The 66,420-nt window shown below is 44.2% G+C and overlaps 1 protein-coding gene and 1 long non-coding RNA gene across 3 annotated transcripts; one reads left to right on the forward strand and one right to left on the reverse strand.

Moving 5' to 3' along the window:
- Window positions 1–17,041: 17,041 nt before the first annotated feature.
- On the forward strand, window positions 17,042–19,985 carry LOC307212708. Its single transcript, XR_013837127.1, has 2 exons — window positions 17,042–18,558; window positions 18,598–19,985. It is a non-coding gene; the product is annotated as an uncharacterized lncRNA (long non-coding RNA).
- BTBD3 (BTB domain containing 3) lies at window positions 19,522–43,790 on the reverse strand. 2 transcript variants are annotated; one of them, XM_079969911.1, is made up of 5 exons: window positions 43,647–43,790; window positions 30,224–30,491; window positions 29,603–29,693; window positions 28,725–28,843; window positions 19,522–24,305 (listed from the first exon to the last, which is right to left on the reverse strand). In XM_079969911.1, exons 2-5 carry the CDS (start codon window positions 30,364–30,366, stop codon window positions 23,273–23,275), a joined length of 1,386 nt encoding a protein of 461 aa, XP_079826037.1. In that variant the 5' UTR covers window positions 30,367–30,491; window positions 43,647–43,790; the 3' UTR covers window positions 19,522–23,272. The 2 variants fall into 2 exon arrangements, with proteins under 2 accessions (XP_079826037.1, XP_079826036.1); XM_079969910.1 differs by lacking the exon at window positions 43,647–43,790 and having other exon boundaries at window positions 30,224–30,897.
- Between the last annotated feature and the right edge of the window lie 22,630 nt (window positions 43,791–66,420).

A 66,420-nucleotide genomic window follows, 5' to 3' on the forward strand; every position in this document is an offset into this window, starting at 1 on the left:
TTTTGCCCCCCAAATCACCATGGCAACAGTGGCTCCATTTATAAGTTCGTTTTTCTTCAACGTGCACCCCAATAAGGAAGAAATGAATTTTATTGTCTCTACTTTACAAATGGAGTAGAAAGGCAGTGCAAGTAAATACCTGTCTCAAGGTAACAAAGGGAGCCTGTGACAGAGACAAGAATGGGTTAGCATTGGCATCCATTTCAAGGCAGGTGGATGGAGCTTATTAATTAATTAATTAATTTTAAAAAGTTAGTCTATGACAGGAGTTGGCAAGTTTTTGTGGCTTGGGCCGGTTCACAGTCCTGCAGACACTGCGGTGAGCCGGGGGGGGCGGGTGCGCACATACACGTATGTGCAAACACTATTTCCAGCACCCCTCCCGGTGCGGAAGAGGCGTGCGCAGCTTCCCATTGGCTGCAGGAGCTTCCTGCAGCCAATGAGAAGCTGGCCAGCGTCACAGAAGGTGGTCCCTGCTCTGCTTCGTGCTGGTTTAGCACGGCGCACAGGAGCCAACCGAGTGAGTGGCGAGGGTCTCCGATTGGGTGGCGGGGTCCATGGGCCGATTAAACGACCCACGTGGGCCGCTTGTGACCCATGGGCCTTAAGTTGCTGACCCCTGGTCTATGAAGACTATCATATTTATGGTGCTAAAACCCTTCATATACAAGAACTCACTTCACCGAGACCATGTAACACTGGTCCTGAAAGGCCTACATTGGCTCCCAGTATGTTTCCGAGCACAATCCAAAGTGTTGGTGCTGACCTTGAAAGCCCTAAACGGCCTCAGCCCAGTATACCTAAAGGAGCGTCTCCACCCCCATTGTTCAGCCAGACACTGAGGTCCAGCTCCGAGGGTCTTCTGGTGGTTCCCTCCCTGTGAGAAGTGAGGTTACATGGAATTAGGCAGACAGCCTTCTTGGTGGTGGCACCCGCCCTGTGGAACACTCTCCCATCAGATGTCAAGGAAATAAGCAATTATCTAACTTTTAGAAGACATCTGAAGGCAACCCTGTTTAGGAAAGTTTTTAATGTTTGATGTTTTATTGTGTTGTTTATATTCTGTTGGGAGCCACCCAGAGCAGCTGGGAAGGCCTGGCCAGATGGGCGGGGTATAAGTAATTCTTGTTTGTAATAAAACCTATAAGGCAGGGCGGTCCAACTTCTTAGACTGCAAGAATGGGCTGCAAGAATTCTTTCACTCAGAACCTGGGGGCTGCAGGCTGAATTAAATTTCCATATAGTTAATTAAAGTGTTTGCAATATGGTTAATATAATTTTCAGGTTTATACATTTCACTAATTTTACAATCATTTTAACGTTTCAAAACTTGACTTCCTTCCCCCTCTTTCTGCAGTTCCTTAAATTTATTTTTAAACATCTTCTGCATATCCAAATTAACTGAATTTGCTTATTTATTAATCTACTTTAAATATATACTCTTATCAAACTGCAGGTTATTACAATAATCCTGCCAATGTTCTTATCTGTTTACAATTTATCTGTATATATTCAATAAAACATTTCCATTCTTTTATAAAAAGTTTGTTGTCTTGATTTTTTTACTCTTTCGGTAGGTTTCACCATTTCTGCATATTCCCTAAGTTTTTGTATCCATTCTTCCTTTGCTGGGACTTATTTGTTGTTGCTGGGTTATTCTCAGAGAAAGACAAATCCTTAAGGTGACCAGACTTCCATAGCTGTCAACTTACAGATTTGAAAATAAGGGACCAGCAGCCTTGAAAATAAGGGACCAGCAGCCAAAATAAGGGACCTGCAGCCTCACCTGTTCCAGGCACTCCAGTCTTCCTGTCCTCCTGCAGTCTGGTCAAACTCATGCTGGTAGCTTCGAGAACACTGTCCAACCAACTTTGTAACCAGAGGTTCAACTGAACAGAATCTGAATCACATGCACCACAAAGCCTATGCAGCCTCAACTTAAGATGGCTCCCCGGCCTGGCTTTGCACTGCAAAGTTTGCAGCAGCACATGCAACAAAATAGCGTCCAGCATTCAAAAACCCCTCAGCTTGCATTAACTAGCCACACACAAGGCATGCAAGCTCCACCCCCCAGTTGTTCTTAGACTTCTTATTGGGTGAGCAACACAGCCAAGCAACACAGTTGGAGCCTCCCTCCTCCTTGGCCGGCAGTGAGGAAGGGAAAGGAGCTGCTTCCTTTGAAATTTAAGGGACATTTAAGGGACATCCATCAATAAGGGACAGCAGCGGGACATGGCGCTGGAATAACGGACTGTCCCTTCAAATAAGGGACACTTGACAGCTATGCAGACTTCTCCGCTGCTGTGGTATAATTTCTGCAAGCAGCCTTTTAAAATCTTCCCCTCCGTCCTCTCCCTCCCTTCTCCTCAGTTCTTTCTGTAAGCAAACCTTTCTAGTTAAGTAATTTGGCAAATGAGTGGCATTTTTACTCGCAATTACAGAATGGCTGTGAGGCATTATAGTCAGCAGGAATACCAGCCAGAAGATTCATGGCTGTAAAAATGCATAAACAGCAACCTTCCCTTAACCAAAGTAGTTTTTACCGGGGAGTGCAGGCCTGAAAGTTTTGATTTATTAGGGTGAGAACAAGCGTGAAAGCACCAGGCTCCTAAAAGTTCTGAGGGCGTTCGGCACACTCTGCTCACGTACATGAAGCTAGCTTTGAAAGACAGGAAACTGGTCAATTGTAAATTCGGAAATCCTTCGGGCGGGTAGGTGCTATGTCCTTTTGTGAGCAAAACGTTTCGCTGACTTTGAATAAATATCCCAGGCACAAAATATTGCACCGTTTTTGTTCCTTTCATAACAAATGTCATTTTCCCCACTCTCCCTTCCTTTTGCAAAGTAAGAATAGAAGTCAAAAGTTTAAATTCACCCTGCTGAGTTATGTTGACTGCTTTGATTGGTTGTGCGGCAGTTCTGAGAGGAAGAAAATAGAAGGTATCAGACGCCTTTCTTTGCTTATCCTTCCTGCTGCTTTACCTGCAAGTTGTTTTACAGATAGCCAATTGATTTTATAGATTTCAGGCAAGTTCCAACCTTCAAAACTTTCAGACAGAGAAGTTGCAACTTCTACAAATTGCTTTTTTGCCGTTGTATATATTGTGTTCTTTGCCACAGCTCTAAATGGACTTTTTATTATCAAACGAGAGACAACAAGCTGGAAGCATCAGGAAGTTTCCAAATAAAAGACATAATAGTTATTAGAAGTATCCAACTTTCCCCAAAATTAGAAAATAACGGATTAGATCTAGATTTTGCCTCTGGTACCAAACAAGGAAGCACTCCTTCCTCCGCAGAAATGTTCTGCTCAATGTTGCCATTTGAATAGGGGAGGATGTGATTTCCATCAATTCCTCCCTTCCTCTATGTTCCTGAAAATCTGCTCCAGGGGCTTGGGGAACCTTCTGGAACAATGTGGGAGGCAGCTCTGGAGACTGCAGATGGAAAGGGAAGTTGGCCAAAATTGCCTCTTCCCTGCTTTCATTTGGTGGGGAGATTCTGAATGGAACTCCCCTCAGGAGATGCTACTGCCAGTGGGAGGAAGCTTAAGATCCAGCCGAAATTATTTGGGGACAAACATTACATTAGCTCTTGTTTTGCTGCAGATGACACTCTGTGAGCCAGAGAGTTTTTGGTTCACATCTTGCAACTGCCATGAATTCAGCAGTTCTTCTCAACCCCTTCTTACAACAACAACAACAACAACAACAACAACAACAACAACAACAACAACGATGGTGCCAGATTCCACAATTTAGGGGCTCTGACAGATAATGTCCTCTCCCAGGTCACACCCCTGCAGGGGTGCCAACTTGAATTAACTATTGGGTAGGGTCAAGTAAGCCCCGCCCTGTATAATTGATCACAAGACACGGCACGCGCCCACCATTTGAATGGGAATGCCTATCAACTTTGGGGGGCTGTGGCCCCCTCAAATATTTCACTGGGGGGCTAAAGGAACCTCAGCCCCTAGAAGTTGGCTCCTATGCACCCCTGTACCTCTGAGGACGGCAGAACTAGCAAGTTCTGACCTTAACACCTGAGAGGGTCTGTAGAGAAGGTGGTAGATTCTCAGAGATTTGGGGCCTAAGTAGTTTAGGCCCGGAAACCCTAGAATGAGCACCTTAAATTGGGCATAGAAACGAACTGGCAACCAGCACAGCTGTTGCAAAACCAGAGAGAGATGTGTTCTAAAGGAAACATCAGCTGATACATTTTGGACCAGTGGAAGTTTCTCAGTTGTCTTCAGGTTATCTTCACATAGAGAGCATTGCAGTAATCCAATCTGGAAGCTACCAGAGGCATCTCTGCCCCAAAGGGAGGCCATCTCCCCACCTCCTGGTCTTGAGAACCAACCTCCCCTCTGCCTCTCCTGGTAAGCGCAGTGATGCCAGTGAGAGCAGATCAGGTAAGCACCAACAGGTAAGCACCCTGCTGCCCGATACTGGTGTGTAGCTCACCTATGTAAGAGCTGTACTGTATCTGTGAAATAAGCTTTGATTATGCCGGCACAACATGGAAACATGTACAGTATTTTAATTTTATGAGATAATTTACAAAGGACAACGGCATCAATGGCTTTGCACTCTGATGGGGAAAGCAAGAAAACCTATTTCAGGTCCACACCATGTATTTAAAGCACATCCGATGTACTTTGAAAGCATGTAGCTTCCCACAAAGAGTCTTGGGAACTGAAGTACGTTCAGGATGCTCAGAATTTTAGCTTTGCAAGAGGGAAACCACATTTCCCAGGATTGTTTGGTGAAAGTCATGCACACTGAATGTGCTTTGAATGTATGGTACAGATCAGGTACAGAACAGGGGTGGACTTTGGCAATCTGTTGCAATATGGTGCCCTGTGTGAGGCCAAAATTTGGTGCCCCAAATGGATCTTCTCAATTACAGATCTTCTCAATTTTGCACCCCCTTGGTTTGGCATCCATGGGGGGGGGGGGTGGAACTGCCTGCACCGCCCTAAATCCAGCACTGACACAGAAAGTGGGTCACTCAGGTTATTTCTAAAGATCTTTAAAGGTTCCTTCTCCTCACAGAATCCCATGTGCATTCTCATTAGCAACTCATTCAGTGCTGAAGACTAACTGATATCCAAGGAGTGTGCTTTGTAGATAGCCTGTCTGCTGACTAGGGAAATCGTTTTGCCAGAGCTGTAAATAATGTAAGAGGCTTGCAAGTAGTTAACAGCTCAGGAAAGCTTCGATTTGACATCAAACCCCCACCCCCTACACTGCCCCACCCTGAGAGATTAAATGGGGCACTTGGTGAGGCAGAAGACTCCATAACTTCAAAGGTTCCTGTCTTAGTTAAAAAGAAACAAATTGCTTCCCCAGTGACTTCTCTCAGGAGAAAAAGAGAGAATAAAAAACTGGGGAAATACAAGCCTAAAGAGATTCTGTGCACTCTTTCTCTCTCTGTTTGTGTGTGTGTTCATGTTATTTAAATGGACACTCTTTAAAAGTAGAATCTTACACGCTGGGGGGGATTCTTCATATATTTACTTTCTGGCAAGATACTCATTATATCGCAGCAGACGCAGAAGGAAGATTACAGAGTTGTTTTGATGGACTTCCCATCCCTAAGCATTTTCATCCTGATTTTCATTACCACTAATTTGCTCCATTGAGAGTGCAATTGAGGAGCTGTACGATTTGGTAGAATGCCTGTTCTAGGCTGAGGGGAGCTCAGATAAACCACTGGGATGACAGATACGCAGCAAAATGACTGAAACAGGGCAGAACTATGGGCCAAACATGAGCCAATTTGGACTACTGAAAGGGATTGCCATGAAGAAACTCCAACTGGTGCAAAATGCAGCAGTCAATGTAGTTCCAGAGTTCCCTTCTCAGAACAGAACACACCAGTTCTTTTTCATTTGCGCTAACTTCCAGTTCAAAGTCTTGGTTATTACATATGAACCCCTATATAGTTTGGGGCGTGGGGACTGCCTTCTCTCACATGAAGCTGGTTGCTTTGCGTTCAACATTTGAGATCCTGCTCCAATGTTATGTCATCTTTAGAGGTGGTTTTGGAGAGTAGTAGCAGCATCCGGATTGTGGAGCTCAAACCTGAAAAGGTTTAGCATCCTTCTGTTTTCATCTTTAAAACGGCATAGGAGGCAGTGATGGAAAACAACCTGGATAGCTTTAAAAGAGGGTTAGACAAATTCATGGAGGAGAGGACTATCAATGACTACCAGCCATCATCATCATCATTTATTATTTATTCCCCCTTCCATCTGGCTGGGTATCCCCAACCACTCTAGGAGGCTCCCAACAGAATATTAAAAACACAATAAAACATTAAACATTAGAAACTTCCCTGAACAGGGCTGCCTTCAGATGTCTTCTAAAAGTCAGATAGTTGTTTATTTCCTTGATATCTGATAGGAGGGTGTTGCACAGGGCGGGCACCACTACCAAGAACGCCCTCTGCCTGGTTCCCTGTAACCTCACTTCTCACAGGGAGGGAACTGCCAGAAGGCCCTCGGAGCTGGACCTCAATGTCCGGGCTGAATGATGGGGGTGGAGACGCTCTTTCAGGTATACTGGGCCGAGGCTGTTTAGGGCTTTCAAGGTCAGCACCAACACTTTGGATTGTGCTCGGAAACGTACCGGGAGCCAATGTAGGTCTTTCAGGACCAGTGTTATGTGGTCTCAGTGGCCACTCCCAGTCACCAGTCTGGCTGCCGCATTCTGGATTAGTTGTAGTTTCCGGGTCACCTTCAAAGGTAGCCCCACATAGAGCGCATTGCAGTAGTCCAAGCAGGAGATAACCAGAGCATGCACCACTCTGGCGAGACAGTCCGCAGGCAGATAGCGTCTCAGCCGGCGTACCAGATGGAGCTGGTAGACAATGGTGTTGCTCTGTCTCCACAGCTGGAGGCAGCAAAGCTCCTGAATACCAGAGGAAGAAACCACAGGGGGGAAGAGTGCTCTTCTGCTTTCTGGCTTCCCACAGGCATATGGCTTGCCACTGTGAGAACATGATTCTGGACTAGAAGGTCCATTGGCCTGAGGCAACAGGCTCTTCATATGTTCTTAGAGCAGTAAAAACTTTTCTTCTTTTTCTTTCCTCAATATCCTTAATCTGTTTTAAGCACCTGCTGAGGCAATGCATTTTTAAATGGGCCCAGCTGTTTTAATGATTTAATTGATGCATTTGGTTTTTTTTATCTCATTGCTTCTCAGTGTATTTTTGTGTTTTGAATCGGGAAGCCGCTTTGGGAGGGAGCTAAAAGGTGAATAGAAATGGTACGGAATAGGTAGTAAGAAAATATTAAACTGTGTTCACTCGGAGGGAATAGAAAAGGGGGAAAAATTTCTCAGAAAAGGAAACTCAGAGCTATTTCTCCACCCCCTGCCACCAACCCCCCCCCCCCCGCCCCCAGGCTGGTTTTCATGCTTCATGGCAACCCTCGCTTCACCTGAGGAGTGCATAAAATCTCTTTAGACTCATGGCTGGGCAGGGCATAAGCAACCAGGATGCTATGGTTTCCAATGAAAGAAGATCTGAAAGCTTTCATCATCTCCACTGTCATGGAAATAGCCATTGTGAGAGCAATGCCCACGTTTGGTTTCCAGGGAGATAAGAGCTTTGGTGGTGGAAGGAATCCTGGAGGAATTGGTGTTGGTCCTAGTGGCACCTGATGACTATTACAACCCTGATTTGAATCCAATAGTAATACAGTGCTACCTTGGTTTACAGATGCTTCAGGATACAGACGCTTCAGGTTACAGACTCTGCTAACCCAGAAATAGTGCTTCAGGTTAAGAACTTTGCTTCAGGATGAGAACAGAAATCGCACAGCAGCGGCACGGCAGCAGCGGGAGGCCCCATTAGCTAAAGTGGTACCTCAGGTTATGAACAGTTTCAGGTTAAGAACGGACCTCCAGAACAAATTAAGTTCTTAACCCGAGGTTCCACTGTAATAATAATAATAATAATAATAAAATAATAGATTATTTATACCAACAAAAGGGACATGGGTGGCGCTGTGAGTTAAACCACAGAGCCTAGGGCTTGCTGATCAGAAGGTTGGCAGTTTGAATCCCCACAACGGGGTGAGCTCCCGTTGCTCGGTCCCTGCTCCTGCCAACCTACAGTTTGAAAGCACGTCAAAGTGCAAGTAGATCAATAGGTCCCGCTCTGGCAGGAAGGTAAATGGTGTTTCCGTGCGCTGCTCTGGTTCGCCAGAAGTGGCTTGGTCATATTGGCCACATGACCCAGAAGCTGTACACAGGCTCCTTCAGCCAGTAAAGTGAGATGAGCGCCGTAACCCCAGAGTCGTCCGCGACTGGACCTAACGGTCAGGGGTCCCTTTACCTTTACCAACAAAAGGTTTAAAATACATTAAAACAGAGAAGCTAGAGAAGAGCTCCATTTGTTTGGCTATTGACAGTAGGCAGCAACAACACCAACATCTGGTTCAGCTTTTCAATTTCATTCTTCTGTATGGGACAGTGACAATAAAGATATCTATCTATCTATTTTCACTCATCCCCCCTCCTTCTCTCTCTGTCATCCCACTCGCACTAGGGCTGGGAGATAGCTGGCTTTCATCAAAATCGTGAGATATTACCACCTAACCATTGCAATATACCGATAATATCATGATGTCTGATATAAAGATGGAGCCATGTAGAAGCATTGTCTGGCTTCATGGTTTTTCCTGCATCGTGGTTTTTGCCAGAACTTGCTCTTCTGACTTGCAGGAGGCAGGGGAGAGCTGAGCCAGCAGAGTTAACAGGGGCTGCAGGGGAATTGAGAGAAGCCTTGAGCTGGTTTCACGGATTTTCCCACTTTGTGATTTTTGCCTAGCAGACACACACACACACACACACACAGAGAGAGAGAGAGAGAGAGAGAGAGAGAGAGACCATGATTTGTGATATATTGCCAGGTCAAAAATTATGAAACCACTATCATGATGTGGACTTCAAACCGGTTTTGGGTGATATATATTGATATATCACCCAGCCCTGCCCAACACCAGGAAATGTAGTTTTCTTAAGGGCAGTTAAAGATGTTGCATGAGACAACAGCAGAAACTGTCACATCTCTCCGTCCTTCATGCGGCAGCCACCACAGAGAAGAAGGAAGTGTGTGTCTTTGTGTGCGTCTGCCTGTAAGACCGGGGCGGGGGGGGGGGGAGACACACACATCTCCCTACTGCTTCTGCGATTTTACTTCTCCAAAGCAAGTTAACTCAATAAACAATAACAAGATGCGGGTAGAAAACTACCAGGGGTGTGAGGACTATTCAGTGCATTGGCCAGGGTGTCACGTAGACAATTATCTTCCTGCTGGATAGAAATCATGGTTTCGCTCTCAGTGTAATGAATTCATGTCTCTCAGGGGACAAGTTTATTCCCCTGAGGCCAAGGTAGCTTGATCTGTAGAAGCTGAGAAAGGCCGGGGGGTTAGTAGATGAAGCCTTTGGAGTCATGATAGCAGCTCCTCTGTGGTCATGGCAAATGAAGGTCTTGAGGAAGGGCAGTGTTACTCTCACAAAGAGGGAAAATATCTCTTAAAAGGTTCCTTGAAGAGTGAAAATATATCCCCTCGTACTGTGCCTAAAACAGTAGGCCACAGAACTGACCAGAGGGGCAGCAACCCTGTATTTAATCTTAAGTGGTGCCCAAGACCTGGTGTGAGACGTAGTGTGCCCTCCATGTATTTTTGAGACCCCCAGCTCCCATCAATTCCTGCAGTGGTCAAGGAGAATTGGAGTCATGGTCTAATAGCACCCAGACAGCCCCCCGATATAGATGCTAATGAGCTGGGTCAGTGTTTCTCAAACTTGGGTCTGCAGCTGGGTCCTACAACTCCCATCATTCCTAGCTAGCAGGACCAGTGGTTAGGGATGATGGGAGTTAGTCCAACAACAGCTGGGAACCCAAATGTGAGAAACACTGATAAATGGGCCAAAGGCAGGCCGCTGATGGAAGGCTTTCTTTCTTTCTCTCCTCCCTCCCTCCCTCTTTCTCTCAGATGGAAATATGCAGAAATAAGAATCTGCAGACCCTCCAAGTGTCTCTATTTTCCAGGGACAGTCCTAGATTTACAAAAGCCATCCCAATTCCTGATTTGATTCTGGAATGTCCCACTTTTCCTTAGGACGTCCCTATTTTCACTGGAGAAAAGCTGGAGGATATGGAGTTATGTGACCCCCAAGCCAAGGAGATAAGTAACTATACAACTTTTAGAAGACATCTGAAGGCAGCCCTGTATAGGGAAGGTTTTTAAAAATGTTTTAATGTTTCTATATATGTAGGAAGCCACCTGGAGTGGCTAGGGCAGCCCAGTGAGATGGACAGGGTATAAATAATATAATTATTATTGTTATTATTGAATAGGAGATCCCTATTTTCATCAGATTGGGACGCAGGTGGCGCTGTGGGTTAAAGCCTCAGCGCCTAGGGCTTGCTGATTGAAAGGTCGGTGGTTCGAATCCCTGCGGCGGGGTGCGCTCCCGCTGCTCGGTCCCAGCGCCTGCCAACCTAGCAGTTCGAAAGCACCTCCAGGTGCAAGTAGATAAATAGGGACCGCTTACCAGCGGGAAGGTAAACGGCGTTTCCGTGTGCGGCTCTGGCTCTGGCTCTGGCTCTGGCCAGAGCAGCGATGTCACGCTGGCCACGTGACCCGGAAGTGTCTCCGGACAGCGCTGGCCCCTGGCCTCTTAAGTGAGATGGGCGCACAACCCCAGAGTCTGTCAAGACTGGCCCGTACGGGCAGGGGTACCTTTACCTTTACCTTTATTTTCATCAGATTAATGTTGGAGCGTATGAATCTGTGGGCACAATCTCTCACTGAGGGGGGCAAATGAAAGGTAGGCACAGCCTGAAGTAACCACCAGAGTTATTTTTCACTGAACGTATGTTCAGGGAATGCCAGCAGGAGCCAGCAAAAGGGAAGAGGGTTGGCAGGCAGGCACCCCAGCTATCACAGGGCTTCTGCTTGCAGCCAGGCATCTCAAGGTGGCCTGGCACCAAATGAAGATGGTATCATGGAGGCAGGCTCAAGGACGTTGGCAGCGCCCCAGATGAAGCAGCAAGGCATTGGCTTGGAGAGCGTGCAAAAAGCTGGACACAGTTTGAGAGACAACCTGGCAGGCTGCAGGTGAGCAGAGGGATCGCCGAAGCTGGCACGGCAAATGCAGACGGGCTTCTGCTCCTCCCTCAAGGGTAGCAGTGGTGGAGGATTAGCAAATAGAGAGAAACCAGAACCTGGCAGGTAGAACAGCAGTGGGCAAGAGAAAGGATTTGTTCACTCTCCAGAGACTGTGGGGCTTGTGGTGTGTGCCGCTGAGGGGGGTGGGGGGCGGTATTAGGAGAAAGGGATGCCAGATGGCAGTTGTCAGGCCCAGAAGCAGTAGAATGGGAGAGAATGGGAGGAGAGAGAGAGAGAGAGAGAGAGAGAGAGAGAGAGAGAGAGAGAGAGAGAAGGTGGAAGTAGCTCAGCCAGCATCTGGCTCAGAGGAGCCAGAGAGAGGGAGGGAGGATGGGGGCAGGGGGGCAGAGACAGTGTCCCAAGTGGATGGGGCACCTTTTTGCCATCCCATTGTGCTGCATGCAGCCTGAAGACCAAAGGATACTCATCTGCGCGATACATGCTAGCACATCCAGATATCATGGGAATTGTTTGTGACTTGCTTGCAAAGCTCCACCTCTAGGAACTTTGCTCCAGCTTTCGGCATGCCCGCAAACTACCTACCGTATCTTAGAACCTCCCTCCTACAGAACCTCTGCTTCCCACTACCTTATTTCAAGAAACCCACTCTCCCCAACCCCACCAGTTTGGACTACAATTTGACTCAGCAAATTGGGACGAGGGTAGCAAAATGGGCCCAAGGTGTTCGTTCACTGAACGAGGTTGGGAAGCATTTCTGCATTCCTGCCTGGCACCGTTCCGATTTGGTTTCAAAGATGTTTCTACATGGCAGAATTGTTAGCTGTCACTCTGATTTGACTTCAAGGCATCATCACAGAGCAAAATACGAATGGCTCTGTGGTCATGTGGCACCATCATGTTGGCTATATGATCCCTGATTGGTTATCTTCTTGAGGCAATCCCAAACAATGAATGCTCATGAAAAGGATACTGCAATGGCAGGGAAAGGTAAGCAAATGGTGTTTTGTGAAACTTTTTGACCCATTGCCAGCTCTCTCCCTCCTCCTCAATTTTCATGGAGAGATTTGGGTGCAGTTCTAATCTGTACTGGTTGGTGGAAGAATCTCACCCCGCTACTTCACAAGGTAGTAATCAGTTGTGTATCCAGGTAGCTGTGACATCTTTACATCCTGCATCTTTTGTAGAGGTGACTACAAAACAGGAAGATACCCAGCAGGGGATGACTGGGGGGAAATGACCTCCTAATTTGAGGAAAAAACACTACTGTGTGAATCAAGTCTGAAGAAAGCTATGAAAGGGGATTTGATTTATTGGCTATTTGTTCCTTCTTGTTTCTTTTATTGTAGTCGGAACTGTGAAATTGCCCAGCAAGTCAACCTTAACTCACAGAATGCTCAGCACACAAAGAAGCCTCTAATGTCAAGTTCCCCAAGAATTTCCTTTCTGCAGAAATAGTAGCTGAAATGGTAAAAGCTACTCCAAAATCGCAGAAATCACTTGCTCTGCTCTGTTTGATCGCATAGCAAAACAGATTGCAGGGCGGGGAAGGTGGTTATGAATTTAGCTGAAGGAACGATGGTTACAAATTACTGCTAGTAGGTTGGTTGGTTTTTTAAGAACCCTACTCTGATCACAGGTGGTCATTGGGATCCCTACCCCCACCCAATCATTTAGAAGGAAATTTTTTCTTCCTACCATGTGGAAAGCTTCCCCCCCTTCTTAAAACACTAGCTTGCAAGAGAGTGATTTGTGGTCAGAGAATGAGGAACATGACACAAATTTAATTTGGCCACTTGGGGCGAGTACCAAATGACAGAACAGCAGGAAGCAGTTAAAAGCTTCCCCTCTACAATCAAAGCCCTGTAATTTTCTGTCTTTCTCCAATCAAGTGCTGCATTGAGGAGACCAGTCCCACTAATAACCTCTGAAAGAGCCTTTCATTCTGGCCTTCCTTAGGTAATTTGCTTCTCTAACTAACTAGGGAGTCTTAGCAGGAGCTCGACAAGAGCAGGTGTCACCTGCCCGCTTTTTCCAGCCGCATGACAAACAGCAGAGATGTGCTTTGTTACCTTATTTATAAGGGGCTTTATTTGGCTGTCCCAATTCTCTATTTATGTAAGTGTCCTTATCAGCTCCTGAGCATATGGCGCCATGCCCCCCTCCCTGTGTATCTCCCCTATTCTCTTGACTCTCTGTACTGGAACATAAAAATTAGTGATGTAGAAAACCTATTAATCCATCATTTCTATCCCTTTTCAGCATTGTTCCCTAAGGTATCTTTTCCTATTAGATATCAGTTTGAGTTCTCTAGGTGTAATTACTACAGGTTCCTTTCCCAGATCAAGTCATGCTCTCATCAGTATTTCATTCAGGTTTCATTTCTGTGAATCTGGCTTTGAAAGGTGTGCTGCAAACTGGACTCTGGCTGGTTAGAGATTACATCCATCCATTCATGTGCACCTTACTCAAATGCAGTGGCCACGTGGGAGGTAGAATCAGGGCCAATCAGAGTTGGGTCCAGGTGAGCCATTTAGCCCACGGCCACAAGCTCAAAGTGAGGCTACGATTTCAACACTACTTTTTCTTTCCTCACTTGATCAGTTTTGCTCCTTATATATCAGCTTAGATCTGCAAATTTAAGCAAACAAAAGGTGCAATTTAGTAAAAAGCCATATTTTAAAAAAACATTTTTGAACAAAAACATTATCTGTCCTGATGGCACAAGATTAGATCATGATGAACACGGTCCTTTCAGACCAGCTGATTGTATAAACAAAGCACTCTTTGACTGATTGTGCCTTATTTTGTTTCCATGTGTCATCATTTTTTATTTTAAGTATGGACGTGGGTGGCACTGTGGGTTAAACCACAGAGCCTAGGACTTGCCTATCAGAAGGTCGGCGGTTTCAATCCCTGCGACGGGGTGAGCTCCCATTGCTCGGTCCCTGCTCCTGCCAACCTAGCAGTTTGAAAGCATGTCAAAGTGCAAGTAGATAAATAGGTACAGGTCCAGCGGGAAGGTAAACGGCGTTTCCGTGAGCTGCTCTGGTTCGCCAGAAGTGGCTTAGTCATGCTGGCCACATGACCCAGCTGCTGTACGCTGGCTCCCTTGGCCAATAAAGCGAGATGAGCGTCGCAACCCCAGAGTCGGTCAGGACTGGATCTAATGGTCAGGGGTCCCTTTACCTTTATGGCTCGGGCCATCAAGTGGCCTGGGCCTCTCTGGATCTCTGGGCAGAATATACCATTCCAAGCATTAAAATCCACCTCGGTCTCATATGACTGCTTCACATCTGGGAGGGATGTGGTATGTGACCCATTTTACAATATCCTTCTTTGCTCATTGAGGCCCAGTTAGGGCCAGCCCAAGACATTTGCTCCCCAAAGGGCAAAACACAAGACAAGACAGTGCCCACTCCTCCATTCTGTGTTCAGAAACTGATTCGGATGGCAGATGAGCCTTACTTCCCACACTGATGACCTGGCAACATTCCAGATTAGGGGTCCCTGGGAGACAGCAGAAGGGAATGGGTGGATAGCTCAAAAGGAAGAGCCGGGGGGGGGGGGTTCCAGTAAAGAACATGCTATACATGCAAATAATAAATGGATAAATTTATCTGGTTATCAATCTAGTCCATATGCACCCTAGTGGTTGGCATGAATCAGATGAAAAAAAAACCCCAAGGCGCAGCAAAGTAAAACTGAACTTATTTAAAGCTATCTGCCCACATTCCCAGATTACACTATTAAAAGCATCGATTTAGTCAAGCTTGATCTTAAGATGCCTATATTGAGAGTGGCACTAATTAGGTCTATAAAGTTTGAAATGAGGTCCAGGGCTTATTTCCTGCTTTTTCACAAGGCCAAACATTTTGCAGCAAAATGAATATTAATATACTCCCACAAACTGGGTTACTTTAAAAGATATTGCTGGTGCTGTTTGAAGCAGCTGCTGCTGCAATCTATTTCTTTCAACACAAGCATACCCTACAAGCAGAATAACTCTTACCTTTCTAGATTTCACCTTCACTTTGAGCCGATTCTTTTGAAAATGTTGTTATAGAAGCCAAGCAGACAGTCTAATGTGCGGGTGGAATAGGCAAATTAAAAACAAAACTGCCATATTCTGCTTTGCCTGCTAGCAACCGCTAGCTTTGCAGGTAAAAGCAGATGAAAGACTCCTGTAGTAACTTTGCTGGCTTATGGTTTGATAGCACTTAATTCTTTAATTCAGTTTGTGTGAAAGTTAGAGCCAGTACTCACAAGTCAGCAGAATCAGGAGAGTTTTCCTCTGTGCCATTTACAATTGTGCCATTTCAGATTACAGGACTGTATATTCCTCACACCAAGTAGGACACTATTTGTGCAGTATGTAATACAACTCTTTCTTAATTTATGAATTTATTGAAATCATTTCTATATCGTATTTATTCAAATAATATTAAGGCAGCCCACAGCCATTTCCCAACATCAGGGTCTCAGAGGTTTGATCTTCTTGCAGTCCATGGAACTCTCAAGAGTCTCCTCCAGCACCATAATTCACAGGCATCAATTCTTCGGCGATCAGCCTTCTTTATGGTCCAGCTCTCACTTCCATACATCACTACTGGGAAAACCATCATAATGACTGGGTAGATCTACCGTATATGGGGAATGGCATTCCCTTTGGGAACCTGGCCCTAAGTTGTTTAGTGCTTTATATCCCATCAACGAAACCTTAAACCTGGCCTGGATACTGTAGTAAGTTGATTCACAACAACTTAGCCACAGCATCCAGTGCTAGTTGCAACTTTTGAACCAGCCTTAAGGGAAGCCCCACCAAGTGCAGCTGTCCTGTATTGAGGTTACCAACACATGGGTCCCTGTGGCTATGTTAGCCCTTCTGAGAGATGGCTGTGTCTGGCATCCCAGCTAAAGGCAGTAAAAGGCACTCCTAGCTACTATGGCCCGTTGGGAGTCAAGTGGCAACACTGGATTAAGGACATCCATTGCTTTCTCTTTGTGCCATCTTAGTCTAGAGGTACCAAGGAGAGCTCTTTGATGCAAACTTTTGCCCCCGCCAGCAAAAATGTGTGCCCCCGCCAGCAAAAACCCTTTGCCAGTAAAGGCAATAATGTGTGCCTTTGGCTGTCAATTTGACACTGATTTTCTCACTCCTGTAGCGCCCCAAAAGGGGCATGTGCCTTGCTAACAAAATAGATTAGGCAGCTCCCATTTTCAGTACATTGTTGCTTTTCCGTTGTGTCATATGCAAGCATCTCTGATCGTTTATTGCTATCAATAGGGAAATATAATCTGGACTTGAGAAGCCGGTTGAGGAAAGAGAGTTCAAGAAAGTTCCATTTTCTCTTGAGCTTCGTATTCTGTGAAAGGGTAAGGACAGGAAAGAGTTGGCCACTGTGTGCATGGTTTCATTGTCTCAGGAATAGATGTGCCAACAGGTATTCCCCCCCTTCTCACCTTGGTGGCCATGATCATCGTTCCAAACTCTACAGATTGTTCCTCTAGCACAGGCTTCCTCAACCTCGGCCCTCCAGTTGTTTTGAGACTACAATTCCCATCATCCCTGACCACTGGTCCTGCTAGCTAGGGATCATGGGAGTTGTAGGCCAAAAACATCTGGAGGGCAGAGGTTGAAGATGCCTGCTCTAGCACATGTGTCTTTTCACCCCCTCCAAAACCTACTGAATAGGTTGATTAAACAACCTGGAAGAGCACATTATGACATATGACACCACCACCATCACATGTAGGACTGTCACTGGGGTTGGGAGTGATAAAATATCATTGCCCACCCACCAACCCCATGTAGAAGAGCTTTCTGTTCATGGGCTGCAGTAAGCACCAGAACCTAGAGGGCTGCCTTATACTGAATCAGCCCATTGGTCCATCTAGCTCAGTATTGTCTTCATTGACTTCGCAGAAGCTCTCCAGGGTTTCGGACAGGGTTCTCTCCCAGCCCTACCTGCAGAAAAGTGAACCTAGGATCTTTCCCATGTTCTTCCCACTGAGGTACAGCTCCCAACCAAATTGACCCAACTCAAGTTGGATCTTGCCCAGTTGAATTCCACCTTTTGTAGTATTTACATTTCTCAAGAGTTCGAACCCACCACTCCTTCCTATCTCCTTTGCTTCGGTTTTAGCATTTTAACAAAATACTGATCAACCCATTTGTTGTTCTTCCTCAAGATGGAACTTATCAGGTACATCAAGCCTTTCTGATGCCCAAAGTCCAGAAAGTATTACTGCAAATTTATTAAAGTTTCAGAAGCACACCAGGAAACAGTGTAAGAACCAGTTCAATTTTTATTTGCCTTTTAAATGTGATTATACACATTCATGTGTCTACTAAAATTCTGCACTGTTACATTAAAGATACAGTACGATAACATTCAACTTGAGGTACTTCATATTTATATATATATATCTGTCCTTCATAAATAATGCCATCGGTTGCTATAGTCAAGCACTGCTCCAAGCACAACTAGACGCAGTTGTCTTTGAAATAACAGAGTTTTAACATTTAAAAAAATCAGTGCAATAAGTACTGTAGAAATTAGAACATTTACTTAAATACTATGTCAGATATGCTTAAAGTATATTACACCACAAATCCAGTTAACAGCTTCCCTTACTTCTTCCAGCTCGCCATGCAACAAGATGTTAGGCGTAATTTAAACAGCATCTATAATATTTTCTCACATCTCAGGCTCTGTTCCAGATAAATATGTCTGGTACTTTAGAAGAATAAACCAAAAAATACAGGAATTCATACATTTAGGATATTGACTTTCTATTTAAGGGTACAAAGCTCTCATTTGGAAACAATTCTACAGACATCCCCAGCTTCCAGTCGATTGATGCTGGCAGCCTTATAGTTCAATCCACAAACCATTTAAGGCAACATACATTGATTAGAATGAATCCAACCTAACATGGGTAGATACAGAAAACAGGATTGACTCAATGCCATTTGGGTAAAGCCTTTCATTGATAGTGGTGGTATGATCACCAGCAGATACTTTTAAATAGCACTATTAAAATATGAATGCCAATAATATAATTAGTGTTAATGTTAACAGATAGCAGCAGTTGTGGGGCACTTTATGCATTTAAGAGACAAATGCATAGTCCCCCTGCATGCAAGGACCTTGTATCCACAGAGATGTGCCTCTGTGCATGTACAGAGATTCCTCACTGCATACCCTTGTTCATGTAAGGGAACAGCAAAGTCCACACACAGCCATTTATGCATTTCAGAGATGCTGAATGACGACCCTGTAATTGTTTTTTTATTTGGCATATTTCACTGGGCATTCTCTTCTATTTGTTCTAAAAGTGACGTAGGTATTCAGGCAAAAAGCACTTTTGTTAATCAGCAGTGGGGGGAAACTCAACTCCTTAGACGTTTCCTTATCCACAGGAAGCTGTCCTCTACAGAGTCAGACCACTGGTGCATCTAGCTTAATAGTATACACTGACTGGCAGCAGCTTTAGTTTCAGATGGTATGTGTGTGCATTTCTCAGATGCTGGAGATTGAACCTAGAGGCTCTTGTATGCAATCTACTGTGCTCTAACCCCCTGCCCCATTCAAGAAAGTAACCAGAAGCCTTAGGACCACAATTTCTGCTAGCACATTGGGACTTTCCAATGTGCTCTCCCCAAATCTTCTCCAGGGGTTTGGGAGAATCCTCAGAATGGCATGCTGAGGAAGGGGAGATAGCTCTGTAAAGCAAGCAGAAAGGTTTGTGCTGATGGAACAACAGCCTTAGTCCTACTTTGAATACAACACCATGGAGATCTTGCATTCAACCAAATGCAGTACCACACATTACTTTCTATCTGGGGATGGTTTGCACCTGCAAGACTCTTTACCAGGTTGCTCCCTGGAGAGTAACAACTGACCAGGAACTAGATCAACGTGGACAATTCTGAAAGGTACAAAAACCTCCTTCATAAAATTGCTAGTTGCATGGTTAAAGTGCCACTTTAGGTAGCACATTTCATTTGGCTGAATTTTCTGGTGTTATCTACAGAACCAACTCTGAAATCCTCAGCTTCTGCAGCATACTCGGAAAATGCGGACTTCCCCATTCTTTGTGTGTTCCCTCCTTATCAATATATTAGCATTCTGACTTTTCGTTTTGATCCCATTTATACTTTTTCTCAGTCACACATCTGAGCAGCTTCCCCAAGGAGGTGCTCCTGGCCCTGTCACTACTCACTTTTAGATGAGCAACAAAGGCAATTTTATTACAGCAAGCTTTTGCAGCATGCCTTCATTTTTCACCCTTCCCCTGCCAGATTATCCTATAGTTTTTAGTGCTTTTTATTGCTTTGCCATTTTCTACATATTTTTATACTTTATGTTGTGCATTCTTTTTATTTTGATTACAAGCTGCATTGAATATGCCTTAGAAAGGCATGGTACAGATGCTGACAATAAAAATAATTCATACTAGAAGTGGCCCAAGTTTAATAGTAATTTTAAAGGCATTTTAACTGAAAACCTCCGAAAGTAGTGCAATGCACACTTTAAATTCTACTGTCTAAAGCTGTAATTCTGTGCATGCTTATCTGGAAGTAAGACCCACTGAACTCAGTGAGATTTACTTCTGAGTAGACGTGCACAGGAGTTCATTGTGAGACACGTAAAATAATGTACACCAAGCAGAATACAAACACCCAATCATTTTGGAAGCATAACTTAGTTCTCTCCTGTATAATCTAAAAGCAGGGAAGGGTGCTTTCATGAAAGCTGTGAAAGTATTTAGCTCTCATGGTTGCAGAGATAATTTTTAAACACCTCTGCAGTATGTGCCTTGAATGCAAATCAGTTTCAAAATATGCTTTAAAATATTGTCCATACTAAGACAAATTTAATACTATTTAAACTCTGAACTCATCTCTTTTTTCAAGGAACACATGGGGAAGGTCCAGGCCTCTTGATCAGCTTAAGTGACTCAGTTGCAGAAGACACATGCTAACTTTTATGCAGCAAGCTATGCCTCCCTTATCTTAAGAGTAAACCAATATATTGCTTAATTTTTATATTGGTTTAAGACATGCATTTTTTGTATCCGACAGCACACCTCATTGACATTACCCTTGTACAGTAAAGGAGATGGTGCACTGAAATGTACCATCAAAAAAGGATTGCAATTTACCACTGCAAACTGGTTTAAGAACTGCTCATAGTGGTAGGCAAATGATACTCACTTCTGCTTTCAGGTTCAAACTGAATAAGCGCCTGTCACTTTGACAAACAAGGGAAGAGGGACAGAAGGACGCCCCTTTTCAGGGGAGGTTGAGCTATGCATTCCAAAATCAGGGGCCGCCTAACCTAGCCCTCTTTCTCCCCAGCACTACACCCAACTAAACCCAGTTACTTTCCCCCATGGAAGTGAATGGCAAGACATTCACGCTTAAGGGAAATATAAAGTGCTACACTCGGAAACCATTCTGGACCTCATGACAGCCATCTGTTTCAGTGGGGCATTAAGTAAAAGCAGCAGTGTACATATGCCATCTAGAGGCCAAGAGGGCACAGGGCATCAAAAACCACACATGACCCTAGTCTGGAAACTGGCTTTTATAGGATTGCTAGTAGGGGAAATAGCATTACTTGCTCAAACCATGCAATTCCGTTGTGACTCTTATTTGAGGTTCATGAAAAAGCATGGGGAAGCATCTGCAGGAGCCCCCCCCCCTCCCAGCACATTATGCACAGATTATTCATTCTCATTTCTATCCTGCCCTTCCTCGGTGCCCTGCCACCAATTTCATCCTCACAGCATCAGTGTGAGGAAAGTTAGGCTACGCGCACCAGAGAAATTTTGTGACTGAGCAGGGCTTTTACCTGGTTCTCCCTGGTATGCGCCAGCCACAATGGTTCTTGAGGATACCATCAGGTACATCTGATCAGGAAGCAACCCCAATACAACATGAGAGCATTTATATGCTTCTGTTTTACATCATACCGTTTGAAATAATTAAAAAGGCAATAATAACATTTTCCCTTTAAGAATAGCATCTGTGTTTTCCTTTATATTATACACATCAGAGAAAACACTGCATTTGACGGCTGGATTTTCTCATGCCCAATCCACCATATTTTAGATTCTTAATGGCACTTAAAAGACTACTAGAAGCCAGGATTCCAGCAGGTTAAAATATTCAGAGCAAGCACATGAATAGATAATGTACCATATTGGTGGGTAGAGAGGTGGGAGAAACATTTATATAGTTATATCAGTGTATAGATTTAGTGTTGGGTAGGTACACTCCCACCTTAAACAATGTAGCAGGAAGCATTCATGCTTACTTTACTGAATAAATCATATTCTTAATTTAAAGCAAGGGGAGTTGAAAACTTTCAAGCAGCAACTTTCAAGCAGAGACAAGTGTTGCCTACTTGAAAATGTGCCTTTTATTATTTCATGAACATGAAATTGCTCTGTATCATTCAGTTATGCTTATTTCCTTTCATTTTTACTACCACCCAGCCTGCAGCCCTTTCCTGCCAAGAACACAGATGGTTCTACAGGAAGCCTGACAACCAATTTAAAATAGGAGAGGAAAAAAATGCTTCTGGTCAATGAAAAACTGAACTTCAGATCTGAATGAAGATCAAATTAAAACAGGGGAAATCTAAGTCACTAATGTCCCCTTTTCAGAAAATGCTGGCAGTTACCAATTTCATTACAATCACACAAAAATCAAAACTTCCTATAAAATGAACATATACATGTTTTAGAGATGCGCCTTAACAGGCGTTCTGTGCAGTGTGGTAATGAATGCTACTCAAAGCAACCATTTACAGCTGTGCTAAAAAGCAGCTCTAAGAAGAAAAACTACAAACAGCATCCACGCCAGCCATGTTACTATCTGATCCTAAACAGTACGTAGTTAGGGGGATTCTGAAAGCCAAGAAATCTGGGCATCTTTTAAAAAAAATCACAGATCTGGGGCATCTTTAAAAAGCAAACATGTGGGTGAATATTTAAGTACAACTGCATTTTGTCCAACCTGCTATTTGGATATTGACTCAGAAATGGAGAAGTCTTTGAAATCTACTTGCTTCTTGCTTCTATCCATTTATCTGTCAAGTTTGTCAATTTCTGAACTATCCATAGCAATTTAAAGTAATATAATACTACAAAAATGCTATTATTATTATTTTACTCGGGTGGTAAAAGTAACCCCATGCCAAAAAGTTTTCAACTGCCTTTGGAAAAAGAAAAAATAGTCACTAGGGATTTGCTCCTTTTCTACGGATCAGAAAATTGTGGGAAAGGGACTGGACCCATAAAGGGTGACTACAAAGGCTTATTAAATGGGGAAATGCTTTATTAAAAAGAAATGGGTCCGTGAGGCACTGCCATGGTGAAAACACCATTCATTTCAATGCACTAGCTGGACAAGCAGGGGTTGTTTTGTGTCTCAGGAGAAGCTTGGGAGAATGGTGTTGAAGAAAGTAAGAATCTACTGTGCATAACCCACTTTGCTCCTTGAGGAGACTTACTTTCCTTTGTAGACATTCTCAATGCACCAGTTCATCCCAGTGGTCCATCTCAATTAACACAACTTCCCAACATCTGATTAGCACATGCAGGAAGACCAAACTTGTCTCTAGCAAAACTGATTTTGTGTGAATTGGTGGTGTTGCTGCCAAATCAGCCTCCAGTGGAAGTGTGAGGGGGTGTCCGTTAAAACAAACAGTGAGATGTTTGAAAAGCCTATGGCATGGAGGAAACAAAAATAAATAAATCAAAAGAACAGGAGAAAGTAGCAAGTTAAAAGGGTAGGTGGGAAACAGCATGGAGAAGAACATCTATTTCCTTTCTTTCACACAAAAAAGGCCATCTCATTTGTGGTAAGGCTGTGAAACTCTTGACTTTTATAATTTGCTCATTTGCTTGTTCCTGGGAGCTCCCAGTAAAAAGAATTTTACACTTAGGCTACAAAAGTACAGCAAGCATTAAGCTGTTCACTGCATTCAGGAACATATTACCTGTACTGATCACATATCTGCAGACAGCAAGGTAAGTATCAAACAGGTCTGGACCAGACATATACACCATAGAACAGCACTCTCCGTGTTCTGGAACCTATCTTCTTTCAGGCATAAAAGATAAGTTCTGGAATCTGCCCCCCCTGAACCCCAGTGCCATTGGTACTGTCTGAAGAGCACTGGAACTGCACAGTTACTTTGCCGCACTGAACTTCTGTCATCCCTTCCTGTCCAAAATAGCTGAGTTCATTTCCATCCAGAATCACACTAGCTGTGTAAAAGGTATCTGGTTCGATCTGCACGGGGTACTCAAACCACACTGGGAAAGTGTTGCTAGATCCGTCAGAGAAGTACTTGCTCAAGTTTTGCCCTAGGATAACGCCTTGCCGTTTGAGTTCAATCTTGGCACTGTATTCGGCCGATCCACAGCTGGAGCCATAGAGCCCGAAGCCAGCAATGAACACTCTTTTGTCAACAGCAAACTGTATGCTGTCACAACGGCCCCTGTAGCGCCACTGGTTGCTGCGGTAGGCACAAGACTGGAAGCGGTGGCAGCGTTGCGGGACAAGGCCTTTCCGGGCATTGCTCACAAACTGCAGCTCTGGCTTTTTGGCAGCCGTGTACCAAAGGAAGATATCGTTTGTTTCATTGAGGGTCAGGATGCCGGACTGAGCAGCACCATTTGCAAAGTCATCAAGCGCCATCGTAGGGATGCGGATGAGATAGAGGGCCTTCCCAAGGACTTTGCGCTTGTTTTCTATGCTGGCAGGTAGCTCTTGGCGTTGACACTCTACTTCGGCCCAACTGAGAGCAGCTTCAAAAACCACAATTTCTTTGGCATTCAGGGTCTCCCTCTGGAGGATGCTTTCGAGTGTTTGAAAATCAATGTCACAGAACCCTTCTGATTTCAAAGCCAGCTCCGCCTGGGCATCAATCACTTCCCAGCAGCGCTCAGTCAGGTCTGGTTCCTCAAATAAGCAGCTCTGGGAGAGCAGTACACAAGCGTTTTTTGCACTCAGACTCGTCTCTAGGAAGTTAACACATGCGCGGGCAAGATGAGGAACGATGTACTTCTTGGCAGCGTAAAGAGTTGCCAGAACTGTATCCGCAGCCAAGTCAATTTCATCACAATATATGTATCTGCAATAAAAGACACGCATGTAATACTGTTAACAAAACAAATGGGCGTTTTTCAAGAACACTAGTAGTGAAAGACACATGTATGATAAAACACTAATATAGTTGTTCAGGAATTATTTGCAAAATCTGTTCCGGAAGTCCGTTCGACTTCCAAAATGTTTGGAAACCAAAGCGTGGCTTCTGATTGGCCACTGAAGCCCCGTTGGATGTTCAGCTTCCAAAAATAGTCCGCAAACCGGAACACTCACTTCTGGGTTTGCAGCATTCGGGAGCCAAAACGTTTGAAAACTAATCTGTTTGAAAATGAATGTACAAATGTACTGAATTCGCCAACAAAACATGTGGTAATTACCATTGGCTTAGGTAGCCAGTAAAAGAGCCGACATATTTATGGAAGATCGCTCTCTCTAAAATGCTTATTCACTATGACTAGTTAAATTGATTATTCAGGTTCAATGGCTGTGTCTCTCTGGATACCAGCTGCAGACAATGGAGGGGCTGTTTGTGGGCTTCACCAGGGACTGACCATTGTTGGAAAGGATGGTGGTCAACTAGATGGACACCCTCATCCAATCATCTACAGAGTTTCTGACAACTAACATTGCAATCGGATCACTCAAGGGAAGTGATCAAAGTACTCCAGAGAACATCTTCCACAATCCATTCCACATAAGATTATGGGGCAGATTGTAGTGTACCTGCAATAGATTGTTTGGGGATCTAGCTGGGTTCTGAAGCCAAACTCTTTCAGGTTGGGATAGCCCCCCTAAGAAGCTGATAGGCTGTCTCCCAAGTGAACTCACAGCATACTCCAAAAATGCACATCCAGTAGTACCCTTAGTTTCTCCTGCCTATTCTCCTCCAGCTCCCAAGCACAATGAAGAAGAAGAAAAGGAGGCATTACTCGAGCACAAGAACAAGGCAAAGGTACTTCTCTTTCAATCTGGTTTGTTTTGCATACTGCATGCAATTCATGCTGAACATTCAACCTGACCACGATGAAAAGAGTTTAGAGCAGCCATATATGTATGACTTGCAGATCACAATTGGAAACCTAGTAATTTCTAGCAAAGTTAATTATTTGGAGGGAGGGAAGTAGCACAAACTGGTTTTGATCTGGCAGTGAGGCAAGGGAAGGAGGACGAAGGTAGTCATGACATCGTTTAAAAGCCATTTGTTGCTGGGGGGGGGGGTGGCAGAATATTTTGAACCGTATTTGTGAAGCTTTGATGTCAATTTCACTTAAGCTCTTGTTTAAAAGATTTGTGTTTACTTCTTTTGATTTTCCCTATGGGGCACTAGCTGCTCATTTACAAGGCAACCATAATCTCTCTTGGATGCACAATGTTTTAACACGTACTTCTAGCCCTTGGGATTTTAAGTGTCAGAAAGAATACAGCATAGAAGACAGCACTTAGGGATGTTAAATATCTAACGTGCACAGCTATTATAAACAGTAGCAACAGGCTAATTTACCTGTGGTCTTTTTAAAATGAAACTTTTATAACAATGAAATTGCTTTGGGGATTTTTGGTGGATTAAAAGCAACTGTCAGACAAAAGCTCCGACTGTTTAAGTGACACTTACCATACATAGAAATGATAACTAATACTTTAAGTAAAATGCATATTTTCCTTTTATGTTCAGGGCAAATGTGCACATCACCAGTGTAGAGGTTTTATGCATTCAAAACATGATATATAGAAACCAAGTAGGTTTTAACACCACAAATTTAAACATATTGTACACATATTAGAAACCAGGGGCCTAATTATTTTTCTATTAAAATAATTTTAATCCTACTCTTCAACAGAAAACAGTCTCACAGAGTAGCTTACAAATATCAGTAAGTTATGTTTTAAGCCACTTTACAGATTTACCTTTTGCTGTACCTTGCCTAGATGTGGTTAAATGTGTCTTTAATGGGCCAGTTTTCAACCCTGCAAATAACACCAGGCAGTTTGGTGTAAATCTCCCCAGCTGCAGTCCCAAGGAAAATCCCTGCTCCACCCTGATTTTGGATATTTCCCCTACAAAACAAATACCAGCCTCAGAAGAGGGACCTTCCTCAGGACTGTTATCAGGAGATGAAAGAGTTAAACATCTTGTATAGTTTGGTCATGAACTAGGACAATAAAGTACACCAAAGCCTACTGTAACAGCCATATTTTTCTTTAATTGCAAAAATGTCTGGCTCCTAATTTTAGAGATGCTTTTTAAAAATTGCCACAGAAAGATAATAAACTGGTTATCACCAAAAGAAAAAAATCAAGACTGGAGATAACAGTGACCTGGTTTGCACTCTTCCCTTCTTTCTTCTCTCCTGGCACACCTTAGCTATGGATAGTGAAAACATGGTATTTCCATTGTGATGTTTCCGCTGCTACCCTATTTTGACAGGGTAAATGTCCAGCTCAGTGTAAATGTTGAGTATTAAACATGTTTTCATTAGGATGAATCCACTCGTCTTACTCTTAAATCCGTGTTTCCAGAACTGTGCACACCAAGAGTACAATCAAGTGCACAGCAGAACACACACAAGCATCTACTGAAATCAAAGGCCTATTGAAATCAAAGGTTGTGAAGTGCCCTTAAACCTGTATTAGACTGTGCTCTGTTTGAGTATGCTTCCTAGTGCCTGCATTTAGGAAGATATAAACTCTTTCCACTGTAGAGCTGCATCAAGCAGTAAATCCTTTTTTTCTGGATTCAACCGAAGATCCCATATCTACCTAAGGCACTGCTGGTATTTATAACCTGAACATATCATACTATTCACCTGACAACATCCCATTTGCATCAGGACGTAACACCTATATTTAAATACTGCAACCTTCGCAGTTTGACAGATCTAGCCACAAATGACGACACAACTGCGTCTTGCCGGTTCATACATGTCATCTCCTTTCTTTGAAGCTCTTCACACATTCGTGTGCTGACTAACCACAGCTACAAGCAGCAAAAGCACCCTAAGGAAAAGTTAGAAAGTGCCCTTCACAATCGCCAAGGCAATCCAGACCGGAGACTAATATTTAGCAGTTACATGGTCAGGCAAAGCTTGCAGGGGGATTCAATGGCACAGCGAAAGGATTTTTATAATATATAAGCACACATATAAAACAGTAACAGACGACACAGAGAAAAACGATTATTTTTTAATAAGAAATGCTAGATGTTTCCAAATACACATTCCAAATTAAATCCTGAGTTAATGGGCAATCATTGTTAGAAAGCAACTTGCTCTTCCTTACTTCCCACTAATCATGCAAGAAAAACAAGCCAGGTGGAGGGAGAAATCACCTCCCCCCAAATGCATGTCCTTTCTTCAGTTCAAGTTTAAAATGCAGAAACAGCATTTAAGAAAATACTATTATTTTTAACATTTGAAAATTCATCCGGCCTATAAGAAAACGTTATCATCAGTGACTGCATTTCAGAAGTTTACAGCATCATCAGAAGCTGCGCTTATCAGGAATAAAAAGGAATTGTGTTGTTAGAAAAAGGGGTAGCACAATCAAATGCAGACCTGGTTCACCTGTAATGCTAAGCCAACTCATGGTTTATTGGGAATGAGGAAACATGTGAGATCTCAGTGTGAAGATTGTGTCCCATGGTTCATCTTGCACCAGACAAACCACCCGCTGCAACCAAGGTTTGTTCTCATGCATTGACTCACTGAAGTGAGTCAAACCATGACCCTGGATCGTGGAAGGAAGACTAAGCCAAACCATGGCTTAGCCCCAGGAAGCATGACAGCAGCAAGACTGAGATAGGATTGTTGAGGCTGTGATCTTCACTCTGGAGACTTGCATGCTTGCTCAGATTTGCTAAGCCATGGTTTGGCTTGGTGTTGCATCTAAAACGGGCAACAGTATATTAGTAGTTTGGAATCTTTCCATTTCACCCTGTTTTAAAGCTCTTCCTTTTTATATTCAATTCTTTATAAAGTATATGAAAAAGCAGCTTGACCAATGTGACCTACTGACTAAATAAATATGCAGGAGATGGAGGCGGGGAAGGGAAGTGAGGGATTATTATTAATAAAACAACAACAACAACAACAACAATACCCCACCCATCTGGCTGGGTTTCCCCAGCCACTCTGAGCGGCTGACAGCATATCTAAAAACATAAAACATGAAGCGTTAAAAACCTCCCGATACAGGGCTGCCTTCAGATGTCTTCTAAAAGTTGTTTAATTCTTTATCTCTTTGACATCTGAAGGAAGGGAGGGATAAATAAAATATTCATTTTTAAAAGTCCTATAATTAGCACACAACTACAGACACCGTATCCGTAAGCTAATGAGTGTGTTTGCACATCAATTCTTTCTTTATGACGACGCCTAACTTTTTAACTGTGGCATTACTAGATCAAGTACAAACAAATTCACTTCCAGCAATGAAGAAGGATGCTTACTTCAGCATAGCGAGGAAAGCAGCAGGCTCCACATCTGGTATACGGATTTCATCTTTGTCCTCAGCAAGCTCTCCATAAAACATTGCATGGAATACAGAGCTTCCAACAGCTAAGACATACTGTTCAAAAAGGGAAATATTATTTCATGCTTTAGAACAAAATTCATCGCCAACAGAAAAGCAGAAATGTGGCAGCGCCACAGTGAGCATTAAGAATGAAGCCATGAAGGCAATCAACAATAATGAGAGCATGGCATGGCTTCACTTTGCACTCTGAATTTTTAAAGCAAAACTCACTAAGGGAATCCTGGAGAAACCCCATCCACAACCCTTGAACAGACTGCTATTCTAATACATTGCTACCCCCACTGGGAGGCAGTGTGTTGCAGTGTTTCAGAATGTTATATGTGGAGGCCTGAGATCAAATTCCCACTTATGGGGTGACTTTGGACCAGCCGCCATCTCAGCATAACCTACTTCACAGGGTTGTTGTGAGTTTTTAAAAGGAGGGCAGATTGGTGGAAGGATAGGATAATAATGTCATAAATCAGTAAAACAAGATTTTGGAGGGGGTAATATTGTACTGCACAGTTGAGGAACATGTGAAGTCCCTACTACAAGTCCCATGCCCAACGGCTAGCATGGCTGGGAACTGTGGTCCAGAAACAGACACAGATTTTCCCAACCTTGTATTACAGTAGCAAAGATATTTAACTGGAGGGGAAACCGCTAAAGCATTTCACCAGGCAAAGATGCTTAAAAGCTTCCATAATTATGTCAGTTCCAGTACCCAAGCCTCCCACACTAAGTAACAATGGCAACGGTTGATGTTCCCCTTGCTTTTCCCATGTCAGATCTAGTAATGCAGCTGTTGCTTACTTTGTGTCCTGGCAACCGCTGGGTCCCACCTGGTGGACCAACCACAAAATGAACATCTGCCATCAAGTCATTGTTGAACATTACTGCATTTCTACAAACAGAGGCAATAAGTTATTTTAGGGTTTCAGCATCCCAAACGTGCAATTCAGCTCCTTATAATATTACAATCTTTCAAGAGCAACCAAGAAAACACACAAACACAAAGTGAGAAAGAAAACAGTCCTTTTTGAAAAAAGCAGAACAGATTTTAAATGACTTTAATAATTATTAAATGTACCAAGGTACGGCCTTTTTTTAATAAAAAAAAAAGTATGACACTGCAAGAAAAACTTAGCAAGAACTTTTGTAAAAGTAAAAATGCTAAACTGTGTGATCAAATATGAAGATTAATACGGCGTGAATGTGCCTTCATGACAGAAGAATGCCTGAGAGGTTAAATCAAGGCAGCCTGCATGCAAAAATATTCTTCATTATCAGGAGAAAAAATAACAACTGCACAAGGGGAAAGTAAAATCATTTCCCCTTCTTTGAGCACTGCCTAATGGGAAGGCATGCTGTCTCACTACAGACTGCCACTGAACTGAAAAGCACAATTAAGAAACCATTTCCCAACTTGCTTACCTTTCTCGGATGGTGGGGTACAGTCCTTGCCAGTTTGGAGCTGGGATGATGTTGTTGTTATTGATGTTTTGCTGGTGGTATTGCTGGACAGCAGTGGTGTTACTGTTCGCCGGCTTCTTTCGGGGGAAAATATCAGCAGCCATCTTCTTCTTCTTTTTAGTCTTCAAGGTAATGATTTCATAGCAAACTGGAGGTAACTTGCTGCTGCTGCCACCACTGCTACTGCTTGCCTTCTTGGAGCTTTTCTTGGACCTGTTCTTAACTGTCTCTGGAAGCATCAAGAAGAAGGTGAGACATTTCATGTTCTTTCCCTTGTCATCTACCATGAGTATCCTTGTCTGTGTAATCAGATAGCCTAACTACGTAGAACAGAGGCAAGCAGAAGGTACCGAACACAGAGCTGCAAGGCTGAGATTGTGTGCTTCTTTTTCCAGCAAGGCAAGGTGACCTTTTTTCCAGTATGCTGAATTAAGATATTAGCTTTTTAAGTTTGATCCAGTACTTGATCTGTCAAACTCCTCCCCATCATGACTCCCAGCTTCATTTGCTTGCGAGAGAGCTTTGTTGTGTGGCAAAACAAAGTAGGAGAGCAAGATATGCTGCTGCTGCTGCTTGCTTGTCAGCTGGCGCGAGTTGTGTGTTGAATGGATCTGAGTGCAGGAGGTGTTAGAGCCCTGCAGATGGAGTCAGACAAGCAGCGTTCTGAGCCAATAGCTGAAGTCACAAAGAGCGATTGGACCAGCAGCACAGCGACACAGTGTGCATATAGCTCTAATATTAAAGAGCCGGTGGCTGCACTCTCATTTAATGATCGGTTTAAGTAGAAAGGCAAACCGTTCGCACAAAGTAAATGATACAAATGTGTGTGTTTTCTATTGGTCCTTGGCTAATAATTTCCCCTTGAAGCCATACCAATTTTCAAACAGGAACATCATTTTAAAGAACCCAAGAAAATAAAAATGATTGTGCCTCACCACCACCAACAAAATCCCGAGAAACGTTTGCAAGCAAGGCAAAAAGGGAAGTGAACAATATACTGCATTTTTTCCTGTAAATTATTTCCCGTTATAACTGCAAATGTTAAATTGGATAAATTTAGTATCCAAATTAAAGCAGATTAACTTGCAGCATAAAAATGGACTGATACAGTTTAACAGTCGCTCTCCAGTGCAGTTTATACTCTGGAGCTTAATGAATAGAGATGAGGTCACCGCATTAGCTTTTAACTCACTACGTTTCCTGAGAACATAACAGACCTTGATAGACATCCCAAATCACTAAGCAAAGGCTAATTAGGCCAAATTACACCACTGGTGATTGCACAGTTACAGCAAAACTTCCATATGTGTACAAGAAATATACAATATCAAATTAGACATGAATTTAAATTGTTTAAAGAGAGAGACACTTCTTGCATTTGAAAGGGTCTAAACTGAAGTAATTATGGTTTACTATGTGTTGGCATGTTGCTTAATGCATCCCACCAACTGGATGTGTTGCAAGTACAGGATCTGGTGTTAGCCTCCTCCCTGGCATAAAAGTGCAGCTCACCCCTTCCTTTAGAGCTTGGATCCAACTCTGCTTCCTGTATTAATACATGTACAGCTCCCCTCCCTCAAAGCAGAGTGAGTTGGGTGAGTAGGAAGGGGTATTGCAAACACTTTGCACTGTACCCAAAGGGCTGGCAGGTTTCAAGCTTTCAGGTGTGTAGGTGTGTGTGTGTGTGTGTGTGTGTGTGTGTGTGTGTGTGTGTGTGTTACACCTGGGAATGGAGAGCTAACACTTTTCAAGCCAAATTGCTGACAGAGGGGAGAGTGTGTGACGGCAGTGCATGTGTAACTGCGCTAGCTGTGTCAGTGTGGTGGCCACATCCGTTTTCTGGTTTACAAATGTGCCCTTGGTCTCCACTCTGCGGGTGCACCATGAAGGCCAAAATGCCACACAGATTAGCAATGGATAAGCAGTCCCACTCCGTCGCCAGAGTTGCCCTGAAAATATTACCATTACTCAGCAGTGCCTTATGTACAACGCGAATAGTGCTGTGTCATACTACCATAATTCAAATCTTACGTCCTGCTGGTGCAGGAGCACATGCTGAATGCCCCCCATCCTTGCAATTTTAGGAAGAGTGCTTTGTATTACAGGGGTGTATGCATTTTTAGTAGGTTGGGCCTAAGTTCAAAGTTCTAAATATCTGGCAACATCCCTGAGCTCCTACAAGAATTACTGCATCAAATACTACCGTATTTTTCGCCCTATAGGACACACTTTTTCCCCTCCAAAAATGAAGGGGAAATGTGTGTGCGTCTTATGGGGCGAATGCAGGCTCCTTGGCTTCAGCGATAGCAACGCGAAGCCTCCGAAGCCTGCGCTCCGGAGGCTTCGCGTTGCTTCCGCTGAAGCCAGGAGAGTCTGCTCTTTGAGGCTGGCGGTGGGGAAAGCAGCGCTTCCCCCATCGCCAGCCCCAGAGGATGGGGGGCAGCGGGGAGGCACGCGACGCCTTCCCGCTACTCTCCAACCCTCCTGCGGGCTTTTGCGAGAGATGGGGGAATTCCCCCACCTCCCGCAAAAGCCGCGCACTCTTTAAAGGGGCTCTGCGGCTTCTGCTGGCTTTTCGGGGGGGGGGAATTCCCCCACCTCCTAGAAAAGCCCGCAGGAGCCGCGCACCCTTTAAAGAGTGCGCCGCTCTTGGGGGCTTTTCCCCAAGGAGGGAGAAGGGACTGACTGGCCGAGTCAGTCCCTTCTCCCTCCTGCGGGCTTTTGCGGCAGATGGGGGAATTCCCCCACCTCCCGCAAAAGCCGCGCGCTCTTTAAAGGGGCTCTGCTCTTGGGGGCTTTTCTCTTGAGGAGGGAGAAGGGACTGACTGGCCGTTTCAGTCCCTTCTCCCTCCTAGTCGAAAAGCCCGCAAGGGTCACGCTGGGCTCCTGTGGGCTTTTGCGGGAGGTGGGGGAATTCCGCCACCTCCCACAAAAGCAGGGAGAAGGTCTTGGAGTAGCGCACAGGCTGCGTGCAGCCTGTCCACTGCTCCCAGAGCTGCCGGGGGGGGGCGGGAATCATATTTTTTTACTTGATTCCCCGCCCCCCGCCCCGAAAACTAGGTGCGTCCTATGGGCCGGTGCGTCCTATAGGGCGAAAAATACGGTAAATCTGATTATGGGAGAGAGGAAAGAAACTTAACACTAGAAAGAATTCACTGGTTTTGGGGATGCCCCGTTTAAGACCCTAAATGTGTTTGGTTTGGGAAGAGGAGAGACTTCAATTAACTTCAAGCCAAAGAGAGAGTTAATTTAAGATGGATTCAAAAAGGATCTGATACTATACCTTGGAGGGCAAAATACATGGTTTGGAGGGTCAAAGGCTTGCAGAGAATGGATCTCTGATAAAAATGACAACTAAAAGCACCGCCAAATGGTGCACACAGACCATGTTCCATATTTATTATTTATTTAATTTCTATATCACCCTTCATCTGAGGATCACAATATAAACAAAATATCTAGCCCATAAAATATTTTTCTTAGCCTTATATGGGTAGGCAGTCTTAGCTAGATTTTCTTAGCACAAGCAAGGGTGATGCATCAGTGGATGGTTTTGTTCAATCCAGAAATGTGTAATTATGTGTTATTAAACTGTTATATCTATCTATAGATATAAATATAGATATACGGATATAGATATAGTAAGGGTTGTCATGTCTTAAAGTATTTACAAGTATTCCAATATACAATAATTTTCTAGTAAAGCTTTGAACATGCTTGAATATATGTTTTGAATGAAAAGTGCACTTTATTTTTTTCCCTTTTCAAATATTTTAGTTCAACTAATCTGGACTACTGTATTTTTGTCCCAGTTATTCATACAGCATATGTAATTTGTTTACTAACTCTTAAGGCAAACATGCTAAAGGAGATCTCCACTGATAAGGGCAAAAGGGGGGGGGTCACTTCTTTTTCTGCTGCTTTTTTTAACAGGAAAGCCCACACTGCTATAAGCCCAATATTAGTCATCATGAGTGCCAGGAGCTTTCTGGGACTCCTTAGGTAGAAAGTATTTCTCAGTTTAACTGTCTAGGGAATTCTGCCCCCAACCACAAAATAACTCTAAATAAGCCATTTGTGTACGGTAGCATTTGGTTCCCTCTGTCCAGACTGACTTCCTCTTAGGCATCACTGTTCTTTTTTTAATTTGATCCTCATTCTGCTTCCTTCCTTTCCTGTACGTTCAGGCCCTCCCTAACAACAGTGACCTCCTATAGGAATACCCACGTCACAGTTGGAAAACTAAAGTGTCACAAAGATGGAACCCTTCAGGACTGAAATTGCATATAGGACTAATTAGTGTACAGTCATTTTGTTCCACCAGACAGCTTTAAATGGAATGGAATAATATTTTAAGTTTCCCTGCTACGCTGTATGATTTTACCAGTATGGCAATACTTATTTTCCCACTGTGCATTTGACAAAATTACCAAGAAACGTTTAGAGTGCTAGCTATGCATAATTTGCTTCTTGACAATACAATTAAGGGGAAAACACCATGATTAATCTCGGAAACAAATACAGAGAAGTGCAGGTTTAGCCCTATATAACTCTATAATGGTTATTTTCATTAAGTACTTTAAAAAAGAAATAGTCATCTGTTTCATTTAGTCAAACAACAATGGAATTGTAATTTTCCAAATCATACAACCTTACACTAGTTAACATACTTAGCGAATATATTCATTCCCATATATTTCATTAGAAGATGTTGTCAATAGAAAGACTGAACAGTATTCACATACCATATAGCAACGATAAACCTGAACGGAAACATTAAGCACTGATCACCATGTTATCAATATTTACCTATAAATCCAAACCTCAAGTCAAAGCAAACTATCAACAAATTCAACAGTGAAGTCAAGGTGGCTACAAAGCACCTAAAATGTAATCCTGAGAGCTAGGGTTAGATTTAGGATGGAAAACCTGGGTTCAAATTCACACTTGGTCATGAAATCCACTTGGAGAAAATAATAAATATCTACAAAATGGTGTCATCATCAGACCATAGTACACAGTCCTTCCCATTATTCTTGTTACCAATTAAGACAATATTCCATTGCAATTTTAAGATGAATCCCAAATGCATGTAACAGCCAAATCCTGTTGTGGGAGAGAAGAGGACACATTTATTCACTAAGAAGAAAACCCCATTGAACCCTGTGGGACTTAATGACAGTAGATACACTTAAGACTATGCTACAAGTTTTGCCTACACTATGCTTAAGTTGCAGATTAATGTTGATTTGGCACAAGTGCTCCTCGTCTGCCCTATATTGATTTAATAGACATAATCTTGTGGTATTAATGACTGACTCCATTAAATATTTAATTGCAGGGTATAACTTGCTCTTTGATTAATTGGTGGGGTTGACAACAGAACCTAGCAGCAGCCATCCATCATGTCAACATGGTGGAAAGCAGGGTACCCCCACTGGTTCTGCTATATGGCTTCACCTCTTGCTATTTTCGTTCCACTGAGTCATTATAAGAACTCTGTAATTTAAGAATTGGTGCCTGAGTTTGCTTAGTTTCCTCTTCCCTCTTTATCCCCTTTTCGTTTTGGGCTGTGTCTTTTAGACTGTAAGCGTGCAGGTGGGGAATTTCTTGTTTTTCATGATTTTATATAAGCTGCTATGGGAGTTTTTTGGCAGAAAAGTTTGGTAGATATTGCTTTAAATAAACAAAGGAACTTATTAATTTTAAGGAGCAACATCAGATGTGATTCATCAGAATGTCCCTATCCATTTGGATATAAAGCTCGTCTTCTCGTGATCTACAACTGTTTCTTGTGGAAGCCATTACTGTTATTAAGCTTATAAGAAGCAAAGGGCTACTCAATTTATATTTTTCAAACTGCTATGCTATCACTTGTCTTCTTGAATGTCTGGGAAATACAACCAGGCCTAGATACAGATTAAAAATGATCCACAGTTCACTTAAACTAACAGCCCTTGGATTGGGGGGGGACCAAATATGGCACATAATGTATCTTTTGCAGTAAAGCCACCAACCTACTAAAACTAAGATTCCCTTCTAACTGCCAGAGCAGGCAGTTGCAAACCATAGTTCATGCCACTACTTTCAAATATGGATCTTCCTACGATACTGAGACGGTTTTGAGACATTTTAACGTTTCACTCAGGCGTGTTCAAGCATCCTTGCAAACACTGAAACCATGGGTGAGAGCAGGAGTCACATACTAGCCTCATCTCTAGTGTCACCAGGCACACTGGCTCCTGTTCAGATCTTGGTGCAACTACCACAAAGGTTTAAAGAAAGTTTTGAACTGCACTCTGCTGATACCTCCCTGCTACCAGGAACCATGGTAAGAAAGGGCTCCAAATCAAGGGGAGTTTCCTAAGTGGGTTTACAGCAAAATGCACTTTAAATTCCCCTTCTAATCACACAAAGGTCTAAACAGGAGTCCACACATCTGGGAACATTGAGGGCAGGGCTTGCCAGTGTGAACATTCACATTCTCAAGTGAAACCCTGAACAACCCTAAATATCTAAATTCTTCTGTCGGGTGAAGAAACATTTAAACATGGTATTTCTTTGAGCAATGACTAATAACTTGCTGCGGAGCTGGCACTGTTACAGGCCCCACATAATACACATTCTGCAGCTGTAAGGTATTTTACTGTGGCAGCACCTACACTTTGGAACAGCACTCTCCCACTGTTGCTCCCCAGAAGAAATTAAGGCTTGGTATCATATAAATATTTAAATGAATTTAACCGACCAGTTTATAACCCTAGTTTATACTTTGAACTCTTATACAAGCAAGGAGTGGGGTTATGTCGATGACAGAAAATAAACCACACCCTGGTAATTACAAAAACAGCCCAAGAGTTCAGAACTAAATTGATTACATGGAATCTGGAAGCAGGGAAGAACTGGAAGAAGAAAACAATGTAAACTGTTAGCAACACAGAACAGTGTTTGCCAGATGCAAGGAACATAACTTGCAATGCTGTTTTAGGTCTATAGCTGTACGCTTTGATTTCTGTGATAAGCCTGGGAAAGGTTCAGAAACAGGCGATCAAAATGATCAAAGGGGTGCAGCAACTTCTCAACAAAAAAAGTTTAAAACATTTGGGTCTTACTAAGTTTTGGGGGAAAATGTGTACTGCTGGGGTGCATGATAGGGGTGTATAAAATTATGCAGGGTGTCCCATCCACTTTGTCACAGAAAATAAAATTACTATCAATTTTCTCCTCCTCTCATAACACTAAAGCCAGGAGCTAGCAAACAAAGCTGCTGGAAGTTTGAGGACAGACAACTACTAATCATGATGGCTGTGTATGGTATCTGAGGTACTATGCCTCTGAATAAGGTAAAGTAAAAAGGGATAGGAACTCTGGATGGTTACATCCACTCAAAGGCAACTATGGGGTTGCAGCGCTCATCTCGCTTCAGGCCAAGGGAGCCAGTGTTTGTCCACAGACAGCTTTCCGGGACATGTAGCCATCATAACTAAACCGCTTCTGGTGCAATGGAACACCTGACGGGAACCAGAGCGCACAGAAACGCTGTTTACCTTCCTGCCACAGCGGTACCTATTTATCTACTTGCACCGGTGTGCTTCCGAACTGCTAGGTTGCAGGAGCTGGAACAGAGCAATATGAGCTCACCTTGTCATGGGGATTCAAACCGCCGACCTTTTGATCAGCAAGCCCAAGTGATTCAGTGGTTTAGACCACAGCGCCGACCGTGTCCCAAACCTGTGAATACCACTTGCTGGGAACTGCAAGTAGGGAGAGTGCTCTTGCACTTATGTCCTGCTTATGGGCTTCCCAGGGGCATCTTGTTCACCACTGTGGGCACAGGATTCTGGCCTAGATGGACCTTTGGTTTGATCCAGCAGGGCTTTTCTTATGTTCCTAAGTTTGAATATGTGAACATCCACTAAATTTATTTATTTTTTGGATGCAAAGAGATTAAATACTGCCCTAGTTCATTGTAAGTTGCTTTTCAATTTTAGCAGGCACCACGGACCTAGCTTTAAAATGCCACGAGCGATGCAAATGTGACAGTTGGACTCCTTTAACATGCAGGTGAAAGCCTTTGCTTCATATTAACTTCATAATTTCAGGAAATTAGCAAGATTCCAATTTGCATAAATCTTCCCCATTTGTGGATGTTTTGTTCTGACTGAATGCTCTCAAGGCACGATGAATATCAAGCAGAATTTTCATTTGAAAAACTAGATTTGTAAAATATAGATCTATTATTGAATTTTTTAATATTTTAGTCATAATCTGCCTATTAATTCATTTATGAGCCAATATTTTTACTGCAATTCTTTGCCTACCTCTTTCCATTTTAAAAATGTGTACTCCATATTCATGGCTTAGCAATGAACAATGTGTTTGGTTTTCTTAACACCCTCTGTTTCCAAATGAATAGTCCCCACACACACCAGTAAGAGACAGCTCTCTGGGAGTAACAAACAAACTATTTATTAATACAATCTATATGACAAGCAGAGAGCAGTGTGCGCAGTTTAATCACTGGTGGGACCTACAAGGAAGTGGTGACATGACTGGCAGAACAATAAATATGTATTTAGTCAAGGCCTTGTTAAGTTCTTTTGGCTGCTACATACACACTACTTCTGCATTATTCTTTATTATCAACATAAATAATAATAATGTAGCATAAATCTTTAGAATCCTACTTTAAGAACCATAAACATGCCAGTGCATGAATTCAATCCATGTGTCTCTTACAACTGATGGGAAAACATGCTGGTGGAGGAATAAAAGATGCTGGAAGTTTCTCAAGGTGTCTTGGATTTGCCAAGCCAAGCTGCTTCCTATAGACAGGGGTACCCAAGGGCCAACCAGATACCTAGATTTCAGATTTCTAACACCAGGCTCAAGACTGGAGGAGGGAGGGTTCTCTAATGTGGCTGACTATCTGATGACTTCCTGCTCTTTCAAACACTTCCCTGAGATATAAATGAATGCATGCACACAAGGGCCGTAGGATACCCCAACAAAAGAAACCCACCAATATGCAAGGTTATGCTGTAACCCCCTCTGGGGAAAAGAAAGGCACTTATAATAAAGATGCAATCCAATACCCACTTACTTTGGATTAAGCCTCACTAAATGCAATTGTACTTGCTTCCAAGTAGACAGAGGTAGGATTGCACTGCAAGTTACTTAAATTGGAAAACTGCACCATATTCATTTCATGTTTACTGCCCTAGTGACTAGCAATGTACCAACCATCCAAAGATTTTGAGGCAGCATTGAAAACAATGAGAACTTTTTTCAGAAGTTGTTCTCACTGTTTTTTTCACTTGAACAACAGCTCAAACATACCATTCACACACACACACACACACACACACACACACACATATATATATATATATATAATTGACTGTCATTTCAACAACTTGAATAATGCCAATTTGGTTTAAGAACATGGATGAATTTCATATCCTCCACCATAAAAGGATATACTGCTTCTCAGTAGTGGGACACGGCCTATTCCAAGCTGGGGAAGTGGGTTCTCTGCAAAAATGCTCAGGGCCCCCTCCACCTTTCCCCAGTGGGAAAACATCCCTGCCACACTGCCCAGAGGGAGACGCAAAGCATTTAAAGGCAACAGCTGTCACCACTGCTTGCTCACCTGAATGAACAACAGAGGCAGTTGCAGGAAGCAGAAGCTGTCACCTCTGCTCTCTCTCTCTTTAGGAGGTACAGCAGTTAGGTCTGTGCATCATGGACTTAGGTCTTCTCCACCCAGAAGCAAAGAGCAAATGGGCAGAAACTGCAGTTGCGCCTTCTCTTTGAACTCCCTATGCTGCTTACATGCCTTAGTGGGCAATGCAGCAGTGAAGAAACCTGGAAGAAGCCACTGTCCTTGTTCACTTTCTATCTCTGGGTGATAAAGTCCTTGGGATTATCTGCCACATCAACCAGGAGAAGATAGCCAGTGTATGGAGGCAGCTGACAAAGCAGGAGAGGCAATACAGTGGTACCTCTGGATGCGACAGGTTCCGTTCCGGAGCCCTGTTCACATCCTGAAGCGAACGCAACCCGTGTCTGTGCATGCGCAGGTTGCGATTCGCCGTGTTTGCGCATGTCATTTTGAGCGTCTGCGCATGCGGCGAAACCCGAAGTAACGGGTTCCATTACTTCCGGGTCGCCGCAGAGCACAACCCGAAAACTCTCAACCCAAAGCTACTTTAACCCGAGGTATGACTGTAGCTGCGCAAAATATGGTCTGAAGCTCAACATCAAAAAAACGAAGATCATGGCCACTGGTCCCATCACCTCCTGGCAAATAGAAGGGGAAGAAATGGAGGCAGTGAGAGATTTTACTTTCTTGGGCTCCATGATCACTGCAGATGGTGACAGCAGCCACGAAATTAAAAGACGCCTCCTTCTTGGGAGAAAAGCAATGACAAACCTAAACAGCATCTTAAAAAGCAGAGACATCACCTTGCCAACAAAGGTCCGTATAGTAAAAGCTATGGTTTTCCCAGTAGTGATGTATGGAAGTGAGAGCTGGACAATAAAGAAGGCTGATCACCGAAGAATTGATGCTTTTGAAATATGGTGCTGGAGGAGACTCTGGAGAGTCACATGGACTGCAAGAAGATCAAACCTATCCATTCTTAAGGAAATCAGCCCTGAGTGCTCATTGGAAGGACAGATCGTGAAGCTGAGGCTCCAATACTTTGGCCACCTCATGAGAAGAGAAGACTCCCTGGAAAAGACCCTGATGCTGGGAAAGATGGAGGGCACAAGGAGAAGGGGACGACAGAGGACGAGATGGTTGGATAGCGTTCTCATAGCTACCAGCATGAGTTTGACCCAAATGCGGGAGGCAGTGGAAGACACGAGTGCCTGGCGTGCTCTGGTCCATGGGGTCACGAAGAGTCGGACACGACTAAACAACTAAACAACAACATGACTGTAGCTGCTGCCATCACAGTAATGTGGTTAGTTGTGTTGTGCCAGTCAGAAACAGAATAATAACAATAATTTTATTATTTATACCCCGCCCATCTGGGCAGCTCCCAACAGAACACTAAAAACAGAATAAAATTTCAACCATTAAAAACTTCCCAAAACAGGGCTGCCTTCAGCTGTCTTCTAAAAGTCAGATAGTTGTTTATTTCCTTGACATCTGATTGGATGTTCCACAGGGCGGGCACCACTACCAAGAAGGCCCTCTGCCTGGTTCCCTGTAACCTCACTTCTGACGGTGAGGGAACCGCCAGAAGGCCCTCAGTGCTGGACCTCAGCGTCCAGGCAGAACAACGGGGGTGGAAACGCTCCTTCAGGAGCAACAGAAAGCAACTGAGAGGCAGAAGTGACCCTAAGAACATAAACAGAGCCCTGCTGGACCAAGCCAATGGCCCATCTAGTCTAGCATCCTGTTTTCACAGTGGCCAACCAGATGCCTGTGGAAAACAAAGCCCAATACACCACATGGCACAAGGGGACATGGCAAGCTCCCTGTTACCATTGCTCCCTGTGAGCTGCAGGTACCTCTGCTCCCCTGCCTCTAAGGCAAAGGGGCTGTCCTGGGCCCAGTCCCCAGCACTCCAGAGGGAGACGATGCGGGAAAAGGAAGCAGACAAGCAGAGATGGCTCCTGCTTTGACCTGCCACATGCCCACCTGCTTTGCGAAGGAAGTGCTGTCATCGCTGTCTCTACCTTAAATGCAACCGCACACAGGAGGGAGCCCAAATCTCCAAAGATGATCCGCCTTCCACTGCCAGAAGGCTGCTACTTCTCAATGGCAGCTAGTGCGTGCTGCAGGGGTTTCTGCAGCACCAACCCCCAGTACCTCCCCTGCGGAGCTGCTGCCAGTCAGCATATACAAAAGTTAGATGGGCCAATGGTTAAATGTCTTACAAGGCAAGTTCCTACCAGTGGTAAATCATCGCTTCTGAAGTTATAGTACATTTAGCAACATATGCATATAAATCCCTTAATGTTAAGTATTATTATTATTAAGTAGCATGTCAAGGAGAAAGCTGCAGCCTTTGCCTTTCTCGGACTAGCTGCACACACAGTGACCGATCTCTCATTGGTCCAAGTCTTAACTGGCAAAAACCTTCCTCCAGGCGAGAGAACAAAAATCCCTGCAAACAAAAAAGTTTGGTGCCAAGCTAAAACATTCATTTTCAATCAGCAGATAGGAATGGGAAGGTTGTAATCTAGCCTTCTCCCCGATAGACCTTTCTGCATGTAAGAAATTGTGTGTGTGCGTGTCTGCAAATCCTATGCATAAAGGTAAAGGTAAAGGTACCCCTACCCGTACGGGCCAGTCTTGACAGACTCTAGGGTTGTGCGCTCATCTCACTCTATACGCTGGGAGCCGGCGCCGTCCGCAGACACTTCCGGGTCACATGGCCAGTGTGACAACGCTGTTCTGGTGAGCCTGCACCAGCGCAGCACACGGAACGCCGTTTACCTTCCCGCTATAAAGCGGTACCTATTTATCTACTTGCACTTTAAGGGTGCTTTCGAACTGCTAGGTGGGCAGGAGCTGGGACCGAAAGATGGGAGCTCACCCCGCCGCGGAGATTCGAACCGCCGACCATACGATCGGCAAGTCCTAGACACTGTGGTTTTACCCACCATACTTGCCCACAAAGTCCCACTGAATGCAATGCGACTTGGCTTCCTACTTGCAGGAAATTGTGTGTGCACGGCTGCAATCCTATATGCCTGGGGGAGGAAGTCCCACTGAACGGAGCTTGCTTCTGAGCAGACAACCCCAGCTTTCCACTTGCAATAAATTGCATGTGTGTGTCTGCAAATCCTAGGCATACTTGCCCAGGAAGTCCCACTGAATGCATCGGGCCTTGGCTTCCTACTTGCAAGAAATTGTGTGTGTATGGCTGCAATCTTTTTTTCCCCGGAGGGGGGGGGGAGGAAGTCCCACCGAACTGAATGGGACTTGCTTCTGAGCAGGCATCCCCAGGATTGCAGAGAGGGAGGAGGGGGGGGGAGTAGAGAGTTATCTCATCACTCAGGATCCCCACCTGCGGCCTAAGGTCGATCGGATTGGTCTTTAGGAGGAAAAACTAGGCCAAAACCTTTAAAAAAGAAGCAGTACAGCAAGGAGGGCGGGGGGGGGGGAGAGAAGAATAAGAAGAAGTGCCAAGGAAGGGATATCCCCATCGCACCCGAACTGCGGAAGGCCCGGCCCGTCTCATGCCAGCCCCCACCCGAGGTAGGACCCAGCGCCTCTCGCTTGCCCCGCTGCTAAGCCAGCCCCCCCCCCCCGCTGCCCCAGACCCGCCATTCCTCGACGGCCAGGGCCGGGCCTCTCTTCCCGCCGCCCCGGGGCCTTCAGGGCGACGGAGGGAGAAGCCGAGCCCGGGCCCGGGCCACCTACCATCGCTGCCCCCTCCGTCCTCCTCTATCCGTCGCGGGCGGCGGCGGCGGCGGCGGCGCAGTGGCTGAGGCGGGTCGCCTCCCCCCGAAGCTGAGGAGGAGACGGCGGCCGGGTAAGGGACGGCGGGGCCGGGCCGCGGGAGCGCGCCCGCCGCCCCACGTGCGCGCTCCCGGCGCTGGGAGGGGGAAAAAAGAGCGGGAAAACCTGTGAGGAGGAGGAGGAGGAGGAGAAGCGCGCGATCTAAAAACGGCGGCTGTCGAGGGGAAGGAGGCGCTTCTGGCGCGGCTGCGTCGTGTGAATGCGCTCAGCCCCAAACAACGACCCAAAAAGCGTGTGGCTTCGTGGTCGTTAGAAATGTTCGTTTCCTTTAAAAGAATATTTTAATTTTTTTGCATTTGAATGATTTTCCGTTACAAACGAACAATATTATTATTATTATTATTATTATTATTATTATACCCCGCCCATCTGGCTGGGTTCCCCCAGCCACTCTGGGTGGCTCCCAACAGAACAAAACATTTAAAACACTATGTATTTTCTTTTTCTTTTGTATTTTCTTTTGTTGTAAATATGTATGTTTTCTAATTTGTACTTAATAAAAATATTTTTTAAAAAAATAAAACACGATCAAACATCAAACAAACATCAAACAAACAAACATCAAATTAGGTATAATGGAGGAGAGGAGAGGAAGGGGATGATAATATCATGAATAACATCAGCCAGTCAAGAGCATGGGGCTGTCGTGAAACATGGTGGGTGAAATTTTCTTGTTACATTTTTGTAACATTCATTTGTTACATTTTTTGTTACATTCATTGTACATTTTGTTACAGTCACACAATGCCCTTCGCTCGAATGCAAAAAGGTATGTTGTTTAGTCGTTTAGTCGTGTCCGACTCTTCGTGACCCCATGGACCAGAGAACGCCAGGCACTCCTGTCCTCCACTGCCCCCCGCAGCTTGGTCAGACTCATGCTGGTAGCTTGACAACACTGTCCAACCATCTCGTCCTCTGTCGCCCCCTTCTCCTTGTGCCCTCCATCTTTCCCAACATCAGGGTCTTCTCCAGGGAGTCTTCTCTTCTCATGAGGTGGCCAAAGTACTGGAGCCTCAGCTTCACAATCTGTCCTTCCAGTGAGCACTCAGGGCTGATTTCCTTCAGAATGGAGAGGTTTGATCTTCTTGCAGTCCATGGGACTCTCAAGAGTCTCCTCCAGCACCATAATTCAAAAGCATCAATTCTTCGGCGATCAGCCTTCTTTATGGTCCAGCTCTCACTTCCATACATCACTGCTGGGAAAACCATAGCTTTAACTATACGGACCTTTGTTGGCAAGGTGATGTCTCTACTTCTTAAGATGCTGTCTAGGCCTGTCATTGCCCTTCTCCCAAGAAGCAGGCGTCTTTTAATTTCGTGGCTGCTGTCACCATCTGCAGTGATCATGGAGCCCAAGAAAGTAAAATCTCTCACTGCCTCCATTTCTTCCCCTTCTATTTGCCAGGAGGTGATGGGACCAGTAGCCATGATCTTCGTTTTTTTGATGTTGAGCTTCAGACCATATTTTGCACTCTCCTCTTTCACCCTCAATAAAAGGTTCTTTAATTCCTCCTCACTTTCTGCCATCAAGGTTGTGTCATCTGCATATCTGAGGTTGTTGATATTTCTTCCGGCAATCTTAATTCCGGCTAGGGATTCATCCAGCCCAGCCTTTCGCATGATGAATTCTGCATATAAGTTAAATAAGCAGGGAGACAAAATGCAGCCTTGTCGTACTCCTTTCCCAATTTTGAACCAGTCAGTTGTTCCATATCCAGTTCTAACTGTAGCTTCTTGTCCCACATAGAGATTTCTCAGGAGACAGATGAGGTGATCAGGCACTCCCATTTCTTTAAGAACTTGCCATAGTTTGCCAGCCACCCATAACTCCCACAAAAGTGGTTTGAAAGGCCAGAGACAAAGGCTGAAGGGGAACGTTTTCCGCTCAGTGCCTACATATGTGTGTGTGTGTGTGTGTGTGTGTGTGTGTGTGGTGAAAGGCACCAGGCGAGCCTCTTCAGGGAGAGCATCCCACAAGCAACCCAGTCAGATGGGTCGCATGTAAGTAATAACAATAGTAGCAGTAGTAAAAAGGTAAAGGACCCCTGGATTGTTGAGTCCAGTCAAAGGTGACCATGGGGTTGCGGCGCTCATCTTGCTTTCTTTCTTTTTTAAATGATATTTATTAAAGTTTCAAGAATTACAAAAAGAAAAAATGAACATACCACGTTAAACAAAAACCAAGCAACACACTACAATATAGAAAAAATAAAAATAAAAAAATAAAACCCATTAAAGAAAAACAAAATTAGAAGAAAGAAAAAGCATCAAATTTCCTTTCTATTCTTTCATTAGCTTGTTTCCTTGACCTCCTCACACCTCCCTTTTTTGTATTCTAGGTCGATTGTCTATTTCAGCAAATCCTTTCCCTCTTTTAAAATTTTTGTCCTGTAAATTGTCTTAATATAATGTAATTTTACTTTTCCTCCTTTCACCAATTAACAGTCAGTTATTCCCAAATCCTTTATATCATTCCTGCAAAAATCATATAATATTATTCCAACATCCTTCTAACAAATATTAATTTTACAATGTTTCTGTAGATAGTCTTTAAATTTCCTCCAATCTTCCTCCACCGACTCTTTTCCCTGGTCTCGGATTCTGCCAGTCATTTCCTCATCTTGCTTTCAAGCCAAGGGAGCCAGCATTTGTCCACAGACAGCTATTCAGGTCATGTGGCCAGCATGACTAAATCACTTCTAGCGCAATGGAACACTGTGATGGAAACCAGAGCACACGGAAACACCGTTTACCTTCCCGCCTATTTATCTACTTGCACTGGCATGCTTTCAAACTGCAAGGTTGGCAGGAGCTGGGACAGAGCAACAGGAGCTCACTTTGTTACGGGGATTCGAACTGCCGACCTTTTGATCAGCAAGCCCAAGAGGCTCAGTGGCTTAGACTACAAAACAGTTGAGAAGAGTTGCATTTGGCTCTGCGTTTAATTTTTTCTTTTTTGATAATGCAAACTTTGAGGTTGTTCTGACCAGGACCAGATTCTCCAAACAGGATCTTGGCCTGCGATCCATGGATTTTGTAAGGCTCTTGTTTGTTTTGATGACAATACCAGCACCAGAGGGAAGAAAAGTTACTGAAATATGAGTGCTACTTTGTAGAACAACAAAGGATTGTGAAGCCAATCTGGTGCTTCTGCTTATGTGTTTGCAGCATAGCAATCTCACTGCCACCTGGTCCTCCCCCAGCACCTCCCAGTAAAACCCCACTGCCTCCCACAGTGAAACAACTGACTGGAGGACTGGTTGAGCACTGGTGTGGCCCCACTGGCTATCTGAGTTTACTTCCAACTAAATGTGTAGGATGCGTATTGCAATTTAATTGACATAAATAACAACTGATAAAAGAAAACAAGGTCCTTCTATAAGCAGGATCAGACTGCTAATTCATTCACATGCATCGTTCTCCCCCCGATACTTAAGATTGCTGATACAGTCATACCTCGAGTTGAATGTTTTTCGGGTTGAGCGCGTTTGAGTTGTGCTCCGCATCAATCCGGAAGTAATGGAGCGCTTTACTTCTGGCTTTCTCCGCTCACGCATGCGCAGACGCTCAAAATGACTCATGCGCGGAAGCAGCGAAACGCCACCTGAGCATGTGCAGACACACCATCGCGTCTTGCGTTCCGTTCGGGATGCAAACGGGGCTCCAGAACTGATCCTGTTTGCATCCCGAGGTACCACTGTACTGCCTAAACACAAGGGAAATCAAAACATGCTGTTGGCAGTGTATGTTTAAAAACACACAAAGCAGGATGGTGAGCTGATGGATTCATTTCGAGAATCATTTCTTTCTAGAACGAGTGGCCCTCTTAATTTATATTACAACCAGAGCCTCTTTCCCATAGTGCATGGGGCATATTAGCAGGTAGGTGGAGAAATGTGGAGGCATACAACATTGTAGATAATCGCTACCTTCTTGTGTTTTATCTTGTCTGTTAAGAATCAAAGCACATTAAGCCAAAACAGTCAAAAGTATGCCCATACTCACACACAATTTACAGCTATTACACATATTTACCAGAGGAGTACATGTTTTGAATTATAGAGTGAAAATGAAAACCTAATTGAGGCTCGGAAAGCTAACAAAATAGTCATTGTTCGACATGAATTTAAAATGCTTGCTTAACTTGAGATAACCACTGTAATTTTGCCTTATTTTCTGATTAAGGTTAAAACATTGTTTTAAATGCAAAAATCATAGTAGGAGTCACCCTTTTTAATAGATGATAATTCTGTTAGATGAACTTCTAATTATGTGGTGGGATGATTGTGTAGCTAAAATTTAAATTCATAGATCCTGTTGTATTTGGCCTTGGATATATTTTGTCACATAAGACCTATGGGAACTCTGCATGCATAAAAGGACCTGAAAAGGGGGAGGGATTGTGAAGGGGCAAGGAATATTAGGAACTGAATTATTTCCTTATGACATCCTACATGTAACAAGTAATAAAAGGACAATTATTTATCCTTTACATTTATCCTTTAACTTACAGAAGTGAAATTACCATATTTTAAATTTGGCTCTTATCTGTATTAAATTTGTATTCATCCCAAAGAAGGTTGTTTAAATAAGACTATATTGTTATTTTACAATACTTCTTGCACATCCATATATGCATAATTTTAAAATTCAAATGGAAGGCAGCAGTATAACCAGACTGACTACCTCCTGCAGCATGAGGTATACCCACACTTAAGTGAAGGTACCATGGTAATGCATGCATGGTTGTGATGGAGAATGGGGTTGTGGGGGAGAGAGTTAAGGACCAGAAAGAACATCTTACCTTTAATTCCTTTTGCCACTTAACACACAAAGTGTGCTGGGGCTGGGGGCATTTGACACATCACAGCTCTACTATATGAAAGGTACTTAGAAATTGTGTGTAATCCATGTGCACATAAGCATGATGTATATGTATTTATACTGCATACAGCACAAGCAGTGTATATTCACCAGAAAGCCTGTTTGCAGAAAAGCGCCACAGCAGCACATTGAAATGTGTTTGGAAATGGACCAGGAGCCAGTGTAGTTACTTAAGCACCAGTGAGATACAATCCTAGTAATTGGTTCCAGTTAGTGGTACAGTTGTTCCTTAATAAATTGATTGGTTTTTGACAACAACACCCCTGTTGATTACCGGTAATTAATTAACCTTTTAAAATTTGCATCCTGCCAGGGCAGCTCCTATACAGTGGTACCTCGGGTTATATACACTTCAGGTTACATATGCTTCAGGTTACAGACTCTGCTAACCCAGAAATAGTACCTCGGGATAAGAACTTTGCTTCAGGATGAGAACAGAAATCGCGCAGTGGTGGTGCGGCAGCAGCGGGAGGCCCCATTAGCTAAAGTGGTGCTTCATGTTATGTACTGAAGTTCTCACCCTGGGCCAGCAGGGGGATACCGTAGATAGTTTTCACGCAGGTCCACATATGCAAATAAGGGACTGAAAGTGACGTTCAGTGATTGGATAGTTACAGAAAGTGGTTACTGTTGTGTTGTAGTGGAGCACTATATAAGCAGGCTGGCTGAACCGTTCAGTTCAGTTCTGTTCTGGCCTGTGAATAAACAAGAGCTGTTTGAAGAATCGCTGTGTCGTCTGATATGTTCACCCACAACTTTACACTTCAGGTTAAGAACAGTTTCAGGTTAAGAACGGACCTCTGGAATGAATTAAGTACGTAACCATGTCAAAATACATGGTTTTAGAATCACCATACAGTTCTCATGTGACTGACTGCATGGAAATGCCTTCTGGGTTACAAAATTCCCAAATCACTACTTCCTAATGGGGATGTAGTCATTAAGCAGTTTGCAGTGTAATCCTAACCATGTCTACTGAGAAGTCCTATTGACATGAAGGAACATTACTCCTGGGTAAATGGGGTTGGGATTAGTTTGGCCTTAGTTTGGAGCTATCTCAGGATGCAAGTAGATTGCAATATTGTAGATGGTAGCTGACAACATCACACTGTCCCTTATTAAGTACATAATGGAGAGGGGCAATAGCAGCTATTATCCAAGATGAAAAATGGATGATGCCGATATGAGTTAGAAAAACATGGGGAGCTCTTAACTCTGTGCTGGAGATTGGTTAAGCATTACATGCTGTCTACAGTGCTGGATCTAATGACCTAGTTTTCTATACACGCAGAAGCAAGAGAGCTGACCTTTTATTCCCTTCCATGGCATTAAGAAATGAAGAAAGAGACAGTTCACTCTGGCACACCACTGAGCTCTGGAAAGCAAGGCCTAAAACCTCTTAAAAGGGATGACCAGTGCTGAAAAATGCACTGGGTAGCTGCAGCAAAGCACCCCATGCAGTTTCATTGAGCAAATGTCCCAGCTGCCCTCCATGCCTCCAGCATAGCATCACCCTGGTGCATTAGGGAAATTTAAAAGGTGACTTGGTCATTCGGTGCAGTCACATGGTGAACTCCTGGGACATGGCAGGGCCTCATCCATTGTGGCACTCTTGACTGAAATTTGTTTCCTTTACAACTATGCTTTGTCTTAAAATGTAGGTGCCATTTGAAGAAGCACTTATTCACACAAGCTTTGGGAGGATGAATGTGATTTATGATCCAACAGTTATTGTAGCTGTGACATTTCATTATGGAAAACTTGCTGACTGATAAAATATTTTGGTATATTGTTTTACATATTTTAACCACTGAACTGATTATACTTTATTACATTCTTGGGTATTCTGCAGGCTGGGCAGCTTTTTCTAAGGGCTCCGGGATATTATAATTACTATATTTTCATTAAATACCCTCTTAGCACTGGCTATGTTTCTCTCTTTCTTTTCTTTCTTAAAGCTTTCATGTTGGCATCTCAGAAAGGTCATTGTCCTAGCTTTAATAGAAAGAGAAAGACAGAATGAGAGATTTGCTGCAAATGAAAGCCATTACCAGAGCTGTTATCAAATAAAAAGAACAATATAGTAATGTTGAGCTCTAAAATAAATATGAGAAGTTGCCTGCCTGAGACAAGCACCTGACATTTGTTTTGTGCAGCTATTGCTCTCTTTTCTCTGTGTTTTGCAACACTAATGTAACTTGCTAGCATTGTGTGGTTGTGAAGGGGGGACCCAAATAGATGAAAACATACTGCATACTTTTCCACAGCCCAAAAAGTGCTGTGAATTTGCATGAAATTCAACAGTCTGTAATAACACTAAGACAGGAAGCGATCAGTGGTATAGCGTGGGGGGTGCAGGGGGGGCCGGCCGCACCGGGCGTAACATCTGGGGGGAGCGCGCTCGCCGCCTCCGGAGTCGCCGAAGAGCCTCGGGTGCAGGCTGTAGCAGAGCCCCATGTCTCGCGGAACCGACGAGCTGTGCGCGCGTCCAGGCTGAAGGCGTCTGGCAGGCAGCGGCTCTCAGTGCTCGCCGCGGTCCCCGCGTGTCAGGGCCGCAGAGGGCGCACCAGGCAGCCCCTCCTCACAGCCTCGCTGCCACCACCGCTGCTGCAGCTGCTGGGCCATGTTGCATTTTCCTCGCCTCTCTGCCCTCCTCCTCTGGGCAAGCGGCGTCGTTTGGGTGGCAGCGCCAGCGGCAACTCGCCTCAGATCACCTGACACGGACCCGCCGCCGCCGCTGTGGCTACCTTACCGTAAATACCCCAGCCCAGGCAGCAGCAAGAAAAAGCTGGCAGCGGCGGCAGGTTAGGTGTTAGGGGCGCAAATTACTTGCCTTGCCCCGGGTTAGGGGGCGCAAATTACTTGCCTTGCCCTGGGTGCTGACAACCCACGCTACGCCGCTGGAAGCGATGGAAAGATTTTGAGGATATATGTCTGCAACCAGGCATATTGTGACAAGTAGCAATCTGACAGTGATGCCTCTCCATACATTGGGCTAATCAGGGCTGGGTTCTGTAAAGGTATGCAGTTGAAAGGTTGATGCCCATTAATGTGCAATCTGGTGCAGACTACATGAGTCTGCAGAGAAAAGGCGGAACTACTCAACACCTACTTTGCCTCTGTCTTCACCCAAAAGGAAAGTGATGCCCAACCTGGTGATTACAGAATGTAAGGAGTGAGCTGCAGCCCCAGATAGGAAAAGAGGTAGTAAGGGAACACCAAGCTACTTTAAATGAATGCAGATCTCCAGAGCCTGATGAACTGCACCCAAGGGTACTAAAGGAGCTTGTGGGTGTAATTTCAGAGCCTTTGTCTATTATCTTTTAGAATTCTTGGGAGAACAGGTGAGGTCCCTACAGACTGGAGGCGGGCAAAAAAAGGGGGGGAAAGGAAGAGCCAGGTAACTATTGACCAGTGAGCTTGACATCAATACCAGGGAGCATCCTAGAACAGATAATTCAACAGTCGGTCTGTGAGCATTTAGAAAACAATGCTGTGATTACTAAGACCCAGGATGGATTTCTCAAAGATAAGCCACGCCAGACCAATCTGATTTCTTTGAACGCGGCGGCCGCGGCAGTGCTTTGTTGGGATTCACAGAATGCTGCGCAAGATAGTAAGTCTGCAGGCTTGAGTTTGCTAGTTGATGCAACAGGCTGATGCAATACTTTCTATGGAGGTGCTGGGTCAGAATGACTCAGCAGTAATGTGCTGACAGTTGATTGGCGGTCATCGGTTTAAAAGGGAAACCTGTCCAGCAGTAAAGGTGGCCAGAGGGTGGTGTAGAGGAGTGTGCCTCAAGGTGCAGCCAGGTACTCTGTGTGGCTGTATGAACTGCTTCTGTAGATATTTGTATATACCGTATTTTTCGCTCTATAAGACGCACCAGACCACAAGACAGACCTAGTTTTTGGAGGAGGAAAACAAGAAAAAAAAAATTCTGAATCTCAGAAGCCAGAACAGCAAGAGGGATCGCTGCGCAGTGAAAGCAGCAATCCCTCTTGCTGTTCTGGCTTCTGGGATAGCTGCGCAGCCTGCATTCGCTCCATAAGACACACACACATTTCCCCTTACTTTTTAGGAGAGAAAAAGTGAGTCTTATAGAGCAAAAAATACGGTATATTTAGCTCACAATAAATAATGCTGCACTGAAGAACCTGGAACTCTGAGCATTTCTGCTAAAGTGTCATGAGGAATTCGCGACATGCTTACCTCAGTTGGCAAATAGGCGTCTCTCGGGTCGGCGACTATGGATTGGAAGGGAGGCAGAATTGAGGGAAGTGGGTGGTGCTGTGGGTTAAACCACAGAGCCTAGGACTTGCCGATCAGAAGGTCAGTGGTTCGAATCCCCATGACGGGGTGAGCTCCCGTTGCTCGGTCCCTGCTCCTGCCAACCTAGCAGTTCGAAAGCATGTCAAAGTGCAAGTAGATAAATAGGTACCGCTCCGGCGGGAAGGTAAACAGCGTTTCCGTGAGCTGCTCTGGTTCGCCAGAAGCAGCTTAGTCATGCTGGCCACATGACCCGGAAGCTGTACGCCAGCTCCCTCAGCCAGTAAAGTGAGATGAGCACCACAACCCCAGAGTCAGCCACGACTGGACCTAATGGTCAGGGGTCCCTTTACCTTTACCTAGAATGAGTCTGCATACCTTAAGTGGAGATAACGCTAGCGATGGCATAGCTGCTGAAAGCTGTGCCATACTTTTCACATCTCCAGAAGTCGTAGGCATATCTTCTATTCTTTGCCCGTCACAGATAGAAAATCTGCCACCAAAGGGGATGCTGAAGCCTATGAAGGTAACTTTCCATACAGCTATGCAGGATTCTCAGACTCACAGAATCCTAAGTCCAGATAAAAGGAAGATTCCTGAAACACCTGTTATAGGCGGTGACTCCACAGATATCCCAGAGGATTTTGTCTTGTCTTCATCCAGTGCTGTAAAAAGAGTGATGAGCAGATTATAGCTGAAGATCAAGCTGTGGCTGAAGCAGAAACTCCAGCTGAACTGTCAGTGGATTTGATGGAGGTGATGGGCCCAGTGGCCATGATTTTCGTTTTTTTGATGGACTCCCCTGCATGAGTGCCTGAGGGCCCCACTCCTGCCACTCACCACCTGGCTCTGCTGCTGCTGTTGCTGGCCAGGAGGACTCGGAGTGGCACAGTGTTCTTTTTAAAATGTTTTAAAATTCTCCTTTTTCCCTTTTGAATTTTTTTGTGGGGGGGTGAGGGTGGGATGAATGTTTGGTTGGGTTTGGGAATTTGCTTTGATTTTGATGTGTTTGTATTGTTTTATTGTTTTATTTTTTTTAAAAAAAAAGGTTTTATTTTGTTCTTAAGGGGAGGGGTCAGGGCTGCCGGGGAATGGGTCCCAACAGAATGGCTGGGGCAGGTTCCACAGGTGGGGATGCAGTGGGACAACCGATCTCAGTGATCACGGGTAGGAGGAGTTATGCTAAGACCAGACCATGTCATTACCGAGGAGGCAGTTTTAGTCGTTGTTTGAGGACTATCCCTGCCTCCGGGTCTGCTCCTGACCAGACGGATACTAGAATCAGCAAGGGATACCCACATGACCTGAAGGTGCTGCTGTGCAATGCCGGGTAAATGATTCATAAGACCACTGCCACCCATGACTTGATCATGGATGGAGGACTTGACCTGGCATGTGTAACAGAGACTTGGTTGGATGAAGCAGATGGGCCTGTCCTTGCCGCTGCTTGTCCACCAGGTTTCTCTTATACACAGCATCCCAGGCCTTGTGGGTGGGGCGGAGGGGTTGCAGTGATTTTTAGGAAGTCACTAGTTTGCACCAGGCGTCCCATTGGGAAGACCTAGTTCTCTGAGTCTTTTTGGTGTACCGACCTCCCCACTGCACCAAGGATTCCCTGCCCGAGCTGCTTCAGGTCATGGCGGATGTTCTCCTGGAGATGTTCTCCTGGAGTTTGGTTGTCCTAGGGGATTTTAACTTGTCCCATTACCTCCTGGCAAATAGAAGGGGAAGAAATGGAGGAAGTGAGAGGTTTTACCTTATTGGGCTTCATGATCACTGCAGATGGTGACAGCAGCCATGAAATTAAAAGACGCCTGCTTCTTGGGAGAAAAGTGATGACAAGCCTAGACAGCATCTTAAAAGGCAGAGACATCACCTTGCCAACAAAGGTCCGTATAGTTAAAGCTGTGATTTTCCCAGTAGTGATGTATGGAAGTGAGAGCTGGACCATAAAGAAGGCTGATCGCCGAAGAATTGATGCTTTTGAATTACGGTGTTGGAGGAGACTCTTGAGAGTCCCATGGACTGCAAGAAGATCAAACCTATCCATTCTTAAGGAAATCAGCCCTGAGTGCTCACTGGAAGAACAGATCACGAAGCTGAGGCTCCAATATTTTGGCCACCTCATGAGAAGAGAAGACTCCCTGGAAAAGACCCTGATGTTGGGAAAGATGGAGGGCACAAGGAGAAGGGGGCCACAGAGGACGAGATGGTTGGACAGTGTTCTCAAAGCTACCAATATGAGTCTGACCAAACTGTGGGAGGCAGTGGGCGACAGGAGTGCCTGGCGTGCTCTGGTCCATGGGGTCACGAAGAGTCGGACATGACTAACCGACTAAACAGCAACAACAAATTCTGCATTTATGGGATGCGGGTGGCACTGTGGTTTAAACCACTGAGCCTTGGGCTTGCCGATGAGAAGGTCGGCGGTTCGAATCCCTGCAACAGGGTGAGCTCCCGTTGCTCGGTCCCAGCTCCTGCCAACCTAGCAGTTCGAAAGCACATCAAAGTGTAAGTAGATAAATAGGTACTGCTCTGGCGGGAAGGTAAACGGCGTTTCCGTGTGCTGCTCTGGTTTTGCCAGAAGCGGCTTAGTCATGCTGGCCACATGACCCGAAAAAACTGTCTTGCTTTACTGGTCGGCTCCCTCGGCCAGTAAAGCAAGATGCGCGCTGCAACCCCAGTCGTTCGTGACTGGACTTAACTGTCAGGGGTCCTTTACCTTTATTTTTATTCTGCATTAGTCAGACCACACTTGGAATACTGTGTCCAATTCTGGGCACCACAATTTAAGATGGATGTTGACAAGTTGGAACGTGTGCAGAGGAGGGCAACCAAGATGATCAAAGGTCTGGAAACAGCCTTATGGAGAGCAATTGAAGGAGCTGGGTATGTTTAGTCTGGAAAAGAGGAAACTGAGAGGAGAGATGATAGCCATCTTCAAATATCTTAAGGGCTGTCACATGGAGGAGGGAGCATGCTTGTTTTCTCTTGCTCTGGAGGGTAGGACTCAAACCTGTGGGATGTAAACACAGGAGCAGTCAATGACAACATTCCTAGAGTGTACATGTTAGAACATGGGGAGGGATATCTGTCCAGCAAGCAGGTAAACTTCCTGGGGACGGACTTCCTCCGCATGTGACCAGAGGTGGGTGTGGCCTCACCTGTGCAGGTAATGATAAAAGCACAGGGCAGGCAGCCATTCTCTCTCTTGCCTCTCTCTGCCATCTTCCTTCGATGAGGAAACATCTAAGGATGCTCTCTTGGCTCCCAGCCAAGAGAGGAGATAAGGACTATCTTGCTACAAGATAGATTCTAAGTGTATGTAACCTTTTTAAAGCTGTATGCCTTCTGGGATCATATTGTGAACAGAACGTGAGTAAATTCTTTTATACTTTTATAAAGACTGTGTCGTGTCTTGTATTTTAAGAGGGAACAAAAGGGGGAAATTACCAGAGTAATTATTATAGAGGTTCTAGCGAACCTGTGCAAGCGTTACCGTTGCAAACTAAAAGGGGAATGTCATAAACTCTGCTGATATTTTGGGAACTTGTTAGCACAAGTTGGATAAGGATATAATTAGTCAATATATCCTCTCCTGCACCCCAGAACATTCCCACAAAACCAATGGCTTCAAGTTGCAAGAAAGAAAAACTTTCTGTAAGAGCTGTTCAGCAATGGAACAGACTCCCACAAGAGGTGGTGGGCTCTCCTTCCTTGGAGGTTTCTAAGCAGAGGTTGGATGGCCATCTGTCATGGATGCTTTATCTGAGATTCCTACATTGCTGGGGGTTGGACTAGATGACCCTTGGGGTCCCTTTCAACTCTATGATTCTATAAGTCAGTTGCATATGTTTTGTGAATGGAAATGATTGCAGTGTAGTGATGTCCGAGTATGTTCCATGGCAGTAAAGTCCTATGAAAGTGGAACTGAACTATAGCCAATGGTCCTAGTTCAAATCAAGCTCCAAGCGTGGATTGATGGAACAGAAGCAAATGATTATGGAATATTTGATATGCCCACAGAGGCAGGCATTTCCAGGTGGGGTAGAGAAGATTCCTGTCTCAAACTGAAGAACTGCTGCCAGTGAGTATAAAAAACACTGAACTAGGTAGGCCTACAGTCTCAGTAGAAAGCAATTTTCTTTGTTCCCATGGAGGAAGAAAAGCGCTGTCATTGCCACTAGCATGAGTTCCTGCAAGCAGAACATCCTCTATAGGCTGATGCTACCAGAAGAACTCAACGTGTTCTGGTTAGCAAATCTATCCTCATAGTTCAATTGAATTAATATCAGCCATTACTATAGAAAATTAGAGAATCAGTTATCGCTCAGGTCAGTAGCCAGGGGTGGGTGGGGTTGGGCGGTCCACACTGGGCGGCATGAGTGTCTGTAGGGTGGCACGGTGGCTGTTTTGTGTTGGGCAGCAGGGGAGCTTGAGAGATCGTGGCGGTCGCTGGGCATTTTGGGTGCTGCGGGGGGGGGGGGAGCCACTTCCTATCCCTGAAATTGGTGAGGACAGGAAGCTCTACAACTTTGATTTTCAAAAAAAAAAAAAAAAAAAAAGCTGCATAACTATGACTTCATAAAAAAAGACTCAATAACTTTGGTCTTTCCAGGTGCCGGCAAGGATTGCTACGCTGCTGGCTCAGGTATCCTGTTCCCTTCTCATATATTTCTGACATTAAAAAGTCGTTATTGGTAAATGGTTTGGGAGCACATTAGAACATTGTAGTCACTGCTATGGTTTTAATTTATTTTTATTTTTTTTTAATAATAATGTTATTGATTTTAACATATAAATGATAATACGTACCACAAAACTTCACCACTTATACAATCTTTTTTTGGACTTCCATTAGCACCTCTGATGATCCACTGTTTTTATCACTTCTTATGCATTTCTTAAGTTCATATTGCCTTTAATGATCCTAATTAACCATCCTCCCCTTTATCCATTTTTGCAATAGTTCCAATAATTCACCTCACAAAACTTCTTGCAAACCTACAAACGTAATCTGATCATCACAATTACTTTTCAAATAGTCTGTAAATTTATACCAGTCTTCTGTGAATTTCAGGTCCTGCAGATTTCAAATCCTTCCTGTTAATTTGTCTAGTTCTGCATAGTCCATTAATTTCATCCTCCATTCTTCTTTCATCGGTAATTCTTCTTGCTTCCATTTTTGTGCCAATAATATTCTTGCTGCCGTTGTTGCATATAAAAACAGCTTACAATCTTTTCTACTTATATCACTTCCTACAATGCCCAGTAAAAATGCTTCTGGTTTCTTTATAAATGTGTATTTCAACATTTTTTTCATCTCATTATATATCATTTCCCAGAAGCTTTTCACCTTCTTACATCCCCACCACATGTGATAAAATGCTCCTTCTTTTTCTTTACATTTCCAACTTTTATTACTAACTTTAATTTATTTTAAACTAGACAGCCTCATTTAAAAAAAATAAAAATAAAAAGCAAATAAAGGGACGTTTGCAGAATTAACAAGTGGCTTGTAGCACCTTAAAGACTAACAACACAATCCTAAACTTGTCTGCTGTTCAGAAGTAAGGCTCAACAAGGTAAACGGAACTTACTTCCAGTTAAGGGGTATAGGATTGCAGCCAAAGGGTGATATGTACAGTAACTATGTTTTACTTGGAGTAAACTCACTGAAATCAATGGACGTAACTTAGACATGTTCATTATTTTCAGTGGGTTGATTCTGAACAAAGCATAGTTGAATACCACCCTACCAAATTTATTACAGCAGGAGCTCTTTGGGATGCAAAGCCACTTGTCAGCCCACAAAGGCTTATGCCATAATCAGTTTTTAAGATGCCACAAGACCCTTTGTTTTTATTGCTGCAAGAGACTTATGTGCCTATACCTCTGGAATTTTTTTACAGAATTAGTGTCAATCATCTGTGGCTGTCATTTCTCCAGTCATTTGGTGTCTGCTGAAGAGCCTTTTAGTAGATGTGTTGTGAAGTCATATGGGGTTATATAGGCTGTCCTCAGGGGTATGGCTTTCCTGGAACAAAAAACTTAAGAAACCAGTCAAGAGATTTCCACACAGCTACCAGTGAACCCTTGTCAAAGGAGTGTTAGAATGCATGCAAAATCTATTCTTATGAATACATATGTGGAGGCATGAATCCTGAGCATGTTAGAAAAGTATTTCTGGGGAATAATAAAATCACCTGGGAAATGAATCTCTGCTTTACAGGTTTCTCAATCTCCAGCTGGAGTTGAGTCCAAATCTTCAAGAGACACAGAAATCAAAACTTTGTTTTGTTACTGTTTGAATTTCAAGGTCCAACCATGCATATTCTGCATTGTGGAAATAAGGAACAAGGGAAAGCATAGATCCCTGCTGCAGAACAGCAGGCACAGTGCTGAGAAGAGCTGGCTTAGCAGGAACTTTTTGTTCTCTGATAATCGGATATTGGCAGCAGCAATAATATATGTGCAATACTGAAAAAGAAAACAGATTAACCCTGCAATATTCTTCTGGGTTGCCCTCCCGGGGCCATGGAAAGCATTGGAGTACTCCAATCTTGGAAAAGGATACCATACTCACTTTCTGATTCCCTCTTTCCACCACCAATTATTAATTTAGCATTAGAAACCTCACAGCATTTAAAAGATGTACATGTTTTGCTGAATTACATCCTCAGTAGTTGGAATTTACCACTGGGCCTTTTCTGTCTCATGTGTCTGCTGGGTCAGCCAAATGCAAGGTGCCTCAGTATTGGAAGAAGGCATCGTCATTGCCTTCCATACAGCTGTGGATTAACAATTTGCACTCCCTGCCCTTATTTGAACTGACCATTTATTGACAAGTACACAATGAGGAGAAATATGAGAACATTTGGTTAGCTTGAGACATGCACCATACTGAGCGATACAGTATATTTGTATGGTTGAAACACTATAACTCATGTCAACCTCATTCCTATTTTGACTTCCCATTTTTATTTGTATGTTACTATAATTGCTTTGTTGAAAAACTCAAATAAAAAAGTCTTTAAAGAACTAGGCCAGTTCAATACTGGTGTACACTGATGGTCGGTGGCTGTCCAGGGTTTTAGCCTTTCCCATCTTGGCCCTACCTGGAGATGCCAGGGATGGAACCCAAGGCCTTCTGCATGCCAAGTAGATGCCCCAAATAACAGGGGAAGAGCCCACTGCTCCTTGGTACAGCACATCCTTCGCATGGAGGAGGTCCCAGGTTCAGTCCTGGGCAATAAATTCTCTGCTTGAAACGCTGGAAAGTTGCTGCTGCCAGCCAATGTAGCCAACACTGAACTAGATGGACCAATGATCTGTCTGGCTCCATATATATATATATATTTTAATAATATTTATTAAAAATTTTCCAGAATAAAAAGGAAAGATAGCAAGAAAGAAAGAAAAAACAAATATGATTTACACTTGGTTTCAGTGGCATCTTTCCCGGACTTCCCCCCCTCCCCCTCTTGTATTCCATTTCCCTTAAATTGATTCCACAGATTCTTACCCCAAATTTTAAAACCTTATTTGTAATTTTAAATAACCCATTTATTCCAAATTAATTTATCTTATTTATCTTAATGAACCATTTCTCCTTATATTTTATATAATTCGCTAAGATCGACCCCATTTCCCTTCCACGAATTCCCCTATTTTCAAACAACAAACATGAAAAAAGAAAAGAAAGAAATAATATATAATTTTACAGCCTTTGGATTCCAAATCTCCCCCCACCCCATTCCCCGGTTCCAATCCCCAAAGTTCATCCATTGTCTACTGCCAGCCTGGTGTATCCACGTCTATATCTCAACTCCACTTTGCCGTCTTTTGATAGCTTTTAATTTCAGGAAGTCCAATCTCGAAAAAACTCTCAGAAAAAGTCATTGTTCTTCCATCCAGACCTCTATGTTTAAGAGTCTAACTTAAATTCTATTTCTTGGTCCTTTTAAAGTCTGGATGTTCCAAATACTCCGGCTTCAAATTTGGTCCAGCTCTTATTCCTCAGGTTGCTTTTTCCTGTTCTGCTGCAGAAACCTTCTAATTCAGAAACTTCTTGTTCTCCACAGAGGCTTTTGTTATTCAGGAACATAACTTGTGTCAAGTCCCTTCCTTTCTTCAATAGATAAATCCATTGTCTCCTTTAGTATAGAAACCTCTGTAGACAAAATAATGCTTCGTTTTTGCAGCTTTCCCAAGAGATAACAGATCCTGCTCAAATTCATAGTATTTTTCCACTTGCTGCTACTGTTGCAATGTCCCAGCCTCCCTCTAGAGGGAATATGGTAACTTAATTTCTTTCAAAATCAGACCCAAAAGTCAAATAACTTGTTGCCTTTATTTCCAATAATTTATGTCCAAATTGTAACAAATCTAACCAGCAAAGCCATCGTAACAAAGTTCTCTTTTATTTTCCTGCTTTGACAGCTACTTTGACAGCTGTCAAAGTTTCTGTGTCTCTTCACCAGTCTCTCATAGCGGATCGTTCCCGGTTCCCGGGGGGGTTGCATTTTAGTTCCCACAAATCAGTCTTCTCCTCCAGCACAATTATTGTAATTTCCCTTCGTGAAGTTAAAAATTTTTTTCAGGTAAACAAGTTCATCTCTCGATCTTAGTTGTCAAATCCTTGCGTTGAGCCATCTACAACAGGGGGGGGGCGGACTTCCTTTTTGCACTCCCCCCGCTCGCTCCAAATTCAAAGATCAAATTTCCCTTTTAAGTCCAATCAATTTACTCACGGGTTGTTCCTTTTAGTCCAAATCCGAAATTTTCAAAGAAGAAGTCGTTGCTCTCCGCCGAATGGCATGCGGCTTCGCTGGGCAGGGGAAGCATTGGACTCACAGCACCACACCCCCCCCCCGTCACCCGCTCCGCAGCCTTTAAAAAGGCTCCTTCGCGGGTCGGGGGGCCGCAAACGGTGCCCGCCGAGTCACCAAGTCCATGGGCATCTCCGCCCATGGTTTTTGAGGGTCCCCGCGTCGTCGGCACGGCAGGACCCGACCCCTACCCAGCCGACTCCCTCCGGAGCTCGGAGGGAGTCCGCCATTCGGCGATGGCGCCGACCCGGAAGTCTGTCTGGCTCCATATAGGGCAGCACCTTATAATCTTACGGTCCACTCTGCAGGTCACTGGGACTTGTGGGCCTGTCTCCCTACGTGTCCTCAATCTGCAATTCCCAGTGCAATCCCAGGCAAGCAGGAAACAACCAAAGAGGCAGAAGTCACAGCAATGGGCGAAAAAGAAAACTCGACCGACCCCAGCCAGCAACGTTGGGCAGGTAAGCAGTTGATAGGTTGGGCAGCACCGGAAAACGAAACTCTGGATCCTTGTGGCTTCGCTGCCTTGGGCTGCAACCGAGAAATGAATGGTTGGAGATCCTGAAGCTGTAAGGAATGCACTTCTGAGCACGTGCAGAGAGCTTTCTTTGGGTTACACTGGACAACCGCCAGCCACTTCCTCTGGATTTAGGAGGCCCATTGAGCTTGTGCTTCCTACCAGACTTTAGCCCTGGTGGCATCTCCTTGCAATAATAATAATAATAATAATAATAATAATAATAATAAATTTTATTTATACCCTGTCCTCCCCAGCCAGAGCCGGGCTCAGGGCGGCTAACACCAATAAAATTACAGTAAAAATATAATAGGAAAAAACCAATTTAAAATACAGGTTAAAATGCAATTTAAAATGTAGCCTAATTTTAAAAGTAGCCCATAGATCAAAACCGTAAGGGGAGGGAAGACATAAGGGTCAGACTGACTCCAAACCAAAGGCCAGGCAGAACAGCGCTGCCTTGTAGGCCCTGCAGAAAGATGTCAAGTCCCGCAGGGCCCTAGTCTCTTGTGACAGAGCGTTCCACCAAGTTGGGGCCAGTACTGAAAAGGCCCTGGCTCTAGTTGGGACCAATCTAACCACCTTGTTGCCGTTTGTGGACCTTAAGGTCCTCCACGGGGCATACCATATACAGTGGTCCCTTGGTTCTCAAACGCCTTGGTACTCAAACAACTTGGAACCCAAACACTGCTAACCCGGAAGTGTTATGGTTTGCGAACTTTTTTCGGAAGTCAAACGTGCTCTGTTTTGAGTGTTACGCTTCCAGTTTGAGTGCCACACTTCCTTTTTGAGTGTTACGCTGAGGCCTGTCTGTTTTTGCTATTTATTTTGCGTTTTTCCTTCTGTGGCTCTTTTGTTTTTTGTTTTTGTGACTGTGTGGAATTCAGTTCAGCTACTGATTGAAAAAAGAGGTTTGGTGTTTGCTTGCTGGACTTCCATTCCATCCCCCAAGGGGCTCGACTAGTTTCAGGGTTGTGAAGCTGCTTCTGGAGAGCAGAAACCCAATCAGTCTGAAGCTGACAGAACAATCTTCCATGGGAGCAAAGCCCATAGAATCAGAGCCAGGACTCGCCTTCCCCTGTGGAACCAAATGCCTCTCACAACACCTCATCAGTCCAGCAGTTCAGGGAGCACGCTAGGTGGGAAAGTAGGAGGCCATCTTTGCACTAGAAGATTGTCCCTTCGCAACTTCTCTATGGTGCCCAGTTGGGCCCTGTAGCATTTGCCCGTTTGTTTAGAAAATGTTTGAACAGGGGGGAGAGATAGGGTTAAAAATATAGACCAATAGGAAAGCCGGAGGCGGAGCCTACCTATGTATAAAAGGGCTTAGCCTGAGGTTTGAGTTAGTTGTTGAGAGTTGTTGGTGGGTAGTTGGTTGGTTTTAGTGGGTTGGTTGGTTGGGAAAGGCAGTTGGAGAAGCAGTTGGCAGGCAGTTGGAAACAGAGAGACAGTTAGGGCAGTGGGTTCTTGAGTGAGGGGAGGTAGAAGAGATAGAGAGAGGAAAATAAGACTAAGAAAGTAAAGAGCAACAACATTGGGAATGCCGTAAAAGTTTGTTTGTGTCTGAAATAAAATACACTCTTCTTTATTAATTGAGAACCTGACTGAGGCTGAAGTGATTTTACCGAGGAGGACCTGGCTGGTGGCAGCGGATTAGTGGTGTAAGGGTCAATAGTCCATGAGACGACCGGGGGCTCCATACGAACGCCACAGGCCCCTTCTCCAATTTTGCACCCCTAGAACTTGTACATTCCAAATTTCTAAGATCAGCCCTTCAAGTCCCAAAATGTGTCCCTAGTGCCAACCTGAGACTAGAGACAGGTTTCCTAAAAGTGGAGGCTACAGTGTAGGTGACCACACTCAACTACTGGCTCAGATTATCCTTATTTTCCCTTGGCCTTGCCCCACGAACTATGAATGGTGATTTTCAATCCACGTGGAAACAGGCTGTGGCAACTAAAATCTCAACCCTGGGCTTCTCTCTAGGTTTTTTACTCGGCATGGGATACGATCAGGCCAAAGCTCTCATAAAACAATGTGTTGCAGACCCTGAGCGCCCAGTTGCTTGAGAGCCTACTGCCACCATTGGGATTTTTTTGTGGTGGCAGGGAGTTAATTCATGCTAATCTTTAGCAGTGCTGCTGCAGACGGGTGGCTCTTGTCAGTGGCGTAGCGTGGGGGGTGCAGGGGGGGCCGGCCGCACCGGGCGCAACATCTGGTGGTTAGGGTTAGGGGTAGGGTTAGGGGGCGCAAATCCACGGGTTAGGGGGCGCAAATTACTTGCCTTGCCCCGGGTGCTGACAACCCACGCTACGCCACTGGCTCTTGTGACTGCTGAGTGCTATGTGGAGAAGTCAGCAGATCAGATTGGACATTCATTTGCAGTAGTGGCCTTTCAAGTATTTGCTGTCAAGTGCCAAACCCCAATGATTCTGTAATGACGTGTGTGCGTGTGTGTGTGGTGTGTGTGTGTGTGTGTGTGTGTGTGTGTGTGTGTGTGGCATTGGTGAGAGTCAGTAGCAATCACATGGCTTCAACACAGCCAGTTGCCAGATGAGCATCTAAAAAGCCATCCCTCAATCATGTTAGCTCCCCTCTTTCATTAGTGAAAAAGGTTAAATCAGCAGGCAGGGATGTTGGAGAATTCCAACAGAAATGGGACTAAAAATTGCCAATTATTTGCCTCCCATGTCCGGAAAAGAAATCAATCCAGCAAATGCAATTGGCATTGGCTGTTGCTTTCAGTATTCAAACAACACATAATGAACCCCACCCTCAATTTGAATTGTGTTTCCTTTTAAATGAAACAAATGATGTAGAATAAGATAATAATCACATGATTAATTCTGTAAAATTCCTCCATAGGAGACCATGAGAGGACTCACTTTTTTGTCAGAGGCCAAACTGCAGAAGAACAGGAACAAAATCAAGGCACGCGACAACCATGAGTCAGAAAGGAAATCAATGCCTCAATAGGTAAGCAGCAGGTCTGTCTGGAGAATATGTCAGTGAGAAGCAAGCAGGGCAAATAGGAGGAAGGACGTGTAGGTGGGGAACAAGTTATTCTCTTGCTTGCTTGCTTATAAGCAGGCAGGCAGGCAGGCAGGCGTGAAGAGGAAGAAAATAGAAGCATATGGGAAACAAATGGCTTGAAAAATGCTGGCATCAGGCAGTCTGTGTAGCTGCTGATCTGAAAGTCAAATGTTTAAGAGAGAATATGTAGCAGAATGTAAGGTTATGTAGGTAGGAAGGGCCAGTAAGAATGTTTACTCTGAGGGCTCCTTTGCACATTTCAGGAAGTGCAGGAAAGCTAACCCCACCTTGTTTCACTAAAACAGGAAAGAAGCTATTAGTTCTAGTAAACACTAAAGAGAGACTCCCGCTACAAGGGAAGGAATGCCCCTGGAAAGACCAGAATTATGCTCATGGAATGATTTGAGGGATGGGGCAGGGGGAATATTTGACAGGAGCAAATAAATGCTTCATGTGTGCCACAGCTGTCACACCACCTCCCAGCAATGCTAATAAGACCTCGGTTCCTGAAATCTCAAAGCGTCATTAGATGAGTGAATCAAGTTGTGATTAAGTATACATGGGTGGAATGCAATGCCGTGCTAAGGCAATTTTCTGCAGGTAGAACAATCTCCCCACTCCCTGCATGCTGTTCCAGCGGTTCTCCTGACCATCCTGAGCAGGTTTGGGGCACATGTGGGTGCATTCACATGCACACGTGTGCACACACACATGTAGATATTTGTGGAACAATTTTCAGAAGCTAATAGATCCAAATGCACTTCTTCTTTGACACTGGCCTCTGCTTCCTCGAAAAACATAAATGCTTCTAGCAAGAGCTGGGTTGCACCTCATAGTGGTTAACACATTTGAATAGGGTAGAAAGGGTGAAATGGCTGCTGAGCAACACCGATGACTTTGTTACTTATAAAGTAGCCCTCTATGCACTGGCAGCTAAGAAGATCAGGAGGAAGGAACTAGACAAAATAGCGGTCAACTGCAAAAGGGATTCGGATATTTAATTTGGCACATCTTACCTGAGAATCTTCTGCTGTTCTGTTCTATTTAATGCAACAAATAATTCTAGTAGCCGTGACCATGGTTTTATTGTATGTCTGTGCCTGATGATTTTCATGGTTATTGTTGTTGTTTTTTCCTTTCC

This window comes from Podarcis cretensis, assembly GCF_951804945.1.
Source record: "Podarcis cretensis genome assembly, chromosome: 3".
NCBI classification, from domain to species: domain Eukaryota; kingdom Metazoa; phylum Chordata; class Lepidosauria; order Squamata; family Lacertidae; genus Podarcis; species Podarcis cretensis.

Excerpts from the sequence above, each read along its gene's own strand:
- BTBD3 (XM_079969910.1), bottom strand. The coding sequence starts at position 30,549 with ATGGTAGATGACAAGGGAAAGAACATGAAATGTCTCACCTTCTTCTTG. Across the intron at positions 29,694-30,223 it reads TACCCCACCATCCGAGAAAG|AAATGCAGTAATGTTCAACA; the intron begins GTAAGCAAGTTG and ends CTCTGTTTGTAG. Across the intron at positions 24,306-28,724 it reads GCTTTCCTCGCTATGCTGAA|ATACATATATTGTGATGAAA; the intron begins GTAAGCATCCTT and ends CTTTTATTGCAG.